This window comes from Arachis hypogaea, chromosome 14 (assembly GCF_003086295.3).
Source record: "Arachis hypogaea cultivar Tifrunner chromosome 14, arahy.Tifrunner.gnm2.J5K5, whole genome shotgun sequence".
Taxonomy (NCBI): domain Eukaryota; kingdom Viridiplantae; phylum Streptophyta; class Magnoliopsida; order Fabales; family Fabaceae; genus Arachis; species Arachis hypogaea.
Genome location: NC_092049.1, coordinates 37,880,126 through 37,952,214, shown reverse-complemented (window position 1 = coordinate 37,952,214; position 72,089 = coordinate 37,880,126).

Here is a 72,089-nt window from a genome sequence, read left to right as displayed (position 1 = left end):
ATTTATATACTTGATACATGTATTAAAATGACTAAAAAAAAAATACAAACAAAGAAAAATTTTATAAGAAGAGTCTAATTATGCAATGTTTATATATAAATAGTCCTTGAGTTTGATTGTGGTGAAATTGACTTGATTTTTTTTTAATTTGTAATTAAGTAAAATAATTACATGAGTGAAAAAATTGGAAAGTTATGTATTTATAATGTACATTGTCTTTGATTCTTAGACCAAAAAGCACAATTCAACTCCCTTATAATATTTTTTAGTCGTATGTAAATTAATTAAAAAATTAAAATTTAAATCAAATTCAAAATTCTAATCTCTATTACAATTACAAAACTTTAATCCTGAAAATAGTTACTTTAGAATATAAAAAATTAAATATGAAGACAACTCATTTTAAATCAATACTTTGTTATTGATTTTATTTAATTAATAAATACTAAATACTAGTAATATGCACAATTTAGATATTGTGACAATAATTAACACAAACAATTTAAAATTAGTTAAAGAGAACGCTTTTTAAAAATTATGAAAAAGGAAAATGTACATTTTATAAATAAAAAAAAATATTATTTTAGTATCTTTTAGAGAAAGAGGATAAAATTTTCTCTTAAATTTTATCAACAATAATATATAGTTATAGATAAGTTTGGATTAATATTATGACTAATTTATTACTAATATATTTATTTCACTTTTAATGGTAGAAGATTGTTTCTAACTATAAATTAAAGACTCTTTTTTTGACAGAAACATTATATGTTCATTGTCAAGTTGATATAAAATTAGTTTTTTAAGTTATTAAAACGCTTATTTAATACTAATTGAATGTGTAAAAGTATTAGAGCCTCATCTATTCTTAATATATAAAAGTAGATACATAAGCATGCACCATATTACTTTTGAGATATTTCTTTCCTCCTACTAATGTCATGTCAGCAATATTGCTTACTTGGCACAACTTTAGAATCAACCACTCAATTCTTGTCAAATCAACTATTATTTCTAAATCAGCAAAAAAATAAAATATACAAATAAAAAACTAAAAAATAGAATCCAATAAATTTGTAACCTACAAATACATTAAATTCATATTCCTATATTTATTATATCTTTACCGTTATAAACAATACAATAAATTTATAACCGCAACAATTAATTTATTAATTTTTATAAATAACTCACTAAAAGTAATAAACATTTATATTACAAATATCATAATAATATTATTAATCATAATAAATTTTACGTTATAAGTATTTAAATTCTATACCATTTAAACTACATATATAAGTCTCTTATCAATGTATGTTCCTTCACATAACATTAAATTTAGCACAAAAAAATTATTTTCAAACTGTACATCTCAAACTTACTCAATAGAGCATCATTCTTTCGGAGCAGAACGATTAAAAATCGAATAACTATCTAAGATCCAATGGCCATGCAGTGAGAATCTGATGATCAGGTATGACAAAAAAATCACAAAATGCATCATACATTCATACTTACTCAAATACTATATACCTAATAATAATATAAATTGAATATTAGAATGGGAAAAGATCTTCACAATTTTAGCAACTATAAATGAAATTGATGACAAATTAGGATGGAACTATGTTAAATATAAAAAGTGTCAGAAGAAAGCATATAAAAAAAAGAAACAACTACATTTGTGGCACATGTAATCAAACACCACAATATCTAATAATAAGGTAACTCTATATACTTTTCATAATCTCATCTATCAAATTATTAGTTGCTAACCCAATACTTATTTTAGGTTCAGAATTCAATTAAAGGTTTCAGATCAAAGTGTTACAACAACTTTTGTACTAATTGATGGCGACACAAAAAACTTATTGGGCACAACTGCTTCAAATCTAATGACATTTTAGAAAAATAATGACATTGAAACACTACCCCATCAAGAGATTAAGGAGAAAGAAAACCATACAAATTCAAGACACATCTTCGAAAGAAGAACATACATACAAAGATGGAACCAAATAACATAATAGAAAGTGCATCAAACTCAACAATTCATAAAGAACATATCTTCACAAGAACCTACTACAAAAAGAAGAAAGCAGCAACTCTAACAAAAAAAAAAAAGAGGACTAGCGCCACATAAGATGACTTAGTCCATCAACTAAAACAAATACAAAAATCAAACCACCAAATAAAAATGTCACTTTGTACAATTCTAACATCCAAATCTTTTGTACTACAAATTATTTAAAATAAAACACCTTTTTTAATTTAACTTCAATTTATACATATTTAATTTATTTTTACAAAACATAACAATTTTTAATATTTATTATATACTATTATTAATTTACCGTCCCGCGCATCGCATGGGTCTCTTTCTAGTTGATAGTTAAATACTAATCAAATTAATCTATAGATAACGTAAAAATGATCCCAAATTTAAAAGAATATTTTTCTTTTGTATTCGAATAGTAATGTTGTTGTTATTATTGTTATTGTTGATGTTGAAAGATTAAGTTGCAATGAAAGATATTATTGTTATTATTTTTAATGACCTAATATGGATTGGTGACCGAATTTTTAATTCAATCAACTAAGTCAAATTGAATTTACCAATTCGACTAACAAGATGAAACTGAATTTAATAACTATGCTAAAAACAATTTTTACTAATTTTTTTATCTAAGAACTTAATTTCATTAAACAAAAATATGAGGGGCATCTTGGTTTTTGGAAAATGTAATTTTTTTTCCTTTTTGATAAACAGAAAAAAGCAATTGCACATTAGGATAGATTTTTTTTAAAAAAATTAAATATTAAAAAAGTTTTTGCTTTTACTTTTTTAAAAAAGAAAAGTATTATTGAGTTAAAAAATTAAATTATTAATTTTTTAATAAAAATATATTTTTTAAATATCTAAACATATTTAAAATTTTATAAAAATACTTTATTTTTGAAAAAAAAAATACTTTTTCACTAAAAACAATCAATCAGAATAAATACTAACTATCAGTTACATAATAACTTTAGCATCACAACAATACACAACGAATTCAAATTATAACGGTTTGAAATTTTTTTTACCTTTGCTATACCGCTTACTTATTTAAAATTTTAATTAGAGTATTCCTATATAACAGTAAATACTTTATAGTTTAAGAATTTTTTTGTCATTTATAATAACATAAATTTTTTTATCATATTTTATGTAATTGAAATTTATTTATTTTATACAACTGTTAAATAGATTCTAAAATTTTTATTTATGTTTTGAAATAAATTTTTATTCTAATGTTTTTAATTATTTTACCAAATTTATAATTATAAAAATAAAAATGTAAAAACTAATTTCTGAAGATTAAAAATAATAAAAATGTGGTTGGAGAATAGGATCACATACTCTGGCTCTTCTTAGGTTTAATATTAAGTTTTTTTTTCCTTTCTGGTTTAATATTAATTTTCATCTAATACTATTCTAGTAAACTAATAACCTCTATAGAACAGTTTTCATATACTAATAACAACAAATATAATAAAAAACTTCAAAAACCAAAGCATTCTCCAAAGATAAAAAAAAGCCTATTAATGATGATCCAAACTTACTAATGGCTCACCTATTTGCGTGGCTCCCTCAAGCTGAATATGATCTATCAAGCTGCTCTCTCAAAAGAGACAAAAAACCACGTGTCATAAAGCAGTTTAACTAAAAGGAATATCTGTATATCTGTACAGATTTAAATTTGTACCGGAGAGAAACCCAAAGAATTATAGTCTTCTAGTATTTGTTAGGATATTATATAAAAATTAAATTCTACTACGAAATACGTGTCTTATAACTTAAGTAGTATCTTAGCTTTGTTTTTCCCTCTACAATACGAATAGAGAATGTTCTAATTGCAATATGGGGCTGGAGATTTAGTAGCACTTTGCTCACAAAACAACAAGAGCTACCAACTTATTACCATGTACTCTATTAGACATACATACATACATATAATATGCCATATGGTCTTTTTAATATACATGCGGGTATGAAAGTCAAGCGGCAGGGTCAGGAAATAGAGGAAAACCATGCATAAAGAAACAAATTTATTAGTCCAATTAAACATCATCAAATGAAACAAAAGTATATAACTACTACAACTCGTGAAAGCTGGATTATTATTATTATTATTAAGTCAGAAAGGAATGGATCCAGTGTTTGACCATGACGTTTTTGAATTTAACACGTTTATTATATATATATATATATATATATATATATATATATATATAGAGAGAGAGAGAGAGAGGGGGAGAGGGGGGGGGGGGGGGGGGAGGGTTTAATGTATATAACCCCATATTATATATACGCGTCTGTGTGTGTTGATGTTACAGTTCATTATGTCTTTCCAACAACTCTCTTTGTACAATTACATAAATCATACCTTTCATATAAATAATTCGAGGCAGTCCAAGAAATGCACCTATATGATGATGAATAAAAATTAGATACACATTAGAGGCTCAATACTTTTTAATTAATATTTAGTCGATATTTTAATTTTTTATTAGAATTTAAAAATTAATTTGAGTTAATTGAATAATTTATTTATTTAAGTAAGAATCATATATATGTAATAATTTATTAGTGGTAAGTAATAATTTATTGACCAGCAGTATCAACTTTTAAATAAAATTTTAATTCGTAACAAATTAATATTTGATTTACTGAATTAAAAGATATTATAAAAAATAAAAAATATTATTAAAATTTAAAATAAAAATTTAAAAATTAAATTTTAGTATTTAAAATATTAACTAAATATTAAACAAAAATAATAAACTTTATTAATCACTTACGACTGCTTTAAAAATTATATACAAAGCATTTGTTTTAACAATACCGTTACGAATTAATAAAACCATGTGAGTGATGTGACTTAGCTAGGTCCTAGTTTATTATAAGCAGCACCGTATAACAAACATAAATAAATTAATAGACAAAAATGATAAATAAAATTAGTTGCTCACCATATGTGTATATGTACATGCTGGTGGCGGGTGTAAAACCTAATAATCACTTATTAACTGATTTGGATGAGTTGAATAGTCGACTTATTTGTTCGTATAAATAATTATTGGAAGTTTGAATTCAACTTTTAAATAAGATTCAGATTTATAAGATTATAACAAATTAATTTTTAACCTGTTGTTAGACTAAAATATATTCTAAACCAAAAAAAAATTTTAACTTCTAACTTCCAACTTTTAACTTCTAACTAATAATAAGATATATTGGAGGATGAAGACTTTATTTCTGTTTGAAGATTATTTTGTCAGAAATTTTTTTTAATAAAAAAAGCAAAATTGTATTTATCCTTTATTATTTAATTATTTTTTTATTTATACATTTTATGTAAAGATCACTTTTCAAAAGAATAGTAAGAGATCCAACCCAATAATGAGTGTTATTATGTAATTGGGTTCGAGAGCAATCCGTCTTCAAAATCATTTTTTACTTATTATCTGTGAGTTGGAAATGAAGGAAGTTCGAACTTAAAAGATTTTTCGTTGCAAATTTTGACATTCGAAGCTAGTCCAAATTAAATTAGATTAATGTACCATGTGTGATGATTATCAACATTATAGTGGAAGCAACCAAGTTTAGATTCAACATCTTTAAAAAGTTGAAGAACTTGATTGAGGAAAGCAATGGTTTTGGTTATGTATGCAAGTTATTAAAATTTGTGTGTATTAGTTGGAGTGTGTGTTCACATACATATGTCATGAATAATTTTGCCAATTTATTTATGTTCTGAATCTAATTTTTGGGTTTTTTTTTTATCAGAGCAGCCACGATTTGATTATCCGGGTCTGAGTTATTACTGCGACCCAGACTGGTTAGATAATTACGAACTCCTAATCAATATTCAAATTCAAATACTTTTCTTATTTTAGCCAACAAGATAAGATAAGATAACAACTTCAAACTATATAAAAGGGGTCAAGGACTCCCTCAAGTACGTTACACATTCCTAACCCTCACCTGCACCTCTCAGATCTATTCTGACTTGAGCGTCAGAGTGTCTTTGCAAGTACCACCATTGGTCGCTCTAGAAGTCCAATTTTGTCACCATCAAAGACCGGCGAGTCTCCGATCCTATTCAAAACCCGTACCAGTGACGTTTTGTACATTGGTGTCATCTGTGGGATTCGCCAAGTCTTGGCAGCATGATAGAGTAATTCGAAGGGCAGTCTTCAAGCCATCACCATGAGCCAAACCCACCAAACCCAATGCACGAACCACATAATGACATTCGCCCACCAACCTGCAGGAGGAAAATTAGCGACGTACAAGTCCAGCCAACCCTCGGCAGGCAACAACTGCGAGAAGATGACCACCAATCTGGCAAGGCCAGAGCAACCGACGACCTGGGAGAAAAGGCGATTCGAATAATTCAAGAACTCTATCAAAGGCTACAAACTTTAGAAGGCCGAGTGTCTTCCAAAGAGTGATACCAGCTGAAGTATGTGAGCTAAGCAACCTCCAGGAGCTTGTCGCGAAAGAGAGATTGTAAACCCCAGGTAATTAATAAATAATTAGCTAATAAATTAATTATTATTTAAAGAAATTAAAAAATTAAATCTTATAATGTAATGAAGTAGAAATAATTAAAATATGAATTTTAACACTAATTTTAAAAGTTTTGGCCCAAAATCGGGCAAACGGCCAAACTGGTTGGACCGGGCCCAAGGCCCATTATATAAAAACCGAAAACATGCATATTCTTCCCCAAATCACATTAAATCACACTGAAGGGAAGGAGCACAAGAAGAGAAATCTCTAACCTCTTCCAAATTTTATTTCCACGTAACTTTCAATTTGGAGCTCTGATTGACAAGCCTTCAACGGTCACGCATTCGTCTAGGAATTCTCTACAAAATCTATCGAACAATTTGGTAAGAAATTTGAGATTTCATGCCTAGTTCTCCCCTTTCCAGTTTCGAAATCTTAGGTTTTTGGTATTGAAAAATTGAATGATTTTGTAGGTGAACTCTAGCAGCAGGTAATCACTGGATTTTTGCCTGTTTGACTCGTGGATAAGGTGAGAAATCTCTAACCCTTGTGAAATTGTTAAATTAGCAAACCCCATATTGATTTTAGTAATGTTTTTGTGGAATTAGATTGTATATATGTGAATTAGAACCAAATTGATGAAGTTAGAAGCTTGAGTTTGAGCTTAGAGGTTGGGTTTTCTGATTGGTGTACATTTGGGACCTTGAGCGTTGTTGAAACAGACATAATTAAGGTGCTTCGACATTAGGGAGAAATTAGCCAAGGTATGATTTGGGTTTCTCGTAGATAATATATAATGTTGCGTGAAAACTTAGGTTAGATGACCATAGGTTAAGCTTGAATGTATTGAATTGTTGAACTTGATGGATTATATTACCTATGAGTGTGATGAGTAGTGTGGGTAAAGTGTATATATAAAGTTGATGCATGATATGTATGATGGAGTTAATGTGTGTGTGTGTGTGTGTGTGTGTGTGATGGAGTTAATGCGTGCGTGCGTGCGTGCGTGTGTTAATTATATGAAAAATTATTGATAATAATGATGTAATGTGAGTCTTGATGATGGTTGGTGAGGTTGTGATGCAGAACGTGTATGATGATGAGAATTATGAGTTTGAGCAATGAATGTGGAGATGTGATGCTATGAATTATTAATGAATTGTGTTGTTGTTGGCTATTTATTGTGGGGAGAAAATTAATAAAATTGAGTATTGGGAGGTTGTGGAAGGAATGAAATAGTTAGGGAATTGTTTTAAGTGTATTTAAACTTGTTTTAATGTGTGAACTTTGGTTTTGAACTCTTTTGATAAAAATAGATTTTTAACGAATTTCGGTGGATCATAACTTAAGACTCGAATTTTGGATTTGAATGAAATTTATTTCAAATTAAAGATAATCTCAAGAGTTTCAAAACAATTTAAAGTTTGTAAAAATCGAAGTTTTGTAAATAAATTTATGAACGTCGAAAGTTAGGTGTATAAAACTGATTTTTAATAACTTAATAGCTTTTGGAACAAAAGGGAGTGTCGCGTATGCGACTTGCACGCGTGATGCGAGCTATGCTCACTGTTTTGCAATCTCGCGTACGCGGGGTAAGGCCCGTGTACACGAAACCCAACTTTGAAAATTCGCGTACGCGAGAGTACACACGCGACGCGAGCACTCCCCCTGTTTTGAAACTCCGCGTATGCGAACATAGTCTCGAGTACACAAGCCCCCTGTTTTAGCCAAAAATGAGATTTTTAAATGTTAAATTCAATCCTCTAGCTTTCTAAACCTCTGTAGCTACCCTCTATGGTCCGATACCTAGTCTTTAAGTTTAGAAAATAGAGTGAACCCATGGAGGAGGGTTGTGAAGTGGAGGAATTGAATTGAGAAGGGTGAATAAGGTGATATATAATTTGAATGATGAAATGGTTTGATATGAAATATTTGAGAAAGTGCAAAAATGTATGAATTTATGAGAAACAAATGAGACATAATTAATGGAAATGATGATATTAATGAGTTGGATGTGGGGAAGGCGGTAGGGCGCTAATCCCTCGATCTTTTTCCCCCGAATTCTCTGTGATTGTGATGTGTTGGATGTGGGGAAGGTGGTAGGGCACTAATCCCTCGATTTATTCCCCCACATTCCTTGTGATTGTGTTGTATGGGATGTGAGGAAGGTGGTATGGTACTAATCTCCCAACATTTTCTCTCATATTCTCTCTCTCTCTCTCTCTCTGTCTGCAAGGTGGTAGAGCATTAATCCCTCGATCGGTATGGCACTGCCTCACTAGGGGAAGGTGGTAGGGCACTAATCCCCCGATGTTATGCCTCCTGGAGATGCACAGATGAGAGACAGCATCCGGGTTAGCTACTGGAATGTCTCGAGTTTTGGCAGTATAATTGACATGTGAGCTCACGGCCAGTAGAAAAGGCATACATCATATGCATTTGTTTGTCTTGTTTGAGTTTGCATTACTTGGGTTTGCCTATTTGAATATCTATGCTTATTTGCTATATGTTCTACTGGCCGTAACTGTATTCTATCTGTGTTTTCTTTGTTTGCATTGTATGTCTGTGCAACTGAGAGGTTCCTTGTCTGGCGGAGGAGTGATGATGGCAGTTCCACCGGTATTTTGGAGGATTGGAGGAAAGTGAGAATTGAGGGGTTAAGTTAGGATTGGATTAGAACCTAAATGCCTTAGATAACCTACCTTGTTCATGATTTTAAATTATAACTCTAAGTTTTAAATTTGAGTGTTGGAGTTCTAGGATTGCCTCTGGCTTTATCGGGATCTTATATATTATTTATGTGGGCACCATTACCATGCTGAGAACTCCCGGTTCTCACCCTATACATATACTGTTGTTTTCAGATGCAGGACGCGAGGCACCACACTAAGCATTCTAGAGACTCTGTGGAAGCGAAGAACTCTTGGGAGTTAGTGTTGTAATTTGTTTATGTTTATATATGTATATAGATTTTCCACCTTGTATATGTTGTGTTTGTCCCTCTTAGAGGTTCACTGGGAGAAACAGGTTGTCGATTTTCTGTTTTTGGGAATATATATATATATATATATATATATATATATATATATATATATATATATATATATATATATATATATATAGTATGTATGTATTAGGGGTGTTTGCGGTGCGATTTGGTTCGGTCTTTTAAAGAAAAGTCATCCGATCCAATCGGTTTGGTTCGGTTTTTTTATCGAGACTATCCGAACCAAACCAAACCAATTGAAATTGGTTTGGTTTGGTTCAGTTTGTTCGATTTTACAATCAATTCAAACAATAACCACATACTATTTCACAAAGTGATAACATTGAAATTATAGAATACAAGTACACCATAACTAACAAAAGTCTTGATTCAATAAAATTCAACGACAAAAGAAATTAAAATACGACAATTAAAGAAGTTTAAAGGTTCAATAGTCAACACAACAAAAATAAAAACAAATTTCTAGCAACAGATAGCCACGTCTTGGTGTCCTCCCCAACAAAACAATGAAACTTCTTTAAGCAAACCTACCTGAAATGAAAAGACAGTTACATAATAAAAACAATAATAATTGAAAAAAGCACTTGATCATGTCACAGGTGAATCTTCACCATCATCTCTTAGGATCCATTCTAGGGACTACCTTATCAAACAATGTTAAAATTCTACCATTGACATGTCTAATACTCCAATCAGAAAGGGTCTACACACATAGACCACTACAACCTTTTTTTAAAGTGAACTTGATTTTATGATTAATTTGAAGAATTATTTCAAAAACAAGATTATAACATTAACCATTTTACTTGTCAACCTAAAATTTACTTAACAGACTTACGATCAAGATCTATGGAAAGCACATTCGAAACTATGCTGTTAGATTGAGATAAGTTTAAGTAAATAGTTACCATGAATGGCAAGATCTATAGAAAGCACATTCGATGCAAGACCACCATGAATAGTTCCAGGCTCAGATGCCAAGGGGTTTGTTGCTCCAATCAACTTTCGGCCAGTTGCAACAACACCTTTACCTTTTCAGACCATGGCAACAATAGAACCAGAGATAATATATTAGACCAATCCATTAAAGAAAGGCTTTGTAATTACTAGCAATTTTTGGAGTTTCTAAGCTAAATTGTTAGCACATATGTTAAGTAGTAACAAAAAAAAAAGAAGTTACCTTTCAAGTAAAATCCCTTCTTCTCAAATTTGCTAATAATCTCCCCAACCTGAAACAGAAAGTAGTTTTTTTTTTCAAATATTATAAGGGGAAAAAAGAACAACATTGACCTATTTTTCAAAATAGCTACCTTCATCAACCTAATTGCTAACAATTTCAAAGAATCAGTAATGAACAAATAATTAAAAAATCAGTAATGAACAATAAACAACAACCAACAATCAACAATGAACAATGAATAACAATCAACCATGAACGATGAACAACAATAGTAATTACTAGCAATTTCAAAAAATAACAACAAAATAATGAACAACAATCAGCAATGAACAATAATCAACAATCAAACAACAAATATATAGAACAATGAAACTGAAATTATTGATTTATTGATTAACAAGTTAACAACAACCAGCAGCAATCCATCAATGATTATTGATTTATTGAACAGAAATTAGTCAAATTACTTAAATACATACCTGACTCAGAGGCTCGGGCTCCATATCTCAGTTGAATCGGCGGCTGGGTGGCTCGGTGGTTGGTTCTGTGCTGTCCTGTATTATGGGTTAAGTTAAAACGCTGCTGGCTGGTGCTATGCTGGGTGGCTCGGTGGGAAGAAGGCTTCGGTGGTCGGCGGCTTGGCGCTGCTAGGAAGAATGTTGCTGGGTCAGTGCTCATTGGCGTTACTGGAAAGAACGCTGTTGGGTCGGTGCTCGCTGGGAGGAAGGCTTCGGTGTTGGTGGTAGTGGGAATTGGGAAGAATAAAAGGCTTCGAGAAGAGCCTGAGAGCAGCATAGAACGAGACTGAGAGAAGAGAGGGAGAGAAGCTAGGTTTACGTTTGGGGGTGAGGGCGTTAGGTGACTTAGGTCACGAGTGAGGACTGAGGACACAGGAGTCACGTTTGGGGTCTTTTGGGGGTGGGTGGGTTGGTTTTTTTAGGGTTTTTTCATATGCCGGTTCGGTTCGGTTCGGTTAGGGTTTTCATTGTCAGAACCGAAAACCGAACCGAACCACAATAAAAACAACAAAATTTATTTTTATTTTTTTTATTTTCGGTTTTTGGTTTGTTCGGTTTTTGGTTTATTCGGTTTGATTGATCGGTTTAGATCGGTCCAAATCGGTTTTGAATACCCCTAGTATGTATATTCTTCGGCAGGCCTTAGCTTCCCAGGTCAAGTCTGGGGCTTGATATCCGTATCTTTTGAAATTCTGTTCTATATATATGTATAAGCTTATCCTTTCTCTCAATCTTTATATCCGTATAACGTTATCCATACGAGTGTGACGTGGGTTTCTATTACGTTTTTGCTTAGCTCATTTTTCAAGACTCCTAGTTACAACTTTCTTCAATTATATATATATATATATATATATATATATATATATATATATATATATATATATATATATATATATATATTACTTTTAGAGGTCGTAGTGCCTTGCCACTTCTGATTTACGTCATAGGTGTAAAGCTCTGTGTGATAGGGTGTTACAGATATCACCCGACTGACACCACGGCAAACGCCATAATTGTAGCGTTTCCCGGGAGCACAAATGCCGGTGCAACGACGACAAATGCACCGAAGAGATTCTAAATGAGGATGGAGTGAACTTGTGATAATGGGAGCCACCCCGTTCACTGAGAGAATCCTCAACACCAAACTATCGAAAGGGTTCGACAAGCCGACCGACATGAAGTACGATGGGATAAAGGACCCACAAGAGCACCTCACGGCCTTCGAGGGTAGGATGAACTTAGAAGGAGCTTCCGACCCAGTTTGATATCGAGCTTTTCCGGTAACCATAGCCGACCCCACAATCAAGTGGTTCAATGCTCTTCCGAACGACTCATTAGCCAGTTTTGACAATGTCTCTAGGAAATTCATGGCGCAATTCACCACCAGGATCACAAAGGCAAAGCATCCGATTAGTCTGCTCGGAGTCACGCAATGACAAGACAAACCCATAAGGAAATACCTCAACAAGTTCAACGACGAGTGCCTAACGGTCGACGGGATCACGAACTCTGTGGCTAGTCTTTGCCTGACCAATGGGCTCATGAATGAAGATTTCCGTAAGCACCTCACTACTAAACCAGTTTGGACTATGCATGAAATCTAGAACATTGCAAGGGAGTACATAAATGATGAAGAGATAAGACAAGTCGTGACTGCGAATTAATGGCTGCACGGCAACACGACACCTCGAGGTAACCCACCGCCCAAAGATAACCCAAGGGGTACTTCAAATCCACCGTCCCCAACCGGCTGCTTAGGGTGGGGAAGTTCACGAACTACATCCCTACCGACCTCAATCACAGAGATTTATCACCCTATAGCAGAGCGAGGTATCTTCCTGAAAGCCCTACAGTTGAAAGAACGGAACAAAAGCCTATACTACGACTATCACAGAAGATACAAACACAAGACTCAAGACTGCTTCGACCTAAAAGACGCCCTTGATAACGAGAAAATTGTCGTGTCGGTATAGAATTTCACACAAAATGAATTCTCGTTGCAAGTATAGTTCTACACCAACAAACAATCCTCCCAATAAAAAATTTTGGTTGTCACAAGTAACAAACCCCAAATAAGAATTAACCGAAGTATTTAAACTCCGGGTCGTCTCACGAAGATTGCAATGAAGTGGTCAATTATTGGCTATGAGAATGCAAGGGGCGTTTGATTAATAAGAGGGCAAGAAATTAAATGAGCAAGAATTTAAATGACAAAACGCGTAAATCAAGCAAGTAATTAAAGGAAGCAAGATAAAGGACTCTTGGCTAAGACTTAGGTAATTGAGATCACTATCCTTGTCAACAATTCAATTATTGATAATTATGAGGAACCGAGCTCATTAGGTCTACTCACTAAAGCCTTAAGTACGTAATGTCTACTCCTAGGCTTGGAGTACGTCAAATGGCTTGATCAACATCAATCCATAAGTCCCAACCTAGCTAATAATTAACTTAGTAGTAGGCTAGAGTAAATGGTTATCAAATTGATCTCCAAGGGTTCTAGAATTACCAATTCAATGAAGCCCAAGGACTCAAGATCACTCAATCCCCTTAGCCTAGGCCAAGGGTCAAGAGAACTACTCAAAAACTATAGGAAGCATTATATCAAACACCTAATGTGCAAAAAAAATAAACATCACAAAATGCTAAAATTAAGGAAACCCATAACTATCATAAGCGAGAAATCAATAATAGCAAGCAAGATCAACATAAAAGAAACATAGAAACATGAAATTGCATCAAAAGAAAATTAGATCTAACAATGTTCATCAACATACAAGAGAGCAAAATGAGAAATTAACATTGCAACTAAGGAAATCAAGACGTAGAATTGAGAAATTGTAAAAGAAACAAGATGAAATCAAGTAATTAATTCAAGATCCTAGACAATTTAACCTAATCCTAACCTAATTCTAGAGAGAAGAGGGAGCTTCTCTCTCTAGAAAACTAACTAAAGGTTCATGTTGACTAACTAATTGCTCCCCCTTTGCTTGGACTTCAATTCTACATGAAATACACTCAGAAACAAGTTGGATTTGGGCCTGGGCAGCTCAGAAATCGCCCCCAGTATTTTGACTTTAAGTGAGTCACGTGCTAGTATCGGCGCGTACGCGCCATGTGCGCGTGCGCGTCGATTGGCTATTTCTTCACCCGTGCATACGTGGCATGTACGCGTGCATGTCTCTTACGTGAAATTACTTCTGCGCGTGCGCGTTGATGAGCGGATAATTTATACCTTTTTTGGCATTGTTTTTACATAGTTTTTAGTATGTTTTAGTTACTTTTTATTATATTTTTATTAGTTTTTATTCAAAAATCACATTTCTGGACTTTACTAAGAGTTTGTGTATTTTTCTGTGATTTCAGGTATTTTCTGGCTGAAATTGAGGGACTTGAGCAAAAATCTGATTCAGAGGCTAAAAAAGGACTGCAGATGCTGTTGGATTCTGACCCTACTGCATTCGAAATGGATTTTCTTGAGCTACAGAAGCCCAATTGGTGCGCTCTCAATTGCGTTGAAAAGTAGACATCCTGGGCTTTCCAGAAATATATAATAGTTTATACTTTGCCCGATATTTGATGGCCCAAACTGGCGTTCAAAGTCAGCCTAAAACATCTTAGCGTAAAACCCCCAAACTGGCACCAGAATTGGAGTTAAACGCCCAAACTGGCACCAAAGCTGGCGTTTAACTCCAGGAACAGCCTATGCACGTGTAAAGCTCAATGCTTAGCCCAAGCACACACCGACATATGATTAGCCGTGCGGTGACAGCACATATGGATTTGTTTTCATCCGAGAGAATCATACAGCTTACAATGGAAGGAGGTAACGCATGGTTGGAAGAAGGCAGTAGGAAAGCAGAAGTTCAGAAGCAACAAAGCATCTTCAAACGCTTATCTGAAATTCCCACCAATGAATTACATAAGTATCTCTATTTTATTTTTTGTTTTATTTATATTTTAATTATCAAAACCTTATAACCATTTGAATCCGCCTGACTGAGATTTACAAGGATGACCATAGCTTGCTTCAAGCCGACAATCTCCGTGGGATCGACTCTTACTCACGTAAGGTTTATTACTTTGATGACCCAGTGCAATTGCTGGTCAGTTACACGGAATTGTGAAGAAGTCTTGAAATCACGTTCTCCCACACTAAGTTTTTGGCGCTATAGCCAGGTAATGAATAATCACAATTTTGCGTACCAAGTTTTTGGCGCCGTTGCCGGGGATTGTTCGAGTTTGGACAACTGACGGTTCATCTTGTTGCTCAGATTAGATAATTTTATTTTATTTTTATTCTCGAAAAAAATTCAAAAAAAAATATTTTATTTTGTTTTTCAGAATTTTTAAGAATGATTTCTAAAGTTTCATCATGATCTATTGAAGTCTGGCTGGTTGTCAAGCCATGTCTAAATTCTTTTGGATCGAGGCTTCCACTTATCATTGCAAGAGCTTTTTGATTCCCATCAATATGGCTGTTGTATGTAATGCTCTGCTAAAGCTTGGCTGGCCATTGGCCATGTCTAATCTTTTGGACCGAAGCTTTTACATAAAGCTTGGCTGGCTATTAAGCCATGTCTAAATTTTTGGACCGAAGCTTTAGACTAACATTGCATGATTCCTGGAATTCTTATTAAAAATTTTGTATCTTTTTATTTTCTTTTTCCAAATTAATTTTTGAAAAAAAAAATAAAATCATAAAAACTAAAAAAAATTTTGTGTTTCTTGTTTGAGTCTAGTGTCAAATTTTAAGTTTGGTGTAAATTCTATGTTCTAACTTTTCTTAAAAAAATTTTCAAAAATTCATGCATTGAGTTTTGTTCTTCATGATCTTCAAGTTGTTCTTGATGAATTTCTTTGTTTGATCTTTAAATTTTTCTTGTTTTGTGTCTTTTCTTGTTTTTCATATGCATTCTTGAACTATTAGTGTCTAAAGTTTAAAAATTTCTAAGTTTGGTGTCTTGCATGTTTCTCTTTTCTTAAAAACATTTTTCAAAAATATGTTCTTGATGTTCATCATGATCTTCAAAGTGTTCTTGGTGTTCATCTTGACATTCAAAGTGTTCTTGCATATTTTTCTTGTTTTGATTAATAATTTTTATGTTTTGCATCATTTAGTTGTTTTTCTCTCTCCTCATTAAAATTCAAAAAAAAAAAAATATATCTTTCCCTTATTCTTCTCATAACTTTCGAAATTTTGATTGATTTAGTCAAAAGGTTTTAAAATTTAATTTTTTCTTATGAGTCAAGTCAAAATTTCAAATTAAAAATTCTATCTTTTTCAAAACTTTTTCAAAAATCAAATCTTTTTCATTTTTTTTTCGAAAATTTTCAAAAATTAATTTTCAAAATCTTTTTCTTATTTTTATTTCATATTTTCGAATTAATGCTAACAATTAATGTTTAGATTAAAAAATTTTCAAGTTGCTACTTGCCTATTAAGAAAGGATCAATCTTTAAATTCTAAAATCATATCTCTTAGTTTTTTATTAGTCAAGTAATTAACTTTAATTTCAAAAATCAAATCTTTTTAATTTTCTTTTCAAATATTTTTCAAAATAAATTTCAATCATATCTTTTTCAAAACTTAATTTCAAAATCTTTTTCTAACTTCTTATCTTTTCAAAATTGATTTTTAAATCTTTTTCAATTAACTACTTAAATTTTTGTTTGATTTTAAAAGTTTTCTAGTTCAATCATATCTTTTTCAAAACAACCTAACTGCTTTTCTCTCTCCAATTTTCGAAAATCACTAACGAATTTTCAAAAATCTCTTTGTATTTAATTAATTCATTTAGTTTTCAAATCTTATTTTATTTCTTCTCTTAATTTTCGAATACTAACCGTTAATTAAAATAAAACAAAAATATTTTCCTTTTATTTTAATTTAAAATTCGAATTCTCTCTCTCTCATCTCTTTCTATTTATTTATTTGTTTACTAACACTTCTCTTGTTCTTATAATTCGAACCCTTCCTCCCTTTCTGTGTTCAAATTCTTCATCTTCTCTCTTCTTCATTCTACTCTTCTATTATTCTACTCACATAAAGGAATCTCTATACTGTGACATAGAGGATTCCTATTCTTCTCTGTTCTCTTCTTTTTCATATGAGCAGGAGCAAGGATAAGAACATTCTTATTGAAGCTGATCCGGAACCTGAAAGGACTCTAAAGAGGAAGCTAAGAGAAGCTAAGACACAAAACTCTGGAGAGGACCTGACATAACTTTTTGAAAAAGAAGAAGAGATGGCCGAACCCAACAACAATGGTGGAGATGCAAGGAAGATGCTTGGTGACTTTATTGCACCCTCTTCTGACTTCTGTGGAAGGAGCATCTCAATTCCTGCAATTGGAGCAAACAAATTTGAGCTTAAGCCTCAATTAGTTTCTTTGATGTAGCAGAATTGCAAGTTTCATGGACTTCCATTGGAAGATCCTCATCAGTTCTTAGCTGAATTCTTGCAAATCTGTGACACTGTTAAGACCAATGAGGTTAATCCTGAGGTCTACAGACTTATGCTTTTCCCGTTTGCTGTAAGAGACAGAGCTAGGACATGGTTGGACTCACAACCTAAAGATAACCTGAACTCTTGGAAAAAGTTGGTCAATGATTTCTTGGCCAAGTTCTTTTCACCTCAAAAGTTGAGCAAGCTTAGAGTGGAAGTCCAAACCTTCAGACAGAAGGAAGGTGAATCCCTATATAAAGCTTGGGAAAGATACAAGCAATTGATCAGAAGGTGTCCTTCTGACATGTTTTCAGAATGGAGCATCATATGTATATTCTATGATGGTCTGTCTGAATTGTCCAAGATGTCATTGGACCACTCTGCTGGAAGATCTCTTCATCTGAAGAAGACGCCTGCAGAAGCCCAAGAACTCATTGAAATGGTTGCAAATAACCAGTTCATGTACACTTCTGAAAGTAATCCTGTAAATAATGGGACAACTCAGAAGAAAGGAGTTCTTAAAATTGATACTCTGAATGAAATATTGGCTTAGAATAAAATATTAACTCAGCAAATCAATATGATTTCTCAGAGTCTGTCTGGAATGCAAGCTGCAACATGCAGTACTAAGGAAGCTTCCTCTGAAGAAGAAGCCTATGACCCTGAGAATCTGATAAACCATTTTATGATTTATATTGTGTTTAATTGAGTAGTTTTTATCAAGCCATTACCTACTTATTCATATGAATTGCATGATTTTATAATTCCTTCCTAGTTGAGTTCTATGGTTGAAAACTTGCTTCCTAGAAACTTTTAATTAGTACATTTTAACTCTCCTTTATACCATTCGATGCCGTGATTCGTGTGTTAAGTGTTTCAGGCTTCACAGGGCAGGAATGGCTCAGAGAATGGAGAGGAAGCTTGCAAAAATGGAATGAACACAAGAAACTAAGGAGATGACCAGCGAACACTGATGCGAGCGCATGGCTCACGCGAGCGCGTGAAATGAAGAAATCGCAGCGACGCAAACGTGTGCCTGACGCGTACGCATGGATTGGAGTCTGCACGAATGACGCGAACGCGTGGACGACGCGTACACGTGACAAGGAAAATCGCTAAATGACGCGAACGATTGGACGACGCGTACGCGTGACTTGCGTGATCTGCAGAAATAACAGAATGCTGGGGCAATTTTGGGCTGTGTTTTGACCCAGTTTTCGGCCCAGAAACACAGATTAAAGCTAGAGAACATGCAGAGACTCAATACGCATCCACACATATTCAGATACATTGATATTAGGATTACTTTTAGTTTTAGATCTGAATCTAGATTAGCTTTACATTGATAGTTTATGCTTTTGCTTTGGATTTTGGATGTTGAAGAGTCATTACCTCCGTTGAAGTTACTACTTTAGTTTGTTTCCTTATTCCTTTACTCTTTTTAGTTGATCATTGACCCTATTCAAATAAGTATGTTGCATTTTGAATTTATTAATATATAGAGTTACTCTTACTTTTAATTAATTTTAATTCTCTATTTTATTTTATTTAATTTATTATGTCTTCTTATATTTTTATGAGTATTAAATCCATGTCAATGGAGTAGATTTTCTACTTGACATGGGGGTTGGTTAAAAGGAGACACTTGAGTTGGAATGCTCAAGTGCTTAGTCAAATTGGATGTTGTTGGCTAATTCTGTATCTACTAACGCTAGACCTTCTCAAGGGAGAGGACTAGGATTTGCGGATAAGAGTTAGCTCAATTACTTGACTTTTCTTTATTTAGTAAGGGTTAACTAAGTGAAAACAACAACCTCTTTACACTACACTAGAGAAGATTCCAACAAGGATAGAACTTCCAATTAATCATTCCCCCAGTCAAGGCCTTTTAATATTAATAATAATTCTTAGTTTATTTCTTTAATTTATAGTTATTTTAAATTGCTCATTATCCAGCTCAAACTTTCTTTAAAATTAGTGATTAATAAATTAGCACCCTTTTCTGCAACTCGTTGGGAGACGACTTGGGACTCATACTCCCAGTATTTTTATTTCTAAAATTTGTGACAACTTTTCTAAATTGACAAGGCAGACCTTAGCTGATTAAGAACTATACTCACAACGTATTCTATACTGATCCAGTTGATTCACGTGCAGGTAACATGGTAGAACCTAGGAGGATTACTCTCCAGGAAGCTGGAGCCCCATATTTTACAATGCAACCGTATCAAGTGCGTCATCCAAATCTGGCTGCAGATTTTGAACTGAAAACTGCACTAATCAACTTGATGCCCGTGTTTCATGGCTTACCTGCTCAGGAGCCTATCAAGCACCTTAGGGATTTCCAGACAGCATGTTCTACTGTTAGGCGTCATGGTGCAGATAAAACTTCTATTCTGTTAACCGCCTTCCCGTTTTCTCTTGAGGGAAAGGCGAGGGAATGGTACTACGCTCAACCTGAAGCGACTGTTACTAACTGGGATACGCTCAGGAGAGAATTTTTGGAAAAATATTTTCCATCTGAAGTCACAGATAGACTGAGAAAAGAAATCTCCTGCATTGTTCAAGGTGACTCGGATACTCTCTATGAGTACTGGGAGCATTTTAAGAACCTTCTAGACGCATACCCCCATCACATGATTGACAGACTAGTGTTGATCAGCTACTTCACTCAAGGTATGAACCCAAGGATAAGACTACACTGAATGGTGCTAGTAATGGTTCTATGAAAAAGTACAAGACCGAAGATGAAGCCTGGCAACTGATCAGTGACTTAGCTGAGTCCACTAGGAATCACAGGCAAAGGTGCAGCCATTCAAAAGCTGTTGTAGATGTTTCCTATGGCATTGAAATTACTGCTCTTACCCAGAGTATATGTGAAATGACCAACCTACTGAAACAGATGCAGTTAAATCAACAACAAGCACAACAAGCTCAGCCTCTCCCACCACAACACAGCCAACAATTGGTTCCACAAAGAGTATGCGGGATCTGTACTGATTATAGTCATTATACTGACAAATGTCCGCAGCTCCAACAGGAAGACAATATTGTGGTAGCCACTCACAACTTCTAGGACCGTCCGAATCAAGGATACAATTAACAAGGTGAAAACTACAACCAAGGTGGCAAGTATAACCACGGATGGCAGGACAACTCCAACCAAGGTTGGAGAGATAATTCTAACCATAGTTGGAGGGACAACTATAACAGAAGAGACAAAGATAACAATGGAAACCAGAGGTGGAATAACAATAACAACAACAGACAGCAGAATCAGAACCAACCTTACAGAGCACCTCACCTAAGACAGTCCCAAGGACCCCAGCACAACCAACAACAAGTTCCTCAGATCACTTATTCCAATTTCTCATCAAATGACGAGATGCTCTGTTCTCTTGCACAAGGACAACAAGACATGAAGACGCAGCTGAACTCTACTTTAAATGGTCTGACAACCACTTTACAAGCTCTCGTCTCCCGGTTAGATTCATCACCTAATTCCACCAATCAACCTTCAAGCTCCAGTGAAATTCCTTCTCAACCCCTACCTAATCCCAAAGGTGGCATCAATGCCATCACTTTAAGGTCTGGAACCACATTTCAGGAGAGGAACCAGGAGGAGCCAAGCTCACCAGAACACGTCCCAGCTGAGGATGTGGTGGAAGTGGAAGATGCTGAAGAGGAAGAGGACATACAAAACATAGTTGAAGAAGAAGCAGCTCAACCACAGAATGAAACACCAAAGGATGCAGAGGCTACAAGTAACTTCCTTCCTATCCCATTCCCACAACTTGCAAGGAAGCCGAGAAAGCAGATGGAACTTGACCCCAAAATGGTAGAAATATTCAAAAAGGTTGAGGTAACTGTTTCCCTTTTTGATGTCATTCAGCAGGTACCTAAATATGCAAAGTTTCTAAAAGATTTATGCATACATAAGGATAAGATTAATGAATTAGAAACTATTCCTTTAGGTAGTTCTATATCTGCTTTAATGGGAGGTATACCTGAAAAATGTAGTGATCCAGGTCCATGTATGGTTAACTGTACCATAAGAGGTGTAATTTTTTCTGACTGCATGTGTGATTTAGGAGCGTGTGTTAGTATAATGCCATTGTCTATATATGATACTTTGAGGCTCCCTCCCTTAAAAAGGTCGGCAGCTCATTTTGTGTTAGCAGATAAAAGCATTATTACAGTAGTTGGAATTGCTGAAGATTCCTATTGACTTCTATATCCTGGAAATGCCTCCTAATGACTCAGGAAGACCATCATCAATCCTGCTTGGAAGACCATTCCTGAAGACTTCAAAGTTCAAGCTGGATGCATTCTCAAGAACTTACTCCTTTGAGATAGATGGTAGAATAGTGAGTTTCAGTTTAAATGAAGCTATGAAGCACCCTCCGGAAGATCATTCTATCTTCCAGTGCGACATCATTGATGAAACTGTAGCTGAAGTTCACCAAGAAGAAATAGAAGAGAAGCACATAGAGCAAGGTCCAAGTGTGGGGACACCTTCTGAACACAATGAGGACACTTTGCCATTATCACTAGCCCCGAATGATCCAGAGCCTAGCCAAGAGCCTAAATCAGAATTAAAGCCCCTTCCTCCACACCTCAAGTATGATTACCTTGAGGATAAGCAGAAGTTTCCAGTTATCATTGCAAGGGAACTCACTTTCCAACAAGAAGAACAACTGCTTAGTGTGCTGAGAAAACATAAGAAAGCAATTGGATGGAGCTTGGCAAATATAGTAGGCATCAGTCCCCAAGTTTGTGAGCACAGAATATTCTTAGAAGAGGGAGCAAAGACTGTCCGTCAGCCTCAAAGAAGATTGAATCCCACCATCTTAGAAGTTGTCAAGAAAGATGTAACAAGATTACTTGAAGCAGATATCATTTACCCCATCTTAGACAGTGAATGGGTCAGTCCAGTACAAGTGGTGCTCGAGAAGTCTGGAGTCACAACAATAAGAAATGAGCATGGAGAGCTCCTGACAACTAGAGTGCAGAATTCATGGAGAGTTTGCATTGACTATAGGCATCTCAACCAAGCCACTCGCAAGGATCATTACCCCTTGCCATTCATTGATCAGATACTTGATTCGCCTGTCAGGTAAATTCCATTACTGCTTTTTAGATGATTATACAGGCTACTTTCAAATTCATATAACTCCTGAAGATCAGGAAAAAACTACTTTTACATGTCCTTTTGGGACTTATGCTTATAAGAGAATGCCCTTTGGCTTATGCAATGCACCAGCTTCTTTCCAAAGGTGCATGATGAGTCTTTTCTCTGATCTTATTGAGAACTGTATGGAGGTTTTTATGGATGAGTTTAGCGTATATGTGAAGAACGGAACTCTCGCGCGATCTAGAGTTTTCACAATAAATTCGCGTTGTAAGTATAGCTTCTAGACCGACAAGAATTCCTTTCTTACAAAAGTTTGGTTGTCACAAGTAACAAAACCCAATAAAATTTTATAACCGAAGTATTTAAACGTCGGGTCGTCTTCTCAAGGAATTGTAGGGAAGTACGATTTATTATTGGTTATGGAAAACAGTATTTTTGGGTTTTTTGAAAAAGGTTTGAATGAGAAAAATAGATTGCAGAAATTAATAAATCAATAGCTAATAAAACTCTTGGCACGGTATGAAAATTAGAAGTCCTATCCTAGTTATCCTTATCAATGGTGATGAGAATTATATTTTCCTCCCCACTAAGTCAACCTCTAACTATGAAGGTAAGTCAAGTGGATAAATCAATTTAATACCTAAAGTCCTAGTCAACTTCTAAGGAAAGACAAGAGTTATAGGAATTTAAATCAATCAGCAAAGATAACAATTATCAATCACGATGAGTTTGACAACTCAAGAGTTACCAATTAATCAACCAAAGCCAAAAGGAAAAAATCTAAATTATTTATATAAATAAAGGAAAGCAATCATAATTCTGAAATACCTCAAATTATATTAAATAGAAAATCAATCTAAATATAAAGAGTTCATAAACTAAATTGAGAAAATAAGTAAAAGGAACATTGAACCTGGAACTCGGAAGAAATTGTAAGTTGAAATAATAAAGTTGAAATCCTAATTCCTTTAAGAGGAATCCTAATCCTAAATCCTAAGAGAGAGGAGAGAACCTCTCCCTCTAAAAACTACATCTAAATTATGAAAAGTGAATTCTGGAAGACATATCAATGAATGGATGCATTCTCCCACTTTATAGCCTCTAATCTGTGTTTTCTGAACTGAAAACTGGGTCAGAAATAGCCCAGAAATTGCCCCCAGGGATTTCTGTTACGTTCAGGTCGTGGCAAAGTGACGCGGAGGCGTCGTCCACGCGTTTGCGTGGATTGCTTTTTTGCCAGGTCACGCGTCCGCGTGATCCACGCGTTCGCGTCGCCTGGCTTCAAGGAAGTTATAGCAAATTATATATCGTTGCGAAGCCCCGGACGTTAGCTTTCCAACACAACTGGAACCATCTCATTTAGACCTCTGTAGCTCAAGTTATGACCGTTTGAGTGCGAAGAGGTCAGGCTGGACAGCTTAGCAATTTCTTCAACTTCTTGTATTCCTTCCATTTTTGCATGCTTCCTTTCCATCCTCTAAGCCATTCTTGCCCTATAAAGTCTGAAATCACTTAACACACATATCAAGGCATCTAATGGTAATAAGAGAGGATTAATATTAGCAATTTAAAGGCCCAGGAAACATGTTTTCAATCATAGCACAAAATTAGGAAGAAAAACGTAAAACCATGCGAATAGTATGAATAAGTGGATAAAGAGTTGATAAAAATCACTCAATTGAGCACAAGATAAACCATAAAATAGTGGTTTATCAATATGGTAATTCATTTAGCCTTTGCTTGGATAGTTTATCTAGAGTGTTAGACAGATGTGTTAGTTCAAACCTTGTATTAAATTTTGAAAAATGTCACTTTATGGTAAAACAAGGAATCGTACTAGGACATGTTGTGTCTAATACTGGCATTTCTTTAGATCCAGCAAAGGTGGATGTTATTTCTAGTTTACCTTACCCCTCCTCCGTGAGGGAAGTCCGTTCGTTCCTTTGCCATGCAGGTTTTTACAGGAGATTCATTAAGGACTTCAGTAAGGTAGCATTGCCTTTATCCAGATTGCTGCAGAAAGATATTGAGTTCGAGTTCAGTATGGATTGTATGCAAGCGTTTGATAAGCTGAAGATCACCCTGACTCAAGCTCCAATTGTGAGAGGACCAGACTGGAGCCAGCCATTTGAAATTATGTGTGATGCTTCCAACCATGCAGTGGGAGCGGCGCTAGCTCAGCACGAAGGTAAGGATCATTTTGTAATTGCTTATGCGTCTAAGACTTTAGATGCTACTCAATCTAATTACACTACTTCTGAAAAAGAGCTTCTTGCTATTGTTTTTGCTATGGATAAATTCCGAGCCTATTTACTTGGTACTAAGGTAGTAGTGTACTCAGATCATGCAGCTCTAAAATATTTACTAGCTAAAAAGGAGTCCAAACCAAGGCTAATACATTGGATACTGCTGCTGCAAGAATTTGATTTAGAAATTAAGGATAGGAGTGGTAACCAAAATTTAGTGGCAGACCACTTGAGTCGCCTTGAGCACATTAAGGATGACTCCACTCCTATAAATGATAATTTCCCATTTGATAGCTTACATGCAGTATCTGAAGTAGTTCCTTGGTATGCACCTGTAGCTAATTATCTAGTTAGCCACACTTTTCCTCCAAATTTTACTAAGCATCAAAGAGACAAGCTAAAAAGCGAGTCCAAATATTATATATGGGATGATCCATATTTATGGAGGTATGGTGCTGACCAGGTAATTAGACGGTGTGTGCCTCAATCAGAATTCCAGTCTATTTTAGAGGCCTGCCACTCATCTGAGAGTGGAGGACATTGACGTTAGGATTTTTTGCTAGTAAAGAATTTTATAAAAACAGTCGCGTTGTAGATTTAGTCTCTAAACCAACAGAAATCCCTTCGTACAAACGTTTTGGTTGTCACAAGTAACAAACCCCTTTAAAATTGATAACCGAGTATTTAAACCTCGGGTCGTCTTCTCAAGGAATTGCAGGGAGGTATGTTCTTATTATTGGTTATGAGTCTTGTAAATTAGGGGTTTTAGAAAGTAAGGAAGCAGTATGTTGAATGATAAGAAAAATAAAATAATAATAATAAAATAAACTCTTGGCAAGGTATTATAACTGGAAGTCCTATCCTGGTTATCCTTATCAACTGTAATGAGAATTAGATTTTTCTCCCACTTTGTTAACCTCTAACTATGAAGGTAAGTTAAGTGGATGAATTAATTTTTATTCCTCAGATCCTAGTCTTTCCTTGGAAAAAGTTAGAGTTATTGGAACTCGAATTAATTCTTGAAGATTTCTAATTTTCAATCAACAATGAGTTTGATAACTCAAGAGTCACCAATTATTTAACCAAAGCCAAAAGGGAAGAAAGTCTACTTGAATGAAAATAATTTGGATAAACAGAGAGCATTAATAAATTAAAGAGAGCAATCATAAGTCTGAAATACCTCGAATTATATTAAATAAAATATTCAAATCTTAACATGGATATTCATAAATTAAATTGGAAAAGTAAATAAAAGGAACATTGAACCTAGGATCGAGAGTCATTCCTAAAACTAAGAGAAATCCTAAATCCTAATCCTAAGAGAGAGGAGAGGACCTCTCTCTCTAAAAACTACATCTAAATCCTAAAATTGTGAATATTGAAAGCCTTCATTATGAATGGATGCATCCCCTCACTTTATAGCCTCTAATCTGTGCTTTTTGGGCCGAAAACTGGGTCAGAAACAGCCCAAAAATCGCTGGAGAGGAAATCTGCCACGCTGGTTTTTTCGTCACTGTGACGCGTCCGCATGGATCACGCAGTCGCATCGCCTAGCATCAGGGAAACTATAGCATATTATATATCAAATTGAAGCCCCGGATGTTAGCTTTCCAACGCAACTGGAACCGCGTCGTTTGGACCTCTGTAGCTAAATTTATAGCCATTTGAGTGCGAAGAGGTCAGACTGGACAGCTTAGCAGTTTCTCCAACTTCTTTTATTCCTTCCACTTTTGTATGCTTCCTTTCCATCCTCTGAGCCATTCCTGCCCTGTAATCTCTGAAATCACTTAACACACATATCAAGGCATCTAATGGTAATAGGAGAGGATTACACATAGGAAACTTAAGGCCAAAGAAGCATGTTTTCAATCAAAGCACATAATTAGGAAGGCAAATATAAAACCATGCAAATAGTATGAATAAGTGGGTAAAGAGTTGATAAAAACCACTCAATTAAGCATAAGATAAACCATAAAATAGTGGTTTATCAACCTCCCCACACTTAAACATTAGCATGTCCTCATGCTAAGCTCAAGAGAAGCTATAAAAGTGAAGAGAAATGGTAGAATGTATGAAATGCAACCTATCTATATGAATGCAACTACATGCTAAGATGTTTCTATATACTTGGTTTAAAGTAAATAAGCTCTTCAAGACAAACATAAATCAGATTTCACTAATTCAAATCATACAATAAAAAGCAAGTAAATTTGTAAGAAGATAGCTCATGAAAGCAGGGAACATAGAATTGAGCACTGAACCCTTACTGGTAGTGTATATCACTCTAACTCTCAAGTGTCTAGGGTCAATCACTCTACTCTTCTCTAGTCATGCTTTCTAAAATTTGTTCTTCACCTAACCAATCAACAATATTTAATATACCAATGCAAACATCATGAGGTCTTTTCAAGGTTGTAATGGGGCTAAGGTAAGGGTAAGGGTATATGTATATGGCTGAATGAGCTTTATAAATTGAATCTTTAATTAACCTAAGCTTTCACCTAACATACATATACTCTATATAACTCTAGAATCATGCCTAGCTACCCATAGTCTTCACTTTTGCATTACATGCTCATGTATTAATTTTTCTTTAATTTTATCATATATGCATTGATCTTTTATTAACTTAACATTGGGGTAATTTTGTCCCCTTATTTATTTATTTATATTATATATTTTTTTCTCTTTTTTTTTCTTTCTTTTTTTATTTATTTTTTTAGAGAGACATAAAAACTAGAATAACATATCAATGCATATGGAATTTTTTTTTTTAATTTTCTGTTTTACATGAGTAGGTACCCAAATTTTCCAATATTCAAAATTAGAAACATGATACATTCCCTTATTAACCCAAGTTCCCACAGTTTCCCCACACTTAATTGTTGCACAATCCCTATCTTAAGCTAACCAAAGATTCAATTGGGATATTTAATTATTTTTCTGCTTAAGGCTAGTGATGTGGTAAAATACAGAACAAATGGGGATTAAAAGGCTCAAAGTGGCTGACAAGGGTGATTTAAAGGATAGGCTTATTTGGGATAAGTGAGCTAAAATCAAACAATGGCCTCAATCATATGCAAGCATGTAAATACACTAAATAATGGACATATAGATTGGAACAAAATATAGATTACAATCATAGAGAAGTAAACACTCAAGAATAAAATAAGTATGATTAAATAATGTAACCATTCATAAAGGCTCAAATCTCACAGGTTGTGTATTCTTTAGCTCAAAAATCATGTTCCAAATATAACTTCAAGCAAATTTAACATAAAAGTTTTAATTAAAATTAGTGAAATTTTGTTCCAAAGATAGGATCTTAGAAGAAACTTATTGTCTTTTCAATCAAGCAGAACATGCATGCAACTAACCTATTACTATGCAATTTATCCTATTCTACAAAAGAAAAATCTAACTAAATATCCTAATTTATTGGTGCTAGGGAAGATAAATTACCTCCGGAAGTCAGGTATTGACCGACCTCCCCACACTTAAGGCTTTGCACCGTTCTCGGTGCCATCTGTCAAGAACAAAGGTGGGCTGGTAGCAGTATCTCCACAGTCAGGACCATCATGACTCCCTGTGCTGGTAAAAGAAGTGGAGTCCGGGGTGTCTGAGTCCTTGAATTTTCCCATGATTAGCTCCTTGAGGTATGTGAATCGGCGCTTGTTACGGCGCTCTCTTATCTTAGCTTTCTGTTCCTGCCGTCCAACTTTTCAAGTATCTGTTGGAGCAGTTGGGCCGTTGTAGGTGCTTGTGGTGTTGAAGAGGGAATATCTTCAACTGTTTCAGTGGGCTGGCATGTAGTGGCTGCTGGAAGTCTAAGGTACTTCCCGTTGGGGACAAACTGATCATCCCGTGGAAGCATGGCTTTGGTGTCCCCAGCTCTGTAGGAGACTCCGGCTGCTGAGACAAGATCTGAGACCAGGACGGGAAAAGGTAAGTTGCTCGCAATTTGTACGTGTCCCATGGCATTCCGAATATGTCTTGGTAGATTCAGAGGTTGGTCTGTAAGGATGCACCATAGTAGAACGGCCATGTCCGCAGTGAAGGAGGACTCGTGAGTGCTCGGAAAGACGTAATGGGACATGATCTGTGCCCATACGTGAGCCTCCAAGGTAAGTGCTGAAGCCGAAATTCCCTTAGGGCGGGTACGATGGTATCCGTAGATCCATCTGCTGCCAGGTAGTGCGATGACTCTGAGAACGGCGTCCCAGTCAAATTGGTACAGCTGTCGCTTGAGTGCGGCTTCTTGAAAGGCATCCAATCCTTCTGGAATAGGGGGAAGACTTAGAAATTTTTGAATGGCCTCTTCTGTAATGGGGACTTGTTTCTGACGGACATAGACAGACTGCAGGGTTGGCAGGTGGAAGTTGGAGTAGAACTCGACTACCTAAGAAAGATTGACCTGCCTTGGCTGTCTCTGTAGAAAATCCCATTGTCTTCGGATAATTTGTGGCTCAATAAAAGGTAGCAATATTGGGCGGGAGGAGATGAAGGTATTCGTTGTTGTAACTCCTTTCAGCCAGGATGGGGAACATATGCTCACAGTAGCGATTGGGGAATCGCGCAGTGTCCTTTGCTAGGAAGGCTTTTTCTTTATCATCAACCTTTATGATCCTCTTAATCTTCTTTGTTGAGGGCTTTACCGCGGTTGAGGTTCTGCCACTAATGCTCTTTTTGTACCTCTTCTTGCTGGTTGTTTGGGGGTAGCTTTCTCTTTTCCTTTCTTGGTGGCCATCCTGAAAAAGGGAAGAGAAAGTAAATTAAATTTAAAGGGGTAGAGCAAGGAAGAGGGTGATGTAAGTGATAATCAATGCACAATAAAGAAGAATGACGTTAACACATGGTCCGGATTACATATGAAAAGTTCATCAATGGAAATATAGCAAGTGCATGTAGGACAATGAAATGCAAGAGGTTTATTGGCATGCAGGCAAAGGCATGAGTAGCATAGATCAAGCATTCAATGTCCAATTTAAATATGTTATCACTCGTAACTAACCATCGCATTTGTATTGACAATTAAATTCAATAAATAAAATAGTAAGGGAATTTGTGAAAAGCAAGCATTGAATATTAGAGTAGAAAAATGTAGAGAAGTTCATAATGCCATATGGGCTTTTTCACAAACACATAGCATGCATGTAGAAGAAGCTCTTGAAAATAAGAATTTGAACACGCAAGTAATCCCTTAAAAAGCAATATATAATTGTCAAACAAACTTACAACAATCCACAAGCATATAATAATAATGACTCACATAAATTGATAACACCAAGTAAAAAGGAGAAAAAAAGAAAAAGAAAATATGAACAATGAAGGTAAAAAGAAAAGAAAAGAAGATAACATATAAAAATAAGAAGAATAATAGAAAAGTAAGGAGGGAAGGAGAAAGAAAAACCTTGTTAATGGGGGTGAGAGAGAGTAAAAAGTGAGAAAGAAGGAAGAAGGGAGGAAGGGAGGGAGAAGAAATAAGGAGGGCAAAGAGAAAATAGTATTTGGGGAGAAAAAGATATGATAATTAGCAAAATTAGAGAGGCTGTGCGGCACAAGCGACGCGGTCGCGTAAGGCACGCGATCGCGCGACTTGCGCTTAAACTGAATGACGCGGTCGCGTGACCCGTTTTAGGCTAATGGCGCGAGGGTAGCCTCGCACTCGCACAACTCTCTGTTCAAAATCAAATTAGTGCCAAATTTTGGGTGACGCGATCGCATGGGGCATGCGATCGCGTGAGTGGTCAATAATTGGGATACGACACGGTCGCGTGAGAGGGACTGCACATCCAGCGCCAGTCCAGCACCACTCTAGCACAACTTTTGGGTGTGCACCACTTTGACATCGAAATCCTGGTCACGCGGCCGCGTGGGGCACGCGGTCGCGTGGGAGGCCATTATTCCCATATGACGCGGTCACGTGGGACAATTTGTGCCATTGGCACGCCTCTAGCCTTGCTCTTGCGTAACTCTCTGTTCATTTTTCTTTTCTTCCAAACGCACTGGTGACGTGGACGCGTCAGCGACGCTACCGCGTCGAGTGCGTGTTTTTTTTATTTTTATTTTTTATTTTTTTATAAATCTGAAAAAGTGCAGAATGCAGTGTTAATATGAATGTGATGCAAAACTCCAGGTTTAATATAATAAAATAAAATAAAACTCGAAAACAAATAAAACTAAATAAAAGTGAAAAAAGAACGATCATACCATGGTGGGTTGTCTCCCACCTAGCACTTTTAGTTAGAGTCCTTAAGTTGGACATTTGGTGAGCTTCCTGTTATGGTGGCTTGTGCTTGAACTCATCCAGGAATCTCCACCAATGTTTGTATCTCCAGTAACCTCCGGGGTCCCAAACTAGGCATGTAAAGCCCTTAAGAAGCTTCAAACAGATTCTTAGGCTCCCGGGGTGTTGGATGTCAGAACAGATTCTAGGATCCCAAACCTTGCTATTGCACCCGTCTTCTTGTTGATCATCATGATTCCATCCGGGTGGCAAGCAATCTGAATTCTCACTAAAGTGGCCAACCAACTTCCTAGACCTATTCAGTTGAGCTTTACACCAACCTTTGCGTTTAAACTTAAAGCTTCCAACCATAATGAACCTTGCAGGACAATTCTTACCACTGACCATCTTCCTCTTACTCTTTATGCCACAAAGAGCTCTAAGTTGACCATCCATCTCCAGTAGCCCATATTCAAGTGGAATTAGAAAGCTAAGGGATATGAATTTTACCCACTTGAATGTTGTGAATGATGATGGCAACTTAGGTAGAGGGGTCTCCAATAACTTCGGCAAAGTGATATCAAGCTCCACTCCCCTGTGCTCTTCTTTGACAACTTCCACCTCTTTGCAAACTTCTTTAATTTCAACCTCTTCCTCTTGGTAGCTTTCTTCCAATTCAATCTCTTCTTCATTACTTACCAAGGGCATGGGAGGCTGTGCTTCTTTTTCTATAATCTCCATCTCTTGATCAACCTCTTCCAAGTCTTCAACTATGATATGCTTTGGAGGTTGTACACCCTCCTCAACATCAAATGCAACCGTCTTGGAAGGAGGTTCTATGTCTTGACTTTTCCATGGAGGTTCAGTATCTCCTAAGTCTTCAACCACTTCTTCCTCTGCAACTATTATGGCTTCCTCCACTTGTTCCAATACAAAGCCATGTTCCTCATTGTCCACCGAAGTTTCTAGTGTCTCCTTCATGCTTTGCTCTTCTTTTGATTCTCCACATGTAGCCATGGGAGTTCTTTGAGTGCTCAGATATTGGGAAGCTATTATATTTACGAACTCGCCTAAGGCAGCCACAAAATTTAGCACACTCTTATTCATCCTTTCTTGCCTTTGAAGAATAACACGAAGTCTGTCATCCATTGGAGGTCGGGGTGGATATGAGGATTCATTGGTTGGGAGAGAGGGTTCATAATAGGAAGGTGGTTCATCTTGATAATGATATGGAGATGATGAATATTGAGGTGGTGGTTCATGAGAGTAGTTGTGTTGGAAAGGTGGTGGTTCTGTATATGGTTTATTTGGCTCATAAGGTGGTTGGTATGGTGGATGTGGGTTAGGGTCATATGGAGGTGTTTGGTGGTAAGGGGCTTGTGAGTATAGTGGTCCAAAGCCATGTTGAGAAAAAGGGTTCATAGGCATATGGTGGTGGTTGTTGATAGTCCATTGGAGGTGGTTGTTGCCATGAGGGTTGATCAAATCCTTGTGGCTCCTCCCATCTTTGATTGTTCCAACCTTGATGCCTGTTCTCATTGTAATTTCTTCTTCCTACAACATAATTGTAACCAGACTCATAGGCAAGGGGGTGAGAGTTCATAGTATCAAATAAAAATTAAAAATGAAAATAAAAATAATTTTAAATTAAAAGGTTATTTAAATTTTGAATTTGAAAATTAAATTTTGAATTTTGAGATTTGAAAATTGAAAAAATTTTTAAAATTGAATTTTAAAAATTTTTAAATTTGAATTTTTGAAATTTAATTTTTAAATTTTGAATTTTTTTGAATTTAATAAGGAAAGAGAAAAATAATAAAATGACAACAAACTTAAAAATTTTTAGATAAAAAATGAAGAAAACAACTAAGAACAACTTGAAGGTCAAGATGAACACGAAGAACAACTTGAAGATCAAGATGAACACTAAGAAAAAAATTTTTTGAAAAATTTTTTATATTTAAATAAAAACCAATAACCTCTTAATTTATGAAAAAAGTAAAAATAAAAACAAAAATAAAAATAAATAAACAAGTAAAAAGTAAATATTTACAATAACCAATAATAAGGCACACGTTTGCAATTCCCCGGCAACGGCGCCATTTTGACGTTAGGATTTTTTGCTAGTAAAGAATTTTATAAAAACAGTTGCGTTGTAGATATAGTCTCTAAACCAACAGAAATCCCTTCGTACAAACATTTTGGTTGTCACAAGTAACAAACCCCTTTAAAATTGATAACCGAGTATTTAAACCTTGGGTCGTCTTCTCAAGGAATTGCAGGGAGGTATGTTCTTATTATTGGTTATGAGTCTTGTAAATTAGGGGTTTTAGAAAGTAAGGAAGCAGTATGTTGAATGATAAGAAAAATAAAATAATAATAATAAAATAAACTCTTGGCAAGGTATTATAACTGGAAGTCCTATCCTGGTTATCCTAATCAACTGTAATGAGAATTGGATTTTTCTCCCACTTTGTTAACCTCTAACTATGAAGGTAAGTTAAGTGGATGAATTAATTTTTATTCCTCATATCCTAGTCTTTCCTTGGGAAAAGTTAGAGTTATTGGAACTCGAATTAATTCTTGAAGAATTTCAATTTTCAATCAACAATGAGTTTGATAACTCAAGAGTCACCAATTATTTAACCAAAGCCAAAAGGGAAGAAAGTCTACTTGAATGAAAATAATTTGGATAAACAGAGAGCATTAATAAATTAAAGAGAGCAATCATAAGTCTGAAATACCTCGAATTATATTAAATAAAATATTCAAATCTTAACATGGATATTCATAAATTAAATTGGAAAAGTAAATAAAAGAAACATTGAACCTGGGATCGAGAGTCACTCCTAAAACTAAGAGAAATCCTAAATCCTAATCCTAAGAGAGAGGAGAGAACCTCTCTCTCTAAAAACTACATCTAAATCCTAAAATTGTGAATATTGAAAGCCTTCATTATAAATGGATGCATTCCCCCACTTTATAGCCTCTAATCTGTACTTTCTGGGCCGAAAACTGGGTCAGAAACAGCCCAAAAATTGCCGGAGAGAAAATCTGCCACGCTGGTTTTTTCGTCACTACGATGCGTCCTCATGGATCACGCGGTCACGTCACCTAGCGTCAGAGAAACTATGGCATATTATATATCAAATTGAAGCCCCAGATGTTAGCTTTGTAACGCAACTGAAACCGCGTCGTTTGGACCTCTATAGCTAAAGTTATAGCCGTTTGAGTGCAAAGAGGTCAGGCTGGACAGCTTAGCAGTTTCTCCAACTTCTTTTATTCCTTCCACTTTTGCATGCTTCCTTTCCATCCTCTGAGCCATTCCTGCCCTGTAATCTCTGAAATCACTTAACACATATATAAAGGCATCTAATGGTAATAGGAGAGGATTAAACATAGGAAACTTAAGGCCAAAGAAGCATGTTTTCAATCAAAGCACATAATTAGGAAGGCAAATGTAAAACCATGCAAATAGTATGAATAAGTGGGTAAAGAGTTGATAAAAACCACTCAATTAAGCATAAGATAAACCATAAAATAGTGGTTTATCAGACATTTTGGCCCTCAAAGAACAGCTAGAAAAATTCTAGACTGTGAATTTTGGTGGCCTACTCTTTTTAAAGACGCTGCTGAATTTTGTAAATCTTGTTCCCCTTGCCAAAGGTTTGGTAATATATCCAAGAGGGATGAGATGCCTCAACAGATTATGCTTTTCTGTGAAATTTTTGATGTTTGGGGTATTGACTTCATGGGTCCATTTCCAAATTCTAATGGTTACTTTTATATACTGTTAGCCGTAGATTATGTTTCTAAATGGGTGGAAGCAATTCCCATCCGTACTGATGATGCTAACACCGTCGTTTCCTTTGTTAGAAACCATATTATTTGTCGCTTTGGATCACCACGAGCAATTGTGAGCGATCAAGGCACCCACTTTTGTAACAGGAGACTGACAGGATTACTCAAGAAGCATGGGATAATTCACAAAGTAGCAACAGCTTACCATCCCCAGACCAATGGGCAAGCCGAAGTCTCTAACAGAGAGATTAAACGCATTTTGGAGAAGATAGTAAAACCTCATAGGAAGGACTGGAGTGCCAGGCTACAAGATGCACTCTGGGCATGTAGAACAGCGTACAAAACACCCATTGGGATGAGCCCCTTCCGCTTAGTATACGGAAAGGCTTGCCACCTTCCAGTGGAGGTAGAACATAAGGCTTTCTGGGCTGTGAGGGAGTGCAACATGAACTTTGAGGAAGCTGATGCTGAAAGAAAGCTGCAACTAGCAGAACTTGAGAACCTTCGCCTAGAAGCATAAGACAACTCCAGGCGATACAAAGAAAAGATGAAGGCTGTCCATGACAAGCACATAAAAAGGAGAGAATTCAGACCAGGGGAGTTAGTTCTTCTTTATAACTCCAGACTGAGGCTTATGCCAGGTAAACTGAGATCAAGATAGGAAGGTCCCTACAGAGTAGAAAAGGCAGAGCCATACGGAGTTTTTCACCTGCGTCATCCTTCTAGCTCCAAATTTCTGAAGGTCAATGGACATCGCCTAAAGTTTTATCATGGTGAGAAGATGAAGGATCACAAAGAACTAAAGGTCTTCCTCTTGGAAGACCCACCAACAGCAGCAAAATGAGCCTGAAGAGCGTCCAACTTAAGGACGTAAAAGCAAAGTGCTAGGTGGGAGACAACCTACCATGGTATGATCGTTCCGTTTCAGTCTTAGTTTTATTTTACTTTATTCTATTTAATTTTTGTTGATGACTCTTCTCATAATCTCTGCATATAGCTGCATATAGCCTGCATTTGCATTTGCATACTGCAAAAAAAAAAAAAATGCACGCGACGCGTAAGCATCGCTGACGCGTCCGCGTCATAGTTGCGTTAGGAAGAAAAGAGAATTGAACAGAAAGTCACGCAAAAGCATGGCTGGAGGCGTGCCTTAGGCACAAACATGCCCTCTCAACCGCGTCGCTGACGCGGCCGCGTCATTTTGAAAAATAGCCTCCCCACGCGTCCGCGTCACCCACGCGACCGGGAGCCCCTAGAAATCGACGTAAAGAGGTGTATAGCAGAGAGTTATGATGGAGCTGGGCTGGAATGATGCTGGAAGCACTAGCCCTATCACGCGACCACATGCCTCACACGTCAGCGTTGTTTCCAAAATATGGCCATTCTCCCTAAATTTTGGCAAAATGAGTTTGAGACAGAGAGTTGCGCGAACGCGAGGCTGCTCTCGCGCCACTAGCACGAATCAAGTCACGCGACCGCGTGACCCACGCGTCCACGTCACTTGAAAAACATTGCACACCACGCGACCGCGTGACTCACACGTCCGCGTCACATGCGACGCACAGATTATCCAGATCAGCCAAATATCATATCTTTTCTTCCCCAAATCCTAATTTTTCTTTTCCCTTCTTATTTCTTTCTTCCCCCTTCTTCCTTCTCTATTCTTTCTCACTTTTTACTTTCTCCTCCCTTATTTTTCACATCCATTCTCAAGGTTCTTTTCCTTCTTTCTTTTTATTTTTCCATTATTACTTTTATTTATGTTTATGTTTTCTTTTTCTTTTTCTTTTCACTTTCATTATCTATATCTTCTTTTCCTTTCTTTTCTATGTCTTTTTATTCCTTTAATTGGTGTTAGAAGTTTAATTAGGTGATTATTTTCTTCTATAATTGCTTGTGGATTATTAAGGAATTATTTGACAATTAATATTATTTCTTAAAGGGTTGCTTGCATGTTCAATTTACTACTTTCAATAACATGTTTACCATGCATGCTATGTGTTTGTGAAAAAGCCCGTATGGCGTTGTGCATTATTTTACTCTATTCTACTACTCTAATGCCTGTTTTTTTTCACAAAACCCCTTTTATATTTTATTAATTAAATATAATTTTTAATACAAACAGGTTATTAGTTTGAAAGGGTTGGTAATCTAACTTGGACATTAAATGCTTAATCTATGCTACTCATGCCTTTGCCGGCATGCCAATAAACATCCTGCATTTAATTGCCATCACATGCTCTTGCTATATTACCTTTGATGAACTTTTCACATGTAGTCTAGACCATGTGTTAACGACATCCTTCTTTACCGTGCATTGATTATCACCCACAATATTCGCCCCCTTGCTCGAACCCTTAGCTTTACATATTACTTTCTCTTCCCTTTTTCAGGATGGCCACCAAGAAAGGTAAAGAGAAAGCTACTCCCAAACCACTAGCAAGGAGAGGAACAAAAAGAACATTAGTGGCAGAGCCATCTTCAACAGCGGTGAAACCCTCAACAAAATGAATCAAGAGGATCATCAAGGTCGATGAAAAAGAGAAAGCCTTTCCAGCAAAGGACACTGCGCGGTTCACTAACCGCTACTGTGAGCAGATGTTCCCCATCCTGGCTAAAAGGAATTATAATAATGAGTATCTTCTTATCCTCCCGACCAACATTGCTGAATTTGTTGAGCCTCGCATTGAGCGACGACAGTGAAAATTCCTACAGAGACAGCCACGGCAGGTTAATCTATCATGGGAAGTTGAATTCTACTCCAATTTTCACATGCCAACCATGCAGTCTGTCTATGTCCATCAGAAGCAAGTCCCCATAACTGAAGAGGGCATTCAACAAGCTTTAGATCTTCCCCTGGCTCCCGAAGGATTGGACGCATTTTAAGAAGCTTCACTCAAGTGCCAGACATACCAATTTGACTGGGACGCCGTTCTCAGAGTTATAGCACAACCTGGCAGCAGATGGATCTACAGATACCATCGATCTCGACCTAAGGGCATATCGGCTTCAGCACTTACCTTAGAGGCTCGAGTATCGGCACAAATTATGTCCCATTACGTCTTTTCAAGCACTCACAAGTCCTCCTTCACTGCAGACATGGCTGTTCTACTCTGGTATATCCTTACAGACCAGCACCTCAATTTACCAAGACACATTCGGCATGTTATGGGACACGTACAGATTGCGGGCAACTTACCTTTCCCTGCCTTGGTTTCAGATCTAATCTCAGCAGCCGGAGTCTCTTATAGAGCTGGGGACACCAAGGTCATGATTCCACAAGATGATCAATACGTCCCTAACGGAAAGTATATCAGACCTCCAGCAGCCACTATCAACCGGAGCACAGAACCAGCAGAAGATATCCCTTTTTCTTCCACACCACAAGCACCTTCAACAAAGCAACTGCTCCATAAGATCCTTGAGAGGCTAGATCGGCTTGACCAAAAAGGAAAGCAAAGAGAGCACCGTAACAAGCGCAGATTTACATACCTCAAGGAGCTACTTGTTGGTAATCACCCACCTAAAGAAGACCCAGACACCCCGGACTCCACTTTATTTACCAGCACAGAGAGCCATGACGGTCCCGATGGTGGAGATGCTGCTACCAGCCCCCCTTTGTTCCTGACAGATGGCACCGAGGACGGTGCAAAGCCTTAAGTGTGGGGAGGTCGGTCAGTACCTGACTTCCGGAGGTAATTTTCTTTTCCTTAAAACAGCAATAAAATAGGATATTTAGTTAATTTTTCTTTTGTTTAGGATAGGATAAATTGCATAGTAATAGGTTAATTGCATGCATGTTCTAACGGTTAGAAAATAATAAGTTTCTTTTTAAGACCCTATTTTTGAAAAATTTCACGAATTTAAATAAAAACTTTTGTGTTAAAATTGTTTAGGAAGATGTATTTGGAACATAGTTTAAATGGCTAAGAACACACAACCCGTAAGATTTTGAGCCTAATTACATGGTTACATTATTTAACCATAAATATTTTATTCTTGTGTGTTCACTTCTCTATGATTGTAATCTTTATTTTGTTCCATCCTATATGTCCAATATTTAATGTGTTATATGCATGCATATGATTGAGGCCATTAATTGTTTTAACTCACTTACCCCAAATAGCCTACCCTTCCATTTACCTTTGTTATCCACTTTGAGCCTTTTAAATCCCATTTGTTCTGTATTTTACCACATTACTAGCCTTAAGCAGAAAAACAAATTAATTACCCTAAATTGAATCTTTGGTTAGCTTAAGAAAGAAATTGTGTTTCAATTGAGTATGGGAAGATTGTGGGAACATGGGTTAATAAGGGAATGTGTCATGATAAAAAAATGGGAATTTGGGTACCTACTCATGTAAAATTAGAAAAATTAAAAAAAAATCCATGTGCATTGATAAGCTATGTTTATTTTCCTAGTTAAAAAATATAATAATAATAATAATAATAATAATAATAATAATAATAATAATAATAATAATAAATAATAATAATAATAATAATAATAATAATAATAATAATAATAATAATAATAATAATAAAAAAAAAAAAAAAAAAAAAAAAAAAAAAAAAAAAAAAAAAATAATAATAATAATAATAAAATAATAATAATAATAATAATAATAATAATAATAATAATAATAATAATAATAATAATAATAATAATAATAATAATAATAATAATAATAAATAATAATAATAATAATAATAATAATAATAATAATAATAATAATAATAATAATAATAATAATAATAATAATAATAATAATAATAATAATAATAATAATAATAATAATAATAATAAAAAAAATAAAATAATAATAATAATAATAATAATAATAATTAAGTAATTAAATAAGGGGACAAAATTATCCCAATGTTAAGTTAATGAAAAATCAATGCATATGTGATACAAGTTAAGAGAAAAAGTTAATACATGAGTATGGAATGTGAAAGTGGGGAATTACGGGTAGCTAGGCATGAATTTAAAGCATATAAGAGTATGTATGTTAGGTAAGAGCTTGGGTTAGTCAAGGATTCAATTTATAGCTCACTTAGCCATATGCATACCCTTACCCTTACCTTAGTCCCATTACAACCTTGAAAAGACCTCATGATGTTTGCATTGGTACATTGAATATTGTTGATTGGTTAGGTGAAGAACAAAGTTTAGAAAGCATGATTAGAGAAGAATAGAGTGATTACCCTATACACTTGAGAGACTAGAGTGCATATACACTATCAGTGAGGGTTCAATGCTTAATTCTATGTTCCCTGCTTTCATGAGCTGTCTTCTTACAATTTTACTTGTCTTTTATTGTATAATTTGAATTAGTGAAATCCAATTTATGTTTTTTCTTGAAGAGCTTATTTACTTTTAATCAAGAAGACAAGAATCATATAGTTGCATCATATATATAGGTTGCATTGCATTACATGAGTCTTATATTTCTCTACTCATTTATTTTATCTCCTTAAGCTAAGCATGAGGACATGCTAATGTTTAAGTGTCGGGAGGTTGATAAACCACTATTTCATGATTTATATTGTGTTTAATTGAGTGGTTTTTATCAAGCCATTACCTACTTATTCATATGGATTGCATGATTTTACAATTCCTTCCTAGTTGATTTCTATGGTTGAAAACTTGCTTCCTAGAAACCTTTAATTAGTACATTTTAACTCTCCTTTATACCATTCGATGCCGTGATCCATGTGTTAAGTGTTTCAGGCTTCATAGGGCAAGAATGGCTCAGAGAATGGAGAGGAAGCTTGCAAAAATGGAAGAAACACAAGAAACTAAGGAGATGACCAGCGAACACTGACGCGAGCGCATGGCTCACGCGAGCGCGCGAAATGAAGAAATCGTAGCGATGCGAACGCGTGGACGATGCGTACGCGTGACAAGGAAAATTCCTAAATGACGCGAACGCGTGGACGACGCGTACGCGTGACCTGCGCGATCTGCAGAAATAACAGAATACGCTGGGGGCGATTTCGGCCCGCGTTTTGACCCAGTTTTCGGCCCAGAAACACAGACTAAAGCTAAGGAACATGCAGAGACTCAATACGCATCCACACATATTCAGATACATTGATATTAGGATTACTTTTAGTTTTAGATCTGAATCTAGATTAGCTTTATATTGATAGTTTATGCTTTTGCTTTGGATTTTGGATGTTAAAGAGTCATTACATCTGTTAAAGTTACTACTTTAGTTTGTTTCCTTATTCCTTTACTCTTTTCAGTTGATCATTGACCCTATTCAGATAAGTATGTTGCATTTTAAATTTATTAATATATAGAGTTACTTTTACTTTTAATTAATTTTAATTCTTTATTTTATTTTATTTAATTTATTATGTCATCTTATATTTTTATGAGTATTAAATCCATGTCAATGGAGTAGATTTTCTACTTGACATGGGGGTTGATTAAAAGGAGACACTTGAGTTGGAATGCTCAAGTGCTTAGTCAAATTGGATGTTGTTGGCTAATTCTGTATCTACTAATGCTAGACCTTCCCAAGGGAGAGGACTAGGATTTACGGATAAGAGTTAGTTCAATCACTTGACTTTCTTTTATTTAGTAAGGGTTAACTAAGTGAAAACAACAACCTCTTTACACTACACTAGAGAAGATTCCAACAAGGATAGAACTTCCACTTAATCATTCCCCCAGTCAAGGCCTTTTAATATTAATAATAATTCTTAGTTTATTGCTTTAATTTACAATTATTTTAAATTGCACGTTATCCAACTCAAACTTTCTTGAAAATTACTGATTAATAAATTAGCACCCTTTTCTGCAACTCGTTGGGAGACGATCTGTGACTCATACTCCCAGTATTTTTATTTCTAAAATTTGTGACAACTTTTCTAAATTGACAAGGCGGACCTTAGCTGATTAAGAACTACACTCACAACGTATTTTATAAGTTATTTCTTAATTAGCTGACTTCTGCCTGCTGTTCAGAATCCTGCAATGGAAGAGGTGAATTACATGGGAGAACCCTATGAAAACACCTATAATCCTTCATGGAGAAATCATCCTAATCTCTCATGAAAGGATCAACAGAAGCCTAATCAAGGCTTCAATAATAATAATGGTGGAATAAATAGGTTTGGTAATAGCAAACCTTTTCCATCATCTTCTCAGCAACAGATAGAGAATTCTAAGCAGAGCCACTCTGACTTAGCAACTGTAGTCTCTGATCTATCTAAGACAACTCTTAGTTTTATGACTGAAGCTAGGTCCTCCATTAGAAATTTAGAGGCACAAGTGGGTCAGCTAAGTAAAAGAGTTACTGAACTCCCTCCTAGTACTCTCCCAAGCAATACAGTAGAAAACCCAAAAAGAGAGTGCAAGGCCATAACTATAACCAACATGGCCGAACCTGGAGAGGAAGAAAAGGCAGTGATTTCCAATGAGGAAGACCTCAATGGACGTCCACTAGCCACTAAGAAGTTCCCCATTGAGAAACCAAAGGAATCTGAGGCTCATATAGAGACCATAGAGATTCCACTAAATTTACTGTTGTCATTCATGAGCTCTGATGAGTATTCTTCCTCTGAAAAGGATGAAGATATTGATGAAGAGCAAGTTGCTTAATATCTAGGAGCAATCATGAAGCTGAATGCCAAGTTATTTGGTAATGAGACTTGGGAGGATGAACCCCCATTGCTCATCAATGAACTAAATGATCTGGTTCAACTAAAATTACCTCAGAAGAAACAGGATCCTGGAAAGTTCTTAATACCTTGTACCATAGGCACCATAACCTTTGAGAAGGCTCTGTGTGACCTGGGGTCAGGGATAAACCTCATGCCCCTCTCTGTAATGGAGAAACTAGGGATCTTTGAGGTGCAAGCTGCAAGAATCTCACTAGAGATGGCAGACAATTCAAGGAAACAGGCTTATGGACTTGTAGAGGATGTCTTAGTAAAGGTTGAAGGCCTGTACATCCCTGCTGATTTCATAATCCTAGATATTGGGAAGGAAGAGGATGAAACCATCATCCTTGGAAGACCCTTCCTAGCCATAGCAAGAGCTGTGATTGATGTGGACAGAGGAGAGCTAGTCCTTCAATTGAATGAGGACTACCTTGTGTTTAAGGCTCAAGGATCTTCTTCTGTAACCATGGAGAAGAAGCATGAAAAGCTTCTCTCAATACAGAGTCAAACAGAGCCCCCACACTCAACTTCTAAGTTTGGTGTTGGGAGGCCAACATCAAGCTTTGAGTCCCTGTGAAGCTCTCTAAGAGCTCACTGTCAAGCTATTGACATTAAAGAAGCGCTTGTTGGGAGGCAACCCAATGATATTTAGTTATATTTAATTATTTTTCGTTGATATTTTATGTTTTCTTTAGGTTGATGATCATGTGAAGTCACAAAAAAAAAAAAAAATCAAAAACAGAGTGAAAAACAGCATTAAAAATAGCACACCCTGGAGGACAGACTTACTGTCGTTCAAACGCCAGTAAGGATAGCAGAATGGGCGTTTAACGCCCAGCCTGGCAGCATTCTAGGCATTAAACGCCAGAATGGGCAGCACTCTGGGTGTTTAATGCCAGAAAGGGTTGTCTGGCATCTAGCTGGCGTTAAACGCCAGAAATAGACATCTGGCTGGCGTTTAACGCCAGGAATGGGCAGCAGAGTGGCATTTAATGCTAGGAAAGGTAGCAGAGCTGGTGTTAAACGCTAGAATTGGTACAGAATGGGCGTTTGAGCGCCAGAATGGTGCAGGGACTCAATTTTCTTGACACCTCAGGATCTGTGGACCCCACAGGATCCCCACCTACCCCACCTCTTCTTCTCTCCTCTTCACACCTTTCCATAACACTCTTCCCCAAACACCATTGACCAAATCCTACCCTCTTCCCCACAACCTCTTCACCACTCACATCCATCCATCATTAAACCCCACCTACCTTACCATTCAAATTCAAACCATTTCCCTCCCAAACCTAAACCCATCCACACATGGCCGAATTCCCTCTCTCCCTTACCCTATAAATACCCCTCCTTACCACCTTCAATTTCACACATCATACACAATACACCCCCTTGGCCGAACCCTCTCATCACCTCCATCTCTTCCATTTCTTCTTTTTCTACTCCTTTCTTTCTTCTTTTGCTCGAGGATGAGCAAACCTTCTAAGTTTGGTGTGGGAAAAGCTAAAGCTTTTTGTTTTCCATAACCACTAATGGCACCTAAGGCCGGAGAAACCTCTAGAAAGAGGAAAGGGAAGGCAATTGCTTCCACCTCCGAGTCATGGGAGATGGAGAGATTAATCTCAAAAGCCCATCACTAGAAAGAGGATGGAGCAAACAAGAGAGCCTACTCATGAACCTCAACAAGAGCATGAGGAAATTCCTCCTCAAGAAATCCCTGAGATGCTTCAAGGGATGCACTTTCCTCCACGAAACTATTGGGAACAAATTAACACCTCCTTAGGAGAACTGAGTTCTAACATGGGGCAACTAAGGATGGAGCACCAAGAGCACTCCATTATCCTCAATGAAATCAGAGAGGACCAAAGAGCCATGAGGGAGGAGCAACAAAGGCAAGGAAGGGACATAGAGGAGCTCAAGTACTCCATAATATCTTCAAGAGGAAGAACTAGCCGCCATCACTAAGGTGGACCCGTTCTTTAATTTCCTTGTTTTTATTTTTTTGTTTTTCGAAAATTATGCTTTATGTTTTGTGTCTTTATTACATGATCATTAGTGTCTAGTGTCTATGTCTTAAAGCTATGAATGAACTATGAATCCATCACCTTTCTTAAATGAAAAATATTTTTAATTACAAAAGAATAAGAAGTACATGATTTCGAATTCTATCTTGAAATTACTTTAATTATTTTGATGAGGTGGAAATACTTTTTGTTTTCTGAATGAATGCTTGAACAGTGCATATTTTTGAATTTGTTGTTTATGAATGTTAAAATTGTTGGCTCTTGAAAGAATAATGAAAAAGGAGAAATGTTATTTGATAATCTGAAGAATCATAAAATTGATTCTTGAAGCAAGAAAAAGCAATGAATATAAACCTTGCGACAAAAATAGCGAAAAAAATAAAGAAAAAAAAGAAAGAAAAAGAAAGAGCAAGCAGAAAAAGCCAGTAACCCTTTAAATCAAAAGGCAAGGGTAGAAAAGGATCCGAGGCTTTGAGCATCAATGGATAGGAGGGCCCAAAGGAATAAAATCCTAGCCTAAGCGGCTAAACCAAGCTGTCCCTAACCATGTGCTTGTGGCGTGAAGGTGTCAAGTGAAAAGCTTGAGACTGTGCGATTAAAGTCGTGGTCTAAAGCAAAAAGAGTGTGCTTAAGAGCTCTGGGCACCTCTAACTGGGGACTCTAGCAAAGCTGGGTCACAATCTGAAAAGGTTCACCCAGTTATGTGTCTGTGGCATTTATGTATCCGTTGGTAATACTGGAAAACAAAATGCTTAGGGTCACGGCCAAGACTCATAACGTAGCTGTGTTCAAGAATCAACATACTGAACTAGGAGAATTAATAACACTATCTGAATTTTGAGTTCCTATAGATGCCAATCATTCTAAACTTCAAAGGATAAAGTGAGATGTTAAAACTGTTCAGAAGCAAAAAGGCTACAAGTCCCGCTCATTTAATTGGAACTAAATTCATTGATAAGTTTGGAATTCACTGTATATTCTCTTCTTTTTATCCTATTTTGTTTTTAGTTGCTTGGGGACAAGCAACAATTTAAGTTTGGTGTTGTGATAGCGGATAATTTATATCCTTTTTGGCATTGTTTTTACATAGTTTTTAGTATGTTTTAGTTACTTTTTATTATATTTTTATTAGTTTTTATTCAAAAATCACATTTCTGGACTTTACTATGAGTTTGTGTGTTTTTCTGTGATTTCAGGTATTTTCTGGCTGACATTAAGGGACTTGAGCAAAAATCTGATACAGAGGCTGAAAAAGGACTGCAGATGCAGTTGGATTCTGACCCTGCTGCATTTGAAATGGATTTTCTTGAGCTACAGAAGCCCAATTGGCGCGCTCTCAATTGCGTTGGAAAGTAGACATCCTGGGCTTCCCGAGATTTGATGGCCCAAACTGGCGTTCAGAGTCAGCCAAAAATATCTTGGCGTAAAACGCCCAAAATGGCACCAGAATTGGAGTTAAATGCCCAAACTGGCACCAAAGCTGGCGTTTAACTCCAGCAACAGCCTATGCACGTGTAAAGCTCAATGCTCAGCCCAAGCACACACCAAGTGGGCCCTGGAAGTGGATTTCTGCACTAACTCCACTTAGTTACTTATTTTTTGTAAACCCTAGTTACTAGTTTAGTATAAAAACTACTTTTAGAGATTTATTTTGGAGACTTTTATCTTTTATCATTTTTGAACTTGTATGTTCACGTTTGGAGGCTGGCCATTCGGCCATGCCTAGACCTTTCACTTATGTATTTTCCACGGTGGAGTTTCTACACCCCATATATTAAGGTGTGGAGCTCTGTTGTTCTTCATAAATTAATACAAGTACTATTGTTTTTCTATTCAACTCACGCTTACTTCTTCTCTAAGATATTTGCTCGCACTTCAACCTGATGAATGTGATGACCCGTGACACTCATCATCATTCTCACTTATGAACGCGTGCCTGACAACCACTTCCGTTCTATCTGCAATATCTTGAGTGTGTATCTCTTGGCCTCCTGGTTCACGACGCATGATTGCCTCTCCTGACAACAGAGCATTCTATTCCGTGAGATCAGAGTCTTCGTGGTATAGGTTAGAACCATTGGCAGCATTCATGAGATCCGAAAAGTCTAAACCTTGTCTGTGGTATTCCGAGTAGGATCAGGGAAGGGATGACTGAGACGAGCTTCAAACTTGCAAATGTTGGGCACAGTGACAGTGTGCAAAAGGACAATGGTCCTATTCCGACGCTAGCGGGAACCGACAGATGATTAGCCGTGCGGTGACAGCGCATATGGATTTGTTTTCATCCGAGAGGATCATACAACTTGCCATGGAAGGAGGTAACGCATGGTTGGAAGAAGGCAGTAGGAAAGCAGAAGGTCAGAAGCAACAAAGCATCTCCAGACGCTTATCTGAAATTCCCACCAATGAATTACATAAGTATCTCTATTTTATTTTCTGTTTTATTTATATTTTAATTATCAAAACCTTATAACCATTTGAATCCGCCTGACTGAGATTTACAAGGATGACCATAGCTTGCTTCAAGCCGACAATCTCCGTGGGATCGACCCTTACTCACGTAAGGTTTATTACTTGGGCGACCCAGTGCACTTGCTGGTCAGTTACACAGAATTGTGAAGAAGTTTTGAAATCACATTCTCCCATACTAAGTTTTTGGCGCTATAGCTAGGGAATGAATAATCACAATTTCACGTACCACGTGCCCATCGATGCATTCCCAATTCTTGTTTCTTCATGCATTCACCACTTTGTATGCTTTTCTCTTCATTTCTTCCATCCAATACTTACCTTTATGAACCTGAAATCACTAAACAAACACATCAAGGCATCGAATGGAATTAAAGTGAGTTAAAATCACCAATTTAAGGGGCCTAAAAAGCATGTTTTCAAACTTAAGCACAATTCAAGGGAGAATTACAAAATCATACTATTTCATAGAATAAATGTGGGAAAAGGTGATAAATCACGAAATCGGGGTTTATCAAATCTCCCCACACTTAAACTAAGCATGTCCTCATGCTAAAATCAAGAAAGAAACAAAGAGGTATCAACATTTATTCAATGCAACTAACTAAATGCAATCTATCTATATGCAACCTATTTACATGAATGCAATGGCTTAGTCAAAATAAATCAATCTCCAAGAATACGCATGCAAGCACAAGGGCTAAGGCAATAGCAATAAAAGCAAACCAACAATTGAGTTGAATCATTAAGAGATTTCACAAACTTGCAAGAAAAGATGATCATGGGTGGAAACATGTAATTGAGCGATCGAACCCTCGCCGGATGTGTATCCGCTCTAGGCATTCAAGTGTATGGGGGTTGATTCACTCAATTCTCCCCTAGTCATGCTTTCCAAGATTTATTTTTTATCTAACAATCAACAATTATTCTATGCATGAATACAAATATCATGAGGACTTTCCCATAGGTTGTAATGGGGCTAAGGTCAAGGTAGGGTGCATATGGTCAAGAGAGCTAGAATTTTGAATCTTTGATTAACTTAAACTTTCCACCTAACCTATGACAACCTATACAATTCTAAACAATCCCAACTACCCATTCTTCACTTTTACACACACTCATGTATTCTTTTTTGATCACCACACATATGCATTGATCATTATTAAGCTTTGAACTTTGGGGCATTTTTGTCCCCTTTTTATTGCAATTCTTTTTTTTCTTTTTCTATTTCTATTATATATATTATTTTTATTATTTTATTATTTTTTATTTTTTTGAAACATAAAATATATACAAGAACATCAATGCATATGGTTTACACATGATTAATACATGAGTATGTACCCAATTCCCAAGATTTTCAACACAAATATGAAAACACACTTTTATCTCTACCCAATATACCCAACTTTCCCAAAATCAAGTAATGAACACTCTCACTAGCCTAAACTAATCAAAGATCCAAACAAGAGACATTTATTGTCTTTCACTTAGGCTTGTAATGTGCTGATATTAAGAACAAATGGGTTAAGAATAGGCTCAAAATTGGCTAACAATGGAAGATAAAAGGTAGGCTATTTGGGTAAGTGAGCTAATTGAAACAATGACCTCAATCATATAAATGCATATATACACAAAATAATGGACATAAAGAATCAAACAAATCAAAAGATTACAATCATAGGAAGAGAATAATGCACACAAGAATGAAAATAAGTGGTTATATGATGTAACCACACAATTAGGCTCAAAACTCTCATGCTGGTGTTCTTAGCTCAAAACATGATCCACAAAGTGTATTATCAAGCAAGTTCTAAAAAAATATTTTCAACCATTTGGAGTGGTGCTCTAGAAATGGAATTCTTGAAAATTTTTATCATATTGACTAAGTGATGAGCGGATATTTTATACGCTTTTTGGGGATAATTTCATATAGTTTAGAGTATGTTTTAGTTAGTTTTTAGTCTATTTTTATTAGTTTTTAGGAAAAATTCATATTTCTGGACTTTACTATGAGTTGTGTATTTTTCTGTAATTTTAGGTATTTTTCTGGCTGAAATTGAAGGAGCTGAGCAAAAATCTGATTCAGGCTGAAAAAGGACTGCTGATGCTGTTGGATTCTGACCTCCCTGCACTCAAAGTAGATTTTCTGGAGCTACAGAACTCGAAATGGCATGCTTCCAAGTGCGTTGGAAAGTAGACATCCAGGGCTTTCCAGCAATATATAATAGTCCATACTTTGCACAAGGATAGACGACGTAAACTGGCGTTCAACGCCAGTTCTCTGCCCAATTCTGGCGTCCAGCGCCAGAAAAGGATAAAAAACTGGAGTTGAACGCCCAAACTGGCATAAAAACTGGCGTTCAACTCCACAAATGGCCTCTGCACGTGACTCACTTAAATCTCAGCCCCAGCACACACCAAGTGGGCCCCAGAAGTGGATCTCTGCATCATCCATCATAGTCCACTCATATTTTGTAACCCTAGGCTACTAGTTTAGTATTTAAACAACTTTTAGAGACTTATTTTGTATCTCATGACATTTTCAGATCTAAACTTTGTATTCTCTGACGGCATGAGTCTCTAAACCCCATTGTTGGGGGTGAGGAGCTCTGCTGTGTCTCGATGAATTAATGCAAGTATTTCTGTTTTCCATTCAAACACGCTTGTTCCTAGCTAAGATGTTCATTCGCGCTTAACTGTGATGAAGGTGATGACCCGTGACATTCATCACCTTCCTCAACCCACGAACGTGTGCCTGACAACCACCTCCATTCTATATCCGATTGAATGAATATCTCTTAGATTCCTTAATCAGAATCTCCGTGGTATAAGCTAGAACTGATGGCGGCATTCATGAGAATCCGGAAAGTCTAAACCTTGTCTGTGGTATTCCGAGTAGGATTCAAGGATTGAATGACTGTGACGAGCTTCAAACTCCTGAAGGCTGGGCATTAGTGACAGATGCAAAAGGATAGTAAATCCTATTCCAACCGGATCGAGAACCAACCAGTGATTAGCCGTGCTGTGACAGAGCGCGTGAGCGTAGTTTTCGCTGGAAGGATGGAAGGTAGCCATTGACAACGGTGATCCACCAACACACAGCTTGCCATAGGAGGACGTGCGCGCGTGAATCAGAAGACAGAGGAAAGCAGAGATTCAGAAGACAAAGCATCTCCAAAACTCCAACATATTCTCCATTACTGCACAACAAGTAACCTTTAATTTATGATCTCTTGGTTATTCACAATTCAACTGATAAACATAATTGACTTCCTGACTAAGATTTACAAAATAACCATAGATTGCTTCAATCCAACAATCTCTGTGGGATTCGACCCTTACTCACGTAAGGTATTACTTGGACGACCCAGTGCACTTGCTGGTTAGTGGTACGAGTTGTGAAAAGTGTGATTCACAATTCGTGCACCAAGTTTTTGGCGCCGTTGCCGGGGATTGTTCGTGTTTGAACAACTGACGGATTATTTTGTTGCTTAGATTAGGAAAAAATTCTTTTTTTTGTTTAGAGACTTTTATTATTTATCCCTTGTTAAAACACTTTAAAATTATAGCTCAATTAGTTAGAACGTGGTGTTTATGTTCATGATAATTGGCTATCATATTTTTTTAAAAAAGAACCTTTTTCAAAAATAATTTTTCTGTTAAATCCTGTGCCAAACTTTAAGTTTGGTGTTTTCAAAAATAACCTTTCTTAAAATTTTCGAAAATTTTCATAACTCATTTGGCTAGAGCGTTAATCTGTGTTCTTGGTAATTGGGTTAGAGTCTTTTATATTCTTTTCAAAACCTTCTTTTTCATAAATAATATTTTTTCTATTAAATCTTGTGCCAAACTTTAAGTTTGGTGTTTTCTTGTTGATTTCCCTTTGGTTTTCGAAAATTTTGGTTTGGTTTTCTAAAAATTTTAAGTTTGGTGTTCTTTCTTCATGTTCTTGTGTTCTTGTGAGTCTTCAAAGTGTTCTTGAGTTTTCCTTGTGTCTTGATCTTAAAATTTTTAAGTTTGGTGTTCCTTGGTGTTTTCCCTCCAAAATTTTCAAAAACAAGGAGCATTAGATCTAAAAATTTTAAATCTTGTACTATCTTATTGTTTTTCTCTCTCCTCACTAAATTCAAAATTATCTTTTCAAAATATCTCTTCTAACTTCCTAACTTCTTATCTTTTCAAAATTTGTTTCAACTAACCAACTAACTTTTTGTTTGTTTCTTAACTTTTTCAAAACTACCTAACTCACTCTCTCTCTCTAATTTTCGAAAATATCTTCCCTCTTTTTCAAAAATTTCTTTTTTTTTAACTAATTAATTTTTATTTTCTTTTACGAAAATTTTTTTTTTTTTAATTTCAAAATTCAAATTCTTTTTAGTTATTTTATTTTATTTAAGTATTTACTTCTTATAAAATAAAATAAATAAAAAGATAAATCAGTCCAAGTTTTATTCATATATCCATCATGGACATAAGTGGAAATGAACAGTCTAGGAGGACTCTGGGGTCATATTCTAACCCCTCTACTGCTTCATATGGGAGTAGCATATGCATACCCTCCATTGGAGTTAGTAGCTTTGAGTTGAATCCTCAGCTCATTATCATGGTGCAGCAAAGTTGCCAGTATTCCGGTCTTCCACAGGAAGAACCTACAGAGTTTCTGGCACAGTTTTTACAAATTGCTGACACAGTACATGATAAAGAAATAGATCAGGATGTCTACAGACTATTACTGTTTCCATTTGCTGTAAAAGATCAAGCTAAGAGGTGGTTGAATAACCAACCTAAGGCCAGCATAAGGACATGGAAACAGCTGACAGAAAAATTCCTGAATCAATATTTCCCTCCAAAAAGGATGACACAGCTAAGGCTGGACATCCAAGGCTTCAAGCAAGGAGATAATGAATCTCTTTATGATGCCTGGGAGAGATACAGAGAGATGCTACGAAAATGCCCCTCTGAAATGTTTTCAGAGTGGGTTCAGTTAGACATCTTCTACTATGGACTTGCAAAAGGAGCTCAGATGTCTCTAGATTACTCAGCTGGTGGATCTATCCATATGAGAAAGACAATTGAAGAGGCTCAAGAGCTCATTGATACAGTTGCCAGGAATCAGCATCTGTATCTAAGCAGCAACCCTTCCATGAATGAAGAGGTTAAAACAGTAACTGCTGAATTCAGTACTGTAAAACAAGCTGCTGAATTCAATCAGCAATTGGATTTTCTAACAAAGCAGCTAGCTGAATTCAAGGACAGGCTACAGGAGACAAGGATAGCTAATATACATATGGACGAACAGTTTAAGCAAACAAAGCAGCAGCTATCAAGGCAAATAGCAGAAGAATGCCAAGCAGTTCAATTAAGAAGTGGGAAAACATTAAATACCCCACCTCAAGGCATCAAAAATTCAAGAAATGAGCAACCCACCAAAGATTCACCTGAGGACAGTAAGAGCCCAGGGAAAAATAATTCTGGCACTAAAACGCCAGAAAATGGGTGGAAGGCTGGCGCTGAACGCCCAGACCATGCCCAAAACTGGCGTTCAGCGCCAGAAGCAAGGCAGGATTGGCGTTCAACGCCAGAAATGGGCAAGAATCTGGCGTTGAACGCCCAAATGGGGGCAGAATCCAGCGTTGAACGCCCAAAATGGGTACAATGCTGGCGTTCAGGCGCCAGGAACAGACAGTGAGTTGGCGTCTAACGTCACTCCAGCTTCTGACTCTGGTACTCAATTGCCAGTGAGGGATCAGACACACACAAGTGCTGATAACAACCCCTCTAAAAAGGCTTCTTTAACCACTAAGGTTGAGGAATATAAAGCTAAGATACCTTATCCTCAAAAACTCCGGAAAGAGGAGCAGGATAAGCAATTTGCTCGCTTTGCAGATTATCTAAGGACTCTTGAAATAAAGATTCCATTTGCAGAGGCACTTGAGCAAATACCTTCTTATGCCAAGTTCATGAAAGAGATCTTGAGTCATAAAAAGGAGTGGAGAGAAACAGAAAGAGTTCTCCTCACTGAAGAATGCAGTGCAGTCATTCTGAAAAGCTTTCCTGAAAAGCTTAAAGACCCTGGGAGTTTTCTGATACCATGCATATTAGAAGGTGATTGCACCAAGACAGCTTTATGTGATCTTGGGGCAAGCATCAACCTGATACCTGCATCCACTATCAGGAAGCTTGGCTTAACTGAAGAAGTTAAACCAACCCGGATATGTCTCCAACTTGCTGATGGTTCCACTAAATACCCATCAGGCGTGATTGAGGACATGATTGTCAGAGTTGTGCCATTCGCCTTTCCTACTGACTTTGTTGTGCTGGAAATGGAGGAGCACAAGAGTGCTCCTCTCATTCTAGGAAGACCCTTCCTAGCAACTGGACGATCCCTCATTGATGTCCAACAGGGGGAAATAACCCTGAGAGTCAATGATGATGAGTTCAAGTTGAACGCTGTCAAAGCCATGCAGCATCCAGACACATCAACAGACTGCATGAAAGTTGATCTCATTGACTCTTTAGTAGAAGAGATCAACATGGCTGAGAGTCTCGAATCAGAGTTGGAAGACATCTTTAAAGATGTTCAACCTGATTTGGAGAGAGGACATGAAAGAGCCTCTGAACTTTCTTCTGAAAGAGGAAAAACCTCCTAAACCCGAGCTCAAGCCACTACCACCTTCCTTGAAATATGCATTTCTGGGAGAAGGTGACACTTTTCCAGTGATCATAAGCTCTGCTTTAAATTCACAGGAAGAGGAAGCACTTATTCAAGTGCTAAGGACACACAAGACAGCTCTTGGGTGGTCCATAGGTGACCTTAAGGGCATAAGCCCAGCTAGATGCATGCACAAAATCCTATTAGAGGACAATGCCAAACCAGTGGTTCAACCACAGAGGCGGCTAAATCCAGCCATGAAGGAAGTGGTGCAGAAAGAGGTCACCAAATTACTAGAGGCTGGGATTATTTATCCCATTTCTGATAGCCCCTGGGTGAGCCCTGTTCAAGTCGTCCCAAAAAAGGGAGGCATGACAATGATTCATAATGAAAAAAATGAACTGGTTCCTACAAGAACAGTTACAGGGTGGCGCATGTGTATTGACTACAGAAGGCTCAATACAGCCACCAGAAAGGATCATTTTCCTTTACCATTCATAGACCAGATGCTAGAGAGACTAGCAGGTCATGATTATTACTGCTTTTTGGATGGCTACTCAAGCTATAACCAGATTGCAGTAGATCCCCAGGATCAAGAGAAAACAGCATTCACATGTCCATCCGGAGTGTTTGCTTATAGAAGGATGCCCTTTGGGCTATGCAATGCACCTGCAACCTTCCAGAGATGCATGCTCTCTATTTTCTCTGATATGGTGGAAAAATTTCTGGAAGTCTTCATGGATGACTTCTCAGTATATGGAGACTCATTCAGCTCCTGTCTTGATCACCTAAAACTTGTTCTGAAAAGATGCCAAGAAACTAACCTAGTTTTAAACTGGGAAAAGTGTCACTTCATGGTGACTGAAGGAATTGTTCTTGGGCATAAAATCTCAAACAAGGGAATAGAGGTGGATCAAGCAAAAATAGAGGTAATTGAAAAATTACCACCACCTGCCAATGTTAAGGCAATCAGAAGCTTTCTGGGGCATGCAGGATTCTATAGGAGGTTTATAAAGGATTTTTCAAAAATCGCAAAACCTCTAAGCAATCTGCTAGTTGCTGACACGCCATTTGTGTTTGACACAGCATGCCTGCAGGCGTTTGAAACGCTGAAAGCTAAGCTGGTCACAGCACCAGTCATTTCTGCACTAGACTGGACATTGCCATTTGAGTTAATGTGTGATGCCAGTAATCATGCCATTGGTGCAGTATTGGGACAGAGGCATGACAAGCTTCTGCATGTCATTTATTATGCCAATCGCGTTCTAAATGATGCCCAGAAAAATTACACAACCACAGAAAAAGAACTACTTGCAGTGGTTTACGCCATTGACAAGTTCAGATCATACTTAGTAGGATCAAAAGTGATTGTGTATACTGACCATGCTGCTCTTAAATATCTACTCACAAAGCAGGATTCAAAACCCAGGCTCATCAGATGGGTATTGCTTCTGCAAGAGTTTGATATAGAAATAAGAGACAGAAAAGGGACAGAGAACCAAGTAGCTGATCATCTGTCCCGGATAGAGCCAGTGGAAGGGACGTCCCTCCCCTTTCTTGAGATCTCTGAGACGTTCCCTGATGAGCATCTATTTGCCATTCAGGAAGCACCATGGTTTGCCGATATTGCAAACCATAAAGCTGCAAGGTTCATACCCAAGGAGTACAATAGAATACAAAAGAAGAAACTAATTACTGATGCAAAGTACTACTTGTGGGATGAACCCTATCTCTTTAAGAGATGTGCAGACGGAATTATCCGTAGGTGTGTCCCCAGAGAGGAAGCACAGAGAATCCTATGGCATTGCCATGGATCTCAATATGGAGGCCATTTCGGAGGTGAGCGAACAGCCACCAAGGTCCTCCAATGTGGCTTCTATTGGCCCACACTCTATAAAGATTCCCGAGAGTTTGTACGTAATTGTGACAGTTGCCAAAGAGCTGGTAATCTGCCTCATGGTTACGCCATGCCTCAACAAGGAATCTTGGAAATAGAGTTGTTTGATGTATGGGGAATTGACTTCATGGGACCTTTCCCACCATCATACTCAAACACTTATATTCTGGTGGCAGTTGACTATGTATCAAAATGGGTTGAGGCTATTGCCACACCCACCAATGATACTAAAACAGTGCTGAAGTTCCTCCAGAAACATATCTTTAGCAGGTTTGGTGTCCCTAGAGTGTTAATCAGTGATGGGGGCACTCACTTCTGCAATAAATAGCTTTACTCTGCCATGGTTCGGTGTGGAATTCGCCACAAAGTGGCCACTCCATATCATCCACAAACCAACGGGCAAGCTGAAGTCTCTAACAGAGATTTAAAGAGAATCCTGGAATGGACAGTAAATACCCGTAGAAAGGATTGGGCAAGGAGCTTGGATGATGCTCTGTGGGCTTACAGAACAGCATTCAAGACCCCCATAGGGACCTCTCCATACCAACTCGTGTATGGTAAGGCATGCCACTTGCCCGTGGAACTGGAACATAAGGCCTACTGGGCAACCAGATTCCTAAACTTAGATGCCAAATTAGCAGGAGAAAAACGATTGCTCCAGCTAAATGAGCTAGAGGAATTCAGATTCACAGCTTTCGAAAATGCCAAGCTTTATAAAGAAAAATAAAAAAATGGCATGACAGAAAGCTGTCATCTAGAATCTTTGAACCAGGACAGAAGGTCCTGTTGTTTAACTCTAGACTCAGGCTATTCCCTGGGAAACTGAAATCCCGGTGGAGGGGACCATACGTGATTACAAGTGTGTCACCATATGGTTACGTGGAGCTTCAAGATATTGATTCTGATAAGAAGTTCATTGTCAATGGACAAAGAATCAAGCATTATCTTGAAGGCAACATTGAGCAAGACTGCTCAAGGCTGAAGCTAGATTAAAAGCTCAGCAAGGTCCAGCTAAAGACAATAAAGAAGCGCTTGCTGGGAGGCAACCCAGCCATGGGGCATTAATCCTCTAAGCATTTTGCCCTATTTTTCTTTTTTTATTTTTTTATATAAAGTTTACTGACACTAAGGTAAAGGATCAATTGCATAAGTTTACAGGGTTACAGAAGGAATTTGCACACAAAACAGAGATTGGAAGCTCAATGGCAAGAAAACGCCAGTAATGGCAGCAATTGGGCGTTCAACGCCAGAAATGGCCACCCACTGGGCGTTGAACGCCAGGAATGGAAGCAACTGGGCGCTGAACGCCCAGGAGATCAGCATTTGGGCGCTGAACGCCCAAAACAGGCAGTGTTTGGGCGTTCAAACGCCAGGAGGACAGGGAGGAGCCAAATCCAGTAATCCCACACGTATTTCCATTTTAATTTCAAATTTTATGCTTCAATGCATGATTTTTACATGAACATATCAAGAACCCTGATTTCTAAAATCCTTAATTTCTAAAAAATCCATCTTTCCAAATTCAATCCAACTCTTTTCAAAATCTTTTCTGAAAACAAATCTATCTTTTTCACTCAAAAATCTTTTCAACTAATCCATATCTTTTTCAAATATCCATATTATCTTTTTCAAAATTCAGAGTTATCTTTTTCAAAAATCTATCATATCTTTTCAAAATTAATCTTCTATCTTATCTTTTTCAACTCAATCCTTTTATCTTATCTCCTCCAATTTTTCGAAAAAAACACCCCCACCCCTTTAAATTGGGTTCGGCCCCCCCTCCTTCATCCACAAGTGCTACTCAATCTCCGTCTATCCCTCTCCTTTCTTTTCTTTTGCTTGAGGACAAGCAAACCTCTAAGTTTGGTGTGTTTATCCGAGATCACTACTAAGATTATGGCTCTCAAAGGAAAACAATCCACTCCAAGAGGCAAGAAAGAGAGCGTTCCAAAACCACTTTGGAATCAAGGGAAGTTCTTATCTAAAGAACATTCAGACCATTATCTTAAAGTAATGGGTCTGAGATCAGTGACCCCGGAAGTTAGATTCGATCTGAAAGAAGATGAATATCCGGAGATCCAGGAGCAAATTCGAATCAGGAACTGGGAAGTCCTAGCTAATCTTGAAACGAAAGTAGGAAGGAACATGGTCCAGGAGTTCTATGCTAATATGTGGCAGACTGACAAGCAAAGACTATCTGGAACAGCCTGCTACGAATTTCGGACCATGGTCAGGGGAAAGATTGTTCATACCACCCCTGACAAGATCAGAGAGATATTAAAGCTACCTCAGCTAAAGGATGATCCAGACTCCTTCAACAGGAGGATGATGAGAGTAGACATTGGCCTGGATAAGATCTTAGAGGACATATGTATCCCTGGAGCCAGGTGGACCACCAACACAAAGGGCATCCCAAATCAACTCAAGAGGGAGGATCTCAAACCAGTTGCCAGAGGATGGCTGGACTTCATTGGGCGTTCTCTGTTGCCCACTAGCAACCGTTCTGAAGTCACAGTTAAAAGAGCAGTGATGATTCATTGCATCATGATGGGAAAGGAAGTGGAGGTTCATCAGCTGATTTCAACTGAGCTCTATAAGATTGCTAACAAAAATTCAAAAGAGGCCAGGTTGGCTTATCCAAGCGTGATTTCTCTGCTCTGCAAGGACGCTGGAGTCAAGATGGGAATAACTGAATATATCCTAATTGAAAAGTCAATCACCAAAGCATCAATGGAGAGACAACAAGCACAGGAGGATCTTATCAAGAAGAGAGCACAGAAATTCCTTCCAGAGATACCTCAAGCTGAATACTGGGAATATATTGAGACATCCATCACCAAGATGCAGGAAGCTATGGAGCAAATAATAAAACAACAGAAGGAACACAGTCAAATGCTGACCCATATGCTTAAAGAACAAGAGGAGCAGAGACGTGACTTAAGGGAACTGAAGCGCCAAAAGTCTTCTGTAATACCAAGCCTCCCAAGGATCAGAGGAACCCCCATACCCCCAGAATAAAGGTTGTTAATTTCCAATTTCTGCCTTAACTCTGTGACAGTGTCCTTATAAAAAGTTTACCTTAGAAGTCATATAATAGTAATTAGTATCTATTTGATTTTATCTCCAATTAAGCTATAGTTTATTTTTCTCATCATCAGCAAATATGAATAAAATAGTAGATCTTTTGAATAAGAAGCAATAAAATTTAGAGTTTAATAAAAGAAATTCTAATTGGTTAAATGTGGTGGCAATGCTTTCTGTCTTCTGAATGAATGCTTGAACAGTGCATATGTCTTTTGAATTTGTTGTTTAAGACTGTTAAATATGTTGGCTCTTGAAAGAATGATGAACATGAGACATGTTATTGATAATCTGAAAATCATAAAAATGATTCTTGAAGCAAGAAAAAGCAGCAAAGAACAAAGCTTGCAGAAAAAAAAAAGAAGCAAGCAGAAAAAGCCAAAAGCTCTTAAAACCAAAAGGCAAGGGCAAATAAAAAGGATCCCAAGGCTTTGAGCATCAGTGGATAGGAGGGCCTAAGGGACTAAAATCCTGGTCTAAGCGGCTAAACCAAGCTGTCCCTAACCATGTGCTTGTGGCGTGCAGGTGTCAAGTGAAAACTTGAGACTGAGCGGTTAAAGTCAAGGTCCAAAGCAAAAAGAAGAGTGTGCTTAAGAACTCTGGACACCTCTAATTGGGGACTTTAGCAAAGCTGAGTCACAATCTGAAAAGGTTCACCCAGTTATGTGTCTGTGGCATTTATGTATCCGGTAGTAATACTGGAAAACAAAGTGCTTAGGGCCACGGCCAAGACTCATAAAGAAGCTGTGTTCAAGAATCATCACACTAAACTAAGAGAATCAATAACATTATCTGAATTCTAAGTTCCTATAGATGCCAATCACTCTGAGCTTCAATGGATAAAGTGAGATGCCAATACTGTTCAGAGGCAAAAAGCTACTAGTCCCGCTCATCTAAGTAGAATCTGAGCTTCATTCAAAAACTCTGAGATATTATTGCCTCTCAACCTATTAGTCTTCTATTTTATTTGTCTAGTTGCTTGAGGACAAGCAACAGTTTAAGTTTGGTGTTGTGATGCGCGGATATTTTATACGCTTTTTGGGGATAATTTCATATAGTTTAGAGTATGTTTTAGTTAGTTTTTAGTCTATTTTTATTAGTTTTTAGGAAAAATTCATATTTCTGGACTTTACTATGAGTTGTGTGTTTTTCTGTAATTTCAGGTATTTTTCTGGCTGAAATTGAAGGAGCTGAGCAAAAATCTGATTCAGGCTGAAAAAGGACTGCTGATGCTGTTGGATTCTGACCTCCCTGCACTCAAAGTGGATTTTTTGGAGCTACAGAACTCGAAATGGCATGCTTCCAATTGCGTTGGAAAGTAGACATCCAGGGCTTTCCAGCAATATATAATAGTCCATACTTTGCACAAGGATAGATAACGTAAACTGGCGTTCAACGCCAGTTCTCTGCCCAATTCTGGCGTCCAGCGCCAGAAAAGGATCAAAAACTGGAGTTGAACGCCCAAACTGGCATAAAAACTGGCGTTCAACTCCACAAATGGCCTCTGCACGTGACTCACTTAAATCTCAGCCCCAGCACACACCAAGTGGGCCCCAGAAGTGGATCTCTGCATCATCCATCATAGTCCACTCATATTTTGTAACCCTAGGCTACTAGTTTAGTATTTAAACAACTTTTAGAGACTTATTTTGTATCTCATGACATTTTCAGATCTAAACTTTGTATTCTCTGACGGCATGAGTCTCTAAACCCCATTGTTGGGGGTGAGGAGCTCTGCTGTGTCTCGATGAATTAATGCAAGTATTTCTGTTTTCCATTCAAACACGCTTGTTCCTAGCTAAGATGTTCATTCGCGCTTAACTGTGATGAAGGTGATGACCCGTGACATTCATCACCTTCCTCAACCCACGAACGTGTGCCTGACAACCACCTCCGTTCTATATCCGATTGAATGAATATCTCTTAGATTCCTTAATCAGAATCTCCGTGGTATAAGCTAGAACTGATGGCGGCATTCATGAGAATCCGAAAAGTCTAAACCTTGTCTGTGGTATTCCGAGTAGGATTCAAGGATTGAATGACTGTGGCGAGCTTCAAACTCCTGAAGGCTGGGCGTTAGTGACAGATGCAAAAGGATAGTAAATCCTATTCCAACCGGATCGAGAACCAACCGGTGATTAGCCGTGCTTTGACAGAGCGCGTGAGCGTAGTTTTCGCTGGAAGGATGGAAGGTAGCCATTGACAACGGTGATCCACCAACACACAGCTTGCCATAGGAGGATGTGCGCGCGTGAATCAGAAGACAGAGGAAAGCAGAGATTCAGAAGACAAAGCATCTCCAAAACTCCAACATATTCTCCATTACTGCACAACAAGTAACCTTTAATTTATGATCTCTTGGTTATTCACAATTCAACTGATAAACATAATTGACTTCCTAACTAAGATTTACAAAATAACCATAGATTGCTTCAATCCAACAATCTCTGTGGGATTCGACCCTTACTCACGTAAGGTATTACTTGGACGACCCAGTGCACTTGCTGGTTAGTGGTACGAGTTGTGAAAAGTGTGATTCATAATTCGTGCACCACTAAGCTTATTCTAATGCAATATTGTGATTTAGAAAATTTTTTAAAATTTTCCCATAGTTTACCCCCTTTTCAATTAAAACACAATTCTTATACAAAAAGGGTCAACTAGGTTTTAACAATTCACAATGTTTTTCCAATCACAATCAAAATCCAAAATGCAATATATACATATATAATCAAGGTGCACAACAACCAAAATAAGGATATCCACAATAGCAAATACGTACAATAATCCCAAAATGATCTCAAAGATAAAGTGCAAAATAAAATAAAGTAGCAGAACTAGAAGATAAATGTCTGAAAGTTCACTACACAAATGCTATCCACCGGTTACAAACGGTGACCTCCCCACACTTTAGGATGAAGCATCGTCCTCGATGCTAGTGTTGAAGCTCGGGATGGGGTCAACAGTCGCACCGGACTGTGGCTCGGGCTCAGGCTGTGGCTGTGGCTTAGGCTCAGGCTGTGGTGCTGGCTGTGAGTTCTCAGGGGGCTGCTGAACCTCTGTGGTGGCCTGTTTCTCTGGTGGTGCCTCCTGCTGAGTCAGCTCCTCAACATGCTCCTCCTCCTAATCCTGCTCGTCGGAGGCGGGAGAGTCTGGGAGAGGAGATAGCTCAATACCTTGTGATACAAACACCTGGTCTATACGATCGAGACGTCGCATGATGCGACGCTCGCTGTGCTCCATGAAGTGAAACAGGCACTGTACAACCAGATACGTCGGCTCAGGTGCTGGCGGTGGTGGCAAGGATGCTGCTGCTGAAGTAGAGGAGGGTCCTGCTGCTGCTGCTGATGATGAAGGCTGAGCTGCCTCCACCACTACTCTGGCTCGAGAACGGCGTTTGGGTGGGGGCTTCTCGTGCACCCACCCACGCCATGGAATAGTAACCTCCTTATCGTCGTCATCTGGGGGTGGTGGTGTCACATCATTGTCCTCCCATGGAACATCGGCTAGCTCAATCATGCTGGTGACCAATGTAGGGAATGGCAAGAGGCCACGGATATGCGCGCGCCACATGCTCTGCCTGATCAATCGGGAGAAGTCTACCTCTTTTCCCTCCATGACACAGCCAATAAGATCTAGCATATCCATCGGAATCTCTGAAAAGTGAGTGGTGGGAAAGACATAATGGGCGAATATATGCTGCCAAGTCTTAGCCTCTCTCGACGGATAAGTGAATAGCATCCCCTTGGGCTTCTTGTTTCCAGAATCCATCACCCAAGGGGCGTCTGGTGTGGCAATCACGCGCTTCAGCGCCTCATAATCAAAAGTCATGCAATGGATAGCTACCTCTGCCTGCTGACAGGCGCATGGGTCACCAGTACGAGGTTGGCAAAGCAATGCCTCCCCAATAGCTGCCTCGTTGATCAAGATCTCCCTACCCCGCAGATGGACTGAATCAAGAGTGGCACGAAAGAAGTTGCAGTAGAACTCCCTCACCCACGAAGTGTTTATCCTCCCCAAATCTCTATTAACAAAGTCCAAGCCCAATTCCAGAATACGGCTATTGATGGCGCGTCTCACATCATTGGGAAGGACCAGTTTCTTCTCAATGTTCAGATTCGTCTTCCGGTATTTGGGGAAGCGAAGCTCACAGTAGAGATTGGGAAACTTGATTGGATTGGTGGATGAGAGTAGCTGATTCTCTTTATCCACTTCATTCAGCAGATTCTTAGTATAATTAGCATAAGGAGAAGGGGTAGAGGCTTTAGAGCACTTCCTTTTCTTTGAGGTGGTAGCTATGGCTTTTCCTTTTTCCGACATCCTGAAAATAGATGTGATATGATATAAGCAGCTAGCCAAGTAAATGTAAAGCACTCAAGGTAAGACATATTCATGAAGTGAGTGAAGAAAAGAGAATTCTTGGAATGCAAGTAATAAAATTCAGAATTCAAATCAAGTCACAAACCAAGGATTTAAACCACAATTGCACAATGCTTATTCATTGAGCCTAAGAAATGCCATATTCAAAAGAATGATTAAAGGAGTTATGTTCAAAACAAAAGGAAGAAATCAGTTGGTTAATCAAGTTAGAGTTAGAAATTAGTTCAAAAATCAGTGATATGACGGTTATCGGCTCAATTAAAAGAAGTGTACCATATAGAGGTGCAAGCATACTCACAAGCATGAAATGCACATAGTCATTGAAGATGAAATATGATATTGCCAAAAAGCAACCAATATGAAAATAAGTCATCAATCAATGTAAAGATCACCATGGTTGTATCAATTGGTGTTGGTAAAATCAAAACTTTGAAAAACAAGTCAATCAAGAAACATTCAACACCAAATTCAATGAGGCATAAAAGTCATAAGTTGAAGCAAGAATGGAAAACCTCATGGTCCATGTGACCTAATGCAAATTAGGCATGAATATAATGAATCAAATAAGCCACATAGATTAAAAACCTTCAAACTTGTGAGTTTATGCAAAAGAGGCACAAAATCTCAAAAGAGTTTCAAGTTATGGTCAATCTGAAAATTTATTCAACTACTCAATGCATAGAAGTAAAGCAGCAATATAAACAAGCAAAGAATATGATAAGCATGACCAAAACTTGTAAACATGTTCTTGAGGATTTTCCAAAACCATTTAGCAAACAAAAGTCTATTGACACAGAATTTCGTCGAATAGAAGCTTGTTGCACCAAATAAAACAGTGTTATTTCATGAAACATGGTTAGGAAAAATCCGGCAGCATTTCAGCAGTAAATTGGCTGTTTTCCAATTTCAATCAGACAATGCAGATTCCATATGAATTCATTAATAATTAAAAACACAAAAACCATATGTGAGTTCATATGAATGGAACAAATAAGCCAATCTTTCAGTAGCAAAACATCAAAAAGCAATTTAAACTAAACCATCCAGCAACAAATAACATTCTTTCTTCGAACAATGAACAAAAATACTGGCTTAAAATACAGCACCAAATCTATCAAATGAACAAGGGTAATGGATTCAGGCAGCATGCTATTCATTGAATTCAACTTGCAAATACCATTCCAAGACAATAATCATTCCACTTGCAAGCAACGTGAATTCAAACAATTAAGCATAATTGAATCCAACAATAGAGTGCAAATTGCAGAAGAACTCAACCCACAGCACTCAGCAAGATCAAAGCAATAATGAACAGCCAGGCAACAACATCAAGCAAACTAAATCAGCACATGGTAAGTCATCTAGTAACAAACAAGCCAAGAAAAGTTAATGAAGCAGCAACACTTTCAATCATCATCATTATTCAAACAAACCTAAATCCACTATCCATCTCAGGTTCTCTAACCACCTAATCAACTAACATGCATTTCTAACTAAACTACACTAAATAAAATTAACTAGGTATAGCAACGAAATGAATAAAACAGGGAAAAGGTAGAGACCTGAGGAGCAGAGAAGAAGTAGAAATGGGGGAAGGGAGAAACGGATAGAGGAAGCAGCAAGGTAGCACTGCCAGCAGCGGTGCTCACGGCGGCACACTTGGTCGCGGTGGCGGGGCAGGTTGCTGGTGAGAGGGGGGCAGTGGGGAGACAGAGCAGGGGCGAAGTCAGAAACAGAGGAAGAGAGAAAGAAGGGGGGAAGAAAGGAGGAAGGGTTGCACGGCAGTTGACGGTGGATGAATGTAGTCGCCGGAGGTGGCTGGGTGGTTGGTGGTTGAAGAGCTCAAAGGTTGGAAATGGAGGGAGAAGAAGAGGGAGAGATGTTGGGGGGAAGGGTGAAGGGGTGCGCAACTGCGCTAGGGCTCTCGCGTCCCTGGGGTAAGTGGAATTTTGAATCCACGCGCGCGCGCACCATGCGCGTCCGCGTGGGTGGGAAAATAAGGAACTGGCGCGGGAGCGTCACATGCGCCTGCGCGTGGATGGGAGATATGGGAATGGGCACCGACGCGTACAATGCCCATCCGTACAGGTCGAGCTGGGCCAGAGGCACAAAAGTGGCCCAGAGTTGGCATAACTCTCGGGTCTTTGGCCTGGGTGACGAAAAACTGCATCGACACACGCGCGCACTATGTGTTTGCGCGTGGATGAGTTGAGTGACAAGCGGGGCGCGGGGGCGCCAGGTGCGCCTACGCGTTGTGAGGGAAACACAAAGGGGCGCGGACGCGCCATGTATGCATCCGCGTGGGTTCTCTCTCCCTCCCAAAAGTGGCACAACTCTCTGGTCCTTGGTCCAGAAAGCTCAAATGCACAGCTGACGCGCACGCGCACAGTGCGCTTGCGTGTGGGTTCTCTCTCTCTCTCTCTCTCTCTCTTTTAAGAGCACCAAGAAGAGCTCAAAATCCTCATAGCCTTCTCTAAGACTCAAAAACTAACTAAAATGCAAAACCAACCATTTTTTTTTAAATTTTTGGGAATTTTCAAACAAATCGAGGAAACTTGCAATCCAAGCAAAAACTCAAATTCAAAGAATCATCCCTAGTTAAGGCATAGAATTTATAAACACTTTATCAAGCAAAGCAAAATACACTAAGAAGTAAAGAAACTATATACAATGGAACTCAATTTATTCATTCATTATATCTACAAGAAAATAGAAAGAGTTTACCATGGTGGGGTGTCTCCCACAAAGCACTTTTGGTTTAAGTCCTTAAGTTAGACATTTGGAAGGTTCCTTGTCAAGGTGGTTTATACCAGTATTCATCATTGAACCTCCAAGAGTGGTTGTCCTTCAGTTGGTTGTCAGAAGTTCCAACCATTTTCACCAAGCTTTGGTGAGGTTCTCTCCAAGAAATGAGCTCCCAAAATTGGTTTCCATAGTGTGATCCAGGATCCCATATCTTATCTTCGCACCCATCTTCTAGTTGATCACCTTGATTCCGTCCGGGGGACAAGAAAGCTGAATTCTCATGAAGGCACCAAACTACCCTCCTAGACCCATTTAATTGAGCACGACACCAATCCATGCTCTTCAAATTTGAGCTTCCAACCATAATGATTCTAGATTTACAACGCCGACCACTAAACATCCTCCTCTTTTGCTTAATTCCACAAAGCGCCTTAAGTTGGCCATCCGTTTCAAGCAAACCGAATTCAAGTGGGATAATAAAGCTATGAGTTAGAAGTTTTACCCACTCAAATGAAAGATTGGATGATAACCTAGGTGGAAGAATTCCCAATGATCTTGACAAAGTACCCTCCACTCCCGTCCATCCTCTTCTAGAGGTTCCCACCACTTGGCAAGGTTCTTCAAGCTTTACCTCTCGCCAAGCTTCCTCAAGTTCACATTCTTCTTCACCAATTTCTTCTATTTCTTCCCCATCACTCTCATCATAGATAGAAGGTTTAGTGAAGTCTACCTTGTCATCAATTCCAAGCATAGTGGGGAAGGATTCTTCAAGCTCGAAAGGGTCATATGTTGATGCCGAATCATCATATATAGGGAGGCTTGTTGCTTGGGACACTTCTTCTAATTCTTCATTCACAATATGCCTTGGAGGTTGCACGTCCTCCCCAACATTGCTTTCTAATTCATTGGAAGAAGGCTCAATAAGATCATCGAGGGGATTGATCAATGTGGACAAAAAATCACTAATGATGGAATCAACTTCTTGATCAATTTCCTTCGACTCTCTATCCACTTCCTCAACATCACTCTCCTCTTTAACATCCCTTCCAAACTTTGTGGAAGAGGGCTCTTCAACTTGAGATTCTTTTATGTGCTCAACATATCCTAAACATCCAACCACTACTTCCTTTTGTTCACTAAGTTCTACCTCCTCCTCTTGTTGTACTTCTTGTTTTAACTCCTCCTCCTCTCCATGGAGCTTCAAGTTCACTCCCTCACTAAACTCTTTAGTTTCTTCTCCACATTCAACAATGGGAGCACCTTGATCACATAGGCTTAGGCGGGATGAGACTATATTACCATTGGCTTCTACCATGATAGCCATTTTTGCTCTTAACTCCGCAAACTTCTTTTCATCCTCTTCTTGTCGCCTTAAGATGTGAGATTCAAGATCTCTCAATTCCAACATGGGGGCTTCGTCGAAAGGTGATGGTGGAAAAGAAGGTTCATTGTTTGAGGGAATGTTGTTATAATTGGAAGGTGGTTCATATTGGTGAAATCCTTGAGGTGGTGTGTATGGACTTTGTGGTTCATGGGAGTATTGGTGTTGGAAAGGTGGTGGTTCTAGATACGGTTCATATGGTGGTTGGTATAGTGGGTATGGGTTGGGGTCATATGGTGGTAAATGGTGGTAGAAGGCTTGTGAGTAAGGTGGAGGGCTATGTTGAGGAGGGGGTTCATATGCATGTGGTGGTTGTGGTTGACAATCACAGTAAGGGTCATCACACACATTGGATTGTTATGCATTAGGATTAGGATTATACCCATAAGAGTTCGGAGGGGGTTGTTGCAAAGAAGGTTGTCCATAAGCTTGGGGCTCCTCCCATCTTTGATTTCCAAATCTTTGATGCACATCCTCATTAAAGCTTCCATTCCCTACAACATAGTTTGAACCACACTCATAGCCAAAGTGATGAGAATTCATGGTGATAAGAGAAGACAAAAATAAAACTAACAAGAAACAAAGAAAACAAAGTCCTATAACTAGCAAAAGCCAACAAACATACCAAAAATCAAGCTATTCACAATATATACAATAGCCAATAACATAGCACCGTTGCTATCCCCGGCAACGGCGCCATTTTGATAACGAGAAAATTGTCGTGTCGGTATAGAATTTCACATAAAATGAATTCTCGTTGCAAGTATAGTTCTACACCAACAAACAATCCTCCCAATCAAAAATTTTGGTTGTCACAAGTAACAAACCCCAAATAAGAATTAATCAAAGTATTTAAACTCTGGGTCATCTCACGAGGATTGCAATGAAGTGGTCAATTATTGGCTATGAGAATGCAATGGGGGTTTGATTAATAAGAGGGCAAGAAATTAAATGAGCAAGAATTTAAATGACAAAATGCGTAAATCAAGCAAGTAATTAAAGGAAGAAAGATAAAGGACTCTTAGCTAATACTTAGGTAATTGAGATCACTATCCTTGTCAACAATTCAATTATTGATAATTACGAGGAACCGAGCTCATTAGGTCTACTCACTAAAGCCTTAAGTACGTAATGTCTACTCCTAGGCTTGGAGTACGTCAAATGGCTTGATCAACATCAATCCATAAGTCCCAACCTAGCTACTAATTAACTTAGTAGTAGGCTAGAGTCAATGGTTATCAAATTGATCCCCAAGGGTTCTAGAATTACTAATTCAATGAAGCCGAAGGACTCAAGATCACTCAATCCCCTTAGCCTAGGCCAAGGGTCAAGAGAACTACTCAAAAACTATAGGAAGCATTATATCAAACACCTAATGTGCAAAAAAAAAATAAACATCACAAAATGCTAAAATTAAGGAAACCCATAACTATCATAAGCGAGAAATCAATAATATCAAGCAAGATCAACATAAAAGAAACATAGAAACATGAAATTGCATTAAAAGGAAATTAGATCTAACAATGTTCATCAACATACAAGAGAACAAAATGAGAAATTAACATTGCAACTAAGGAAATCAAGACGTAGAATTGAGAAATTGTAAAGGAAACAAGATGAAATCAAGTAATTAATTCAAGATCCTAGACAATTAACCTAATCCTAACCTAATTCTAGAGAGAAGATGGAGTTTCTCTCTCTAGAAAACTAACAAAAGGCTCATGTTGACTAACTAATTGCTCCCCCTTTGCTTGGACTTCAATTCTGCATGAAATACACTCAGAAACAAGTTGGATTTGGACCTGGGCAGCTCAGAAATTGCCCCCAGCATTTTGAATTTAAGTGAGTCACGTGCTAGTATCGGCGCGTACACGCCATGTGCTCGTGCGCGTCGATTGGCTGTTTCTTCACCCGTGCGTACACGGCATGTACGCGTGCGCGTCTCTTACGCGAAATCACTTCTGCGCGTGCGCGCCTTGTGCGCGTGCGCGACCATCGATGCATTCTCAATTCTTGTTTCTTCATGAATTCTCCACTTTGTATGCTTTTCTCCTCATTTCTTCCATCCAATACTTGCCTTTATGAACCTGAAATCACTAAACAAACACATCAAGGCATCGAATAGAATTATAGTGAGTTAAAATCACCAATTTAAGGGCCTAAAAAGCATGTTTTCATACTTAAGCACAATTCAATGGAGAATTATAAAACCATGCTATTTCATTGAATAAATGTGGGAAAAGGTGATAAAATCCCCTAAAATAAACACAAGATAAGCCACGAAATTGGGGTTTATCAGCCCTCGAATAAGTTATTCGGATGGCAAACTCGCGGAGTTCACCAAAATTATCCGAGAACCCAGAAAAATCGAAAAGGATAGATCGCAGAGCGAGAAGGACGAAATCCCAAGACGGGAAGGCAAGCGCAGCAAGAAAACCTCGAGACCGACCCCACAATCATAGTGAATATTATCACCGGAAAAGATGCACTGGAAAAATCAAGATCAGCCCTAAAAATGGATCTCCGAGTACTCGCCGTAAAAGATGAAAAAAGGACACCTCCCGTCCAGAAAACAATCACATTCACCCCTAATGATTGCCAGAGTGGTACTTCGGCAGAAGACCCCCTTTCGTTATATCCACTAGAGTCGGGACCTGTTTGGTAAAACGTATACTCGTAGACATCAGAGCCGACTCCAACATCCTTTTCAGGAGAGCCTTTGACAGGCTAGGTTTTCGAAATAAAAACTGATAAACCACTATTTTATGGTTTATCTTGTGTTTAATTGAGTGGTTTTTTATCAAGTCTTCACCCACTTATTCATATGATTTGCATGATTTTATAATCCCTTCCAAGAATTGTTTTATGATTGAAAACTTGCTTCCTAAAGAACTTTAATTAGTATATTTTAATTCTCCTTTATACCATTCAATGCCGTGATCCGTGTGTTAAGTGTTTCAGGCTTTATAGGGCAGGAATGACTTAGAAAATGGAGAAGAAGCTTGCAAAAATTGAAGGAACACAAGAAACTAAGGAGATGACCAGCAAACACCGACGCGCGCGAATGGCTCACGCGAGCGCGCGGAATGGAGAAAATTGCAGCGACGCGTGCGCGTGTCTGACGCGTACGCGTGACAAAGAAATTCGCCAAATGACGCGCACGCGTGACTGACGTGTACGCGTGACCTTCGCGATCTGCAGAATTAACAGAAAACGCTGGGGGCAATTTCGGGCCGCGTTTTGACCTAGTTTTCGGCTCAGAAACACAGAATAAAGCCAGAGAATATGCAGAGACTCAACACACACACACACACACACACACACAGATACATTCACATATTCTCATTAGGATAGTTTTTAGGTTTTTAGATCTGAATCTAGAGAGAGAATTACTCTCCCTCTAGTTTCTCTTTACATCCCTAGTTTATTACTTTTGCTTTCGGATACTGAAGAGTCATTACCTCCGTTGAAGATACTATTCTAGTTTGTTTCCTTACTCTTTTATTTATTCCATATTCTTAATTCTTGTTTAAAGTGGTAATTGGATTATTTTCATGGATTGTTAATGCAAATGATTACTTTTACTTTTAATTAATTTCCGATCGCTATTTTATTTGAATTATTATGTCTTCTTCTTATATTTTTATGAGCGTTTTATTCATGTCAATGGAGTAGACTCCATACTTGACATGTGGGTTGATTAAAAGGAGACACTTGAGTTGGAAGGCTTAAGTGCTGATTAAACTGGAAGTTGTTGGCTAGTTCTGTATTTACTAACGCTAGACCTTCCCAAGAGAGAGAACTAGGATTTGTGAATAAGAGTTAGTTCAATTACTTGACTTTTCTTTATTTAGTAAGGGTTAACTAAGTGAAAATAACAACCTCTTTGATACTACACTTAAGAGATCCCAACAAGGATAGAACTTCCAATTAATCATTCCCCTAGTCAAGGCTTTTTATCTAGAATATTAATAATCATTCTTAGTTTTTATTGCTTTAATTTACAATTATTTAATTGCTCATTATTCAACTCTCAAACTTTCTCGAAAACTCTTAATTAATAAATTAGTACCCTTTCTCGCAACTTGTTGGGAGACGACCTGGGACTCACACTCCCAGTATTTTTATTCTAATTTTTGTGACACCTTTCTAAATTGGTGAGGCAGATTTTAGCTGGTTAAGAGCTATACTTGCAACGCTGTTCTTAATTTACAATCTCTTAATTGGCCTAACTTCTGCCTCGCACCAAAAACCTACAAAGTCACCGCAATGGAGTAACCAGACTCGGAGACAACTTTCTCAAGCTGGACGGTTCCATCGTGCTACCGATCACCGTCAGAACTGAAAACTAAAAGAAAATCGTACTCTTTGAGTTTGTGGTCCTAAAAGACCCCACGACTAACAACATCATCTTAGGGAGGAAAATAATCAACGATCTCTCCACTGCTATATTTACTAAGTTCCTAATTATGAAATTCCAAGCTGACAATGGAACCATAGGAACGGTATACGACGACTGAGAAGTCGCAGTAGAATGTGACAACACCTGCCTAGCCCTCTAAAAGAGATCCTGGAATGTGGTGGGAATCTTCCTAGCTAACCTGGATGCACGGCAAAACGATCAACCGAGACCGAAACCAGAGAGAGATATG